At 35.1% G+C, this 72,089-nt stretch overlaps 3 protein-coding genes and 1 long non-coding RNA gene across 7 annotated transcripts; 3 read left to right on the top strand and 1 right to left on the bottom strand.

The window, feature by feature from the left end:
* The first annotated feature begins 12,990 nt into the window (after positions 1-12,990).
* On the top strand, positions 12,991-16,848 carry LOC122282067 (transcription factor KUA1-like). Its single transcript, XM_043093994.1, has 3 exons — positions 12,991-13,487; positions 15,255-15,463; positions 16,060-16,848. Exons 1-3 carry the CDS (start codon positions 13,199-13,201, stop codon positions 16,564-16,566), a joined length of 1,005 nt encoding a protein of 334 aa, XP_042949928.1. The 5' UTR covers positions 12,991-13,198; the 3' UTR covers positions 16,567-16,848.
* A 6,817-nt stretch (positions 16,849-23,665) lies between these two features.
* Positions 23,666-26,139, top strand: LOC122281954 (O-fucosyltransferase 30). The gene is made up of 2 exons (XM_043093839.1): positions 23,666-24,156; positions 24,531-26,139. The coding sequence occupies exons 1-2, from the start codon at positions 23,696-23,698 to the stop codon at positions 25,600-25,602; spliced, it is 1,533 nt and encodes a 510-aa protein (XP_042949773.1). The 5' UTR covers positions 23,666-23,695; the 3' UTR covers positions 25,603-26,139.
* Positions 26,140-40,594: 14,455 nt separating this feature from the next.
* Positions 40,595-42,824, top strand: LOC122281818. The gene is made up of 2 exons (XR_006230325.1): positions 40,595-41,257; positions 42,265-42,824. It is a non-coding gene; the product is annotated as an uncharacterized LOC122281818 (long non-coding RNA).
* LOC122281817 (ABC transporter G family member 22-like) lies at positions 41,334-48,987 on the bottom strand. 4 transcript variants are annotated; one of them, XM_043093619.1, is made up of 12 exons: positions 48,835-48,943; positions 48,277-48,353; positions 47,724-48,135; positions 45,957-46,027; positions 45,086-45,321; positions 44,764-44,919; positions 44,436-44,619; positions 43,747-44,055; positions 43,240-43,527; positions 42,282-42,566; positions 42,093-42,200; positions 41,334-41,909 (listed from the first exon to the last, which is right to left on the bottom strand). In XM_043093619.1, the coding sequence occupies exons 3-12, from the start codon at positions 48,100-48,102 to the stop codon at positions 41,688-41,690; spliced, it is 2,238 nt and encodes a 745-aa protein (XP_042949553.1). In that variant the 5' UTR covers positions 48,103-48,135; positions 48,277-48,353; positions 48,835-48,943; the 3' UTR covers positions 41,334-41,687. The 4 variants fall into 4 exon arrangements, with proteins under 4 accessions (XP_042949553.1, XP_042949552.1, XP_042949554.1 ...); XM_043093618.1 differs by lacking the exon at positions 48,277-48,353 and having other exon boundaries at positions 48,835-48,987; XM_043093620.1 differs by lacking the exons at positions 48,277-48,353; positions 48,835-48,943 and adding an exon at positions 45,747-45,812 and having other exon boundaries at positions 47,724-47,773.
* Positions 48,988-72,089: the final 23,102 nt, after the last annotated feature.

The following is a 72,089-nucleotide window of genomic DNA, read 5'->3' as shown; positions in this document are numbered from 1 at the left end:
TTCTTAAGGTATGAAAGGTAGTATGTGGTTTTAATACATATACTCGTGTGTTTCAAGAAGGGACACATGACTCGTGATAGAATACCTCAGAATCCTAAGGGAGATAACAATCAAGAGGATCAGAATTTCCCGATGGATGAAGGATTAGTTGAGGTAAACATAGTTAACGTTGATCTGATTGCAATTGATGGTAGTATTGCATTATTGTTATTTTGGAGTAGGTTAAGTCATTGGGGTTGGTAAATTGTACATTGTTTGATTCAAACGAGTCATTGTTTCTATTAATTGTGGTAGTGCTTGAGAATTCAGTTTGGAAGCTGAATTGTTACCCTAGTGGTAAGAGTAACAATTTTCATTAGAAGTATTATTGTTCATACCAATGTAGATATAGAATACCTTTTAGTAATATGAGAAAGGATATGTAGGATTGATGAATGGTATTCCACATATTTGGAGAATTGTTTTGATTCTAAGAATGCGATAGAAATTGTGTTTGTAAGAGTAATTTGATTAGAAGAAGCTTTAGCCTTAGTAGGATTCATTTATGATAATAGTATTACCACGCCGCCAGTAAATGATTTCTGGCAAAGCACTATCTTTATGGATACATAGATCGATCTTCTTTTGAAGACTATTATATGGGGAGTAAAATCTTGGTCTTGAGGATTTATGTGAACATTAGGAACAAATCATTTAGAGTTAGAATAATTGATAACTCATGATGGATAGAAGAGTTATGACAATCATAAGAGAGAAAGTCTCAAGTTTAAGTTATTAACTGGTCAGTTATCAAAGTACCACCTAGGAAGATGACTGATTGTTGCGATTATAAAGAAGTAAGTTAGTCCTAGACCAGTAGAACTCCTTGAGGTTTTTATTAACTTGAAGATTACTGAGAGTTTGGATATGCATGATTAAATGCATATTTATATGAGTCATTGGATCATGTCATATATATGAAAATCCCTGAAAGAAATAAAATGGAGCACATAAAACATCTATCAGAAGATAGAAACACAAATATGAATATTTGTGAAGTATTATTTTATTATCATAAAGCAAAATTACAGAAATTTGAGGCTCTTTGCCTCAATCTTTAAACGCTCTTGCTCTTCAAAAATTTGCATGCCTTTCCTATCTAAAGGAGTAGCCACTCGAAAAGAAGAGTTAACCAAAGATTTTAAATCTCTGTTCTCTCGCTTTACTGCTTCTATCTTCATGTTGGATTCCATAAGAAGCCTCTGAAGGATAGAAATTTTCTCGTGGAGTTTGTCAACCCCACCAGTACTGGATTGCAGTCGCTGAGAATATGCGGCAATGGCTGATGAGTATCAAGTACCGAGACTCACAAGCTCATAGATAAGTTCATTATCTGACTTATTAGTCAGATCATTATTGGATTGCATTATAGCACTTACGAAAGAAGCATAAACAACTGGTGAACGAGGTGCAAAATACCTCATGTTTTGGTAATGAGAAGATTGTTGAGCCATTGCAAAGTGAGTAAGCAGAAAGAGATTGCAGAGTAAGAATGCAGACTAATTTCAGAAAAGTAAAGAAGATGAGATGAGAAAGAAGATGAATTGAATAATTCTTTTATAGAGAAAATTATGACGAATCATCTCTCGTGAATCATTTCTCTACAAGAGACAAGAACAATGTAGTATCATAGCTGCGGTGCCCGACAATTACAGAAGAACAAAGTAGTGTCATAGCTATGCGGCGCCTGACAACTACAGAAGACCTATAAAAATCATGCACATCAGAGTTGTCTGGTCTAAAACAGAGGGCCACCGATTTAAAAAAAAACAGAGAGAGAGAGAGGATAACGACTTAATTTTGATGAATTCTCTACTAACTTTGGTATTTACAAGAACACTTAAAGTATATCGCCTATGTTTTTCTAAAGAAGAGTTTCGGAAGATTATTTACTTGAAGTTTTAGGTTTGGAGAGTGTGTCGATACAACTTGGCCAACCTTGTGGAAAGAAGTATAATATAATTGTTGATTAAAATAAGAGAGTTAAGGAATGACATAATCTCAAAGGCAAATATATATGGGATAGACACCAGGTTGGTAAGCAACAGATATTCCTTAACTTGTTATTTCTTACTTACTTCGATTTCGAAGACGAAATCTTTTTTTTAGGAGGGGAGATTGTAACAGTCTGATAGAAATTCAATTATGAAATTTCTATTAGCTTTAGGAACCTCGTGAAGATCCCATAAGTTTTCACGAATCCATTAATCGTATAGGTTTTAGTCTAACTATATAGTTAGTATTATTATTTACTATGGTATCCGAAAAGTGTTTTTGATTATTTGGAGATAGTTAGAAATGTCAAAATGTATTATGGTTTGTGCCATTAGACTCGAAGGGTTATTTAAGGTCTTATGGCGCAATAACACTTTTTTATATTTTCGGACGAAACGTCTATTCAAAACTGTAGATATTATTGGATAAAAATATCTTGAGCTAAATTTTGTGGATATTTTGTATAAAAATATCTTAAGCTAATTTTGTGGATATTATTGGATAAAAATATCTTGAGTTGATTTTTGTAGATATTATTAGGTAAGAGAGTCCTACACTCCACTCTCACTCCGGGTAAGAGAGTCCTACACTTAACTCTCACTTCGGGTAAGAGAGTCCTACACTTAATTCTCACTCCAGCCTCATCTCTTCCATATCTCATCCATAAGTATCTCCAGCCACCCCTCCCCACGAAATTATCTTCATTTACACTTTCCATTGAAAGAATATCAAACACTCTCTCTCGGACAGCTTTTAGGAGGTCTTTTGCACACCCATTTCGAAGCTTTTGTAAGTATTTTATCATAAAATTTCCTTCATATAAGTTGTTCTTTTTTTAGTCTAGTTTATGTGGATATCTTATTTGTCCCATTTTAAGATCATTTAGTCAGTCAAATATTATATAAACTATAGAAAGGTCATTCTGGGAGATAAACTGGAAAATATGTTATAGTTTGGAGTTTTTGACCAAGCTAATGGATAGATATTGGTCCGAAATTTTTATGGAGTATTGTTAACATGTGTATATGATTATTGGTTGAGGATTTTTGCATGATTAAAGGTTTTGATGAAATATTTTCTTAGATTTAGAAACTTAGAAACTGGAAGAGGAAAAACAGTTTCTGTTTTGAGAAAGTTTAACTCTTTGGTGGTCTAACCTATTTCAATGACTTTGATAATTTTATTGGAGGATCCTAAGCATCTTATATACATTTTATATTATTATTTTGAAGATATTTGATGTTAGTTTCAAAGATATGAAATTTTATGCAAAGAGATATTCAGATAAGCCAAAGTGTGGATATTCTTGGCTAAATTTAGGTTTTGGTTAATTTCTAACCATGTGATCTTGAAATAGAAGCTTATATATGTTTTAGGACATCTTTTTAAACCATGTAATGGTTTGGTTTGAAGATCATATATTTATAAGTCACAGATCAAAAGATTTATCAAAACTAGTTGAGGAAAAAGTTTCTGTTTTTGGATTAAGTGTAAAATCAAAAACTCCAAATGTTATTTTGTGATTTTGGTGACTTTAGTTTGATGATTTAAAGCATGGTTGATGTTAGGATGATATTATGAATATGTTAGAAGTAAGATTTGATTTTTGAAATTCTTGGAGATGTTTTGATTTAAGGTCAAAACTTGTGATTCAAGTGCTTGGATCTTTTTACAAAAAAGTTTGGTGTTGATTATTAGCTTTTTCTAAATGGATGTTTTAAGTATGGTTTTGAACTTAGGATTGGAAGATGTTTGTTGTAAAATTTTGGTTTAAGCATGAGTTTTGAAGTTGGAAGGAATTGCAACAAAAATCAAGGAAAATGGCCTATGGATGTTTCAACCATAGTGTATTTTTCATAGTTGTGTTTTGTTTTAAATTTTTCTGAGTTGATATTTAAGTTTACAAATTTACATGAGAAATGTAAATTTTGGAAACTTTTGGAGTTAGTATGGAAAATCCTTAAGTTATGGGTAAAACGGTCATTTTCCCACATGTAGAGAGTAAAATGAAAATTTTACTCTTTAAGTTAGTATTTTCCATATTTCAAATTATTAGTGATTGAGTTCTAACTTTTAGAATCACTAATTACAGTTCCTCATGGTCGCACTTGAAGTTTTATAAGAAACGCGGAGATCGAGGTAAGTTAGTTTTTAACTTACTAGCAGTCTACTGTGTATGTATGCTAAGTAAAGGAACTACAGTGTATGTATGTGTGTTATCATATATGTCATGCCATGCCAAGTTATCACGTAATTGTCTATTATACAGAATTTATTCTATCGTCAATTTTTATCTGTTACATAATATATTCTGTCATGTATAACTGTACCTTACAAGTACGTCATGCTAAGAATGCCATCTATTACATGTATGTCAAGTCATGTAATATTCACTGTTGCAAGTATGTCATGTTAAATATGTTGTCTATTATATGTTATGCAATGTTACGAAATATTTCTATCTCAAGTTGGTCATGTATTTCAAGTTATATTCAAGTCACGTTATGTTATATCACGGCTTCAGTCATTTCGTATTCCAGTCACGTTTCATCTTGATTACTTATGTATGGGGTCACAGCAATTGTGACGCATACACTACGTGAGATACAGCAATTGTGACACGTAGAATACATAGAGCCACAACAACTGTGGAGTATGTATTTAAGCAGTTAAAGAATAAGTTTCCGTAGAATACATGGTGCCACAACAACTGTGGAGTATGTATTTACACGTAGAATACATGGGGCCACAACAACTGTGAAATATGTATTTTTCATGTTAAGTCAAGTTTGTGTAGAATACATGGGGCCACAACAACTGTGGAGTATGTATTTTTCATGTTAAGTCAAGTTTCAGATCAAGTTCATGTCAAGTCAAGTTCAGTTCATGTTTCAATTTAAGTTATGTCAATTATGCTATGTTATACGCCAATTTATGCTTTAATTACTTATGAATTTGATTATGCATTTATGCTTTTACTGTCATCCATGCATCATTAGCTTGTGTGGAAGTTTTTTGTTAACTTACTGAGATTTGTAATCAAATCTCACTTTGGTAGTCCCAACTACCATTCCCCTCGAATGGTAGATCTTGTTACAGGACCTGAAGGAGAATCAGGAGCTGATCAACTAGACACAGTTGACTAAGGGACAGTGCGACGTCAATGTTAATATAGTAGTTAACGTAAATTACTACTTGTACAATGGAGTTGCATCTCTAGTACTTTTTGGATCATAACCATTTTGGACTAGTGTTGTGATCTATTCAATGAGTCTTTATGTATGAAGTATGTTTTAAGCATTTGGGATATTTTCAATTTGGTGTATAGTATTGCTAAAGAAAAAAATTATCCGCTGCGAATATTGCATAATGTTAGATGCATGTTAGGAACATTGCATCTTATATGTCATGAACGGGGGCAGGTAACCTTGTGTTGCATGTCTCGACGCTTCAAATGTTCGTCCGATCCCAAACAGAATTTGGGGGCGTCACAACCTACCTCCTCAAAGATGCGGAAGGAAGGGAGTTACCCCACCCCTGTTGTAATGGGAACATTTAAGGAAGTACTTTATATAACCCTCGTTGTAATGAGTTTAATGCAATAAAAGAACTGATTATAATCACATTCTTTCTTTTTTTGCTCTAACATCGCACTCACCTATGTGGCAATAGAGGAAAAAATGGCTTAACTCAGCATTTCACTCCTTGCCCTAGTTACATGGTCGAGGCATCCTCCTGCTATACTAAAGCCCAATGTCTCCACTTGCCTAAATTTATGTGGTCGAGGCATCCTCTCACTAGACTTAAAGCCGAGTGACTCCACTCGCTCACATGGAGACAAAGGAAGAAACGTCTCACTCCTTGCCCTAGTTATGTGGTTGAGGCATCCTCCTACTACACCTAAAGTCGAGTGTCTCCACTAGCTCAAATTTATGCGGTTGAGGCATCCTCCCACTATATTTAAGCCAAGTGTCTCTACTCGCCCAAATTTATGTGGTTGATGCATTCTTCTGCTACACTTAAAGTTAGGTGACTCCACTTGCTCTCGCGGCAATAAAGGAAGAAACGACTCAACGTAGCGTTTCACTTATCACCCTAGTCACATGGTCGAGGCATCCTCACGCTACATCTAAAGCCGAGTGTCTCCACTAGTCCAAATTTACGTGGTCGATACATCCTCCCGCTATACTAAAGTCGAGTGTCTTCATTCACCCAACTTTACTCGGTCGAGGCATCCTCCAGCTATACTTAAGCCAAGTGTCTCCACTTGCCTAAATTTAAGTTGTCGAGGCATCCTCTAGCTACAACTAAAGCCGAGCATCTCCACTCACCCAAATTTACATGGTCAAGGCATCCTCCTGCTATATTAAAGCCAAGTGTTTCCCCTCACCCAAATTTATGTGGTCCCACTATACTTAAGCTGAGTGTCTCCACTCGCCCAAAATTTACGTGGTCAAGGCATCCTTCATCTAGACTTAAAGCCGAGTGACTCCACTCGCTCTCATGGCAACAAAGAAAGAAACGGCTCAACAAAAAATTTCACTCATCACCCCAGTTATGTGGTTGAGGCATCCTACCACTATACTTAAGCCAAGTCTCTCCACTCGCCTTAGTCATGCGGTTGAGGTATTCTCACGCTGCACATAAGTTGAGTGTCTCCACATGGCCAAAATGACGTGGCTAAGGAAATAACTCAATGCAAATTTTCTCTCCTTGCCCTCATTTACATGGGTACAACATTCTTCCAATCCACACAGAAAGCAACAAAATGACACCCAAAGCAATCAAGTAAAACGAGTAAACGAAAGCAACATAAAAACGCACCACATAACCTAAATAACGGTCTGAGTGTTTTTGATTATAGAAACATAGAAAACTTGGAATCATAAAAGAAAACAAGTTGAGACACTAAGGGCGGCGAACAAGAGGAGGAAAGGCATCTGGCATTGTGTCTTGCCCTGAGGACTAAAAAATATGATTGGTAGCCCAACTGACTCTAATGGACTTCCAATTCAGCTCATGAAGGTTAGTTTCAGGATGGGCAAGTAAGTACTCCCTCGTCTACTTAGTCCTGAGCTTATACCCAAGACCCCAGGCTTGATTTCGGACGATACAAGTTGCCGTCACCTAAGGAGAAAGGTGAGCCACTTCATCTCGAGATAGCGCTAACTTATCGGCCAATTAGGTCACCTCTAACTTGGATTCCAATAGCCATTTCTTGTAGGTCTTAGAGACCTCGCTTAGCTGTAGGAAGCATTGATCATGGCCCCTAGGTCCTGTTTCACCTCTTCCAATTGAGTTTCGGCGTTGGTTTTCTAGCCTTGAGCAAGACTCAGCTGAATAATCAACTATTTCCTGTCCTCCTCAGATTTGGCCAGGCAAGCGATTCTTGAGTTCCTCGATCTTTTTCTTGGCATGGTCGAGTCGAGCAAGCAAATCCTCTTTCTCCTCATCTTGGGCTTTGGCCTTATGACGGCAATGCCTTAGCTCCTCTTCTAACCTTTCCAAATTCGACCGAAGCCTAACCACCTGCTCACGAAGAGAGATAACCTGATTCTCTAGAGAGTGGGAATATGACTTGACCTAGGACAAGCTCTCAACTATCTCCTCACTCTCAACATGCGCAGCCAAAATGGCATTGTGCGCACCCCCAATGAAAGCACGCATCGACTGATTCTCCTTCTCTAAGTTGATTCAATCATGAACCAGGATGATAGCCAAGTGATCCATGCCCTGAAAATGCAATCAGGTAAAAGAAAGTGCAAATTACAAATAAAAAGGGTGAAAACAGACTTACGAGGGAAAAAATATCTTGAAGTTTGGGTACAGTGGCCTGAATAACCTCTTCTCAACAGCCACTCATCAGCTGAGGAGGAACTTCAGACCAAGAACTCAAAGAACTAGGCAGGCCAAACATATCAATAGATCTATTGGTGAAGGGCATAAAGCCACCCATCTCGCCCCTGCCACCCAACGGTGAGAGACTTCGGTGAGGCAACAAAGGAGGAAAAGGGGTGTCAGGAACTTCAAGCGAGGACAGAGGAACATTAGGGATAGTATTTTCCACTCGGTTAGGCGAGTCTGAGAAGCCTCAACAAAAAGTAGATCAGTGGGAAAAATGGGTGAAGGCACATTCTCTCATGTTGGGGAAATACTGAAGGGTGATGAGGGAATAGAATGTTGTCTCCACTAGCATCAATCCTTAAAGGCCTTGCAAAAGGAAACTCGAGAAAGACAAAAGGGATTTTGGGAGTCACCCTTCCCAAAATTGTGGAAGTGGTGAAAAGAACTCGATGTAGCAAGCACAGTTCCTTTCATAGGGACATCGCCACCCGCGGCCGAGGCCACTTCACCAAGCCCATCAAAAGGAACTAAGGAACCACTTGGGATGATAGGAGGAGCCGCCAGGAAAGTAGGGTTGAGGGCCACCACTACATCACCCTCATCCGAGCTAGAGACCTTTGGTCAGTTCTCCAAAGAAGGAGGAGAAATTGGGGGAGCGACCTCACAACCAGGCGACATAGCAGACTCAGTTGCTAAGAGTTGGTACCAAATCCAAGTTAGCCTCAACTTGTGTCATAATATCCTCAAGAGAGTCAACCAAGGACGCTTGACGATGAGCCAAATCCCCTTCGCACTACGTCGAGGAAGAATGAGAGAGGCCCCCTTTCGTGGAGCTCGACTCATTAGAGGGATGGACTTCAACACGAATGGCGGATGCTTCAGCGCAATCTTGCTTCCCAGTCTTACTCTCCACCGCTGAAAAAAATGCTCTTTTTCGACCACAAGGCAAGGATGAAGCGCCTAAGAATTGACAGTCGAATACACACGCCTTACTATGTGAAGCCACAAACCTGTTAATATTAGCGTGGGTCAAGAGAACGTCTGTGAATGTAGAATTATTGTTCTCCTCCACCCAAGCATGCACCAGCTGAAGGCAAGCCTTCTCAAGGTGATCTTGAAACCTCGATCATTAGAAACAAGGCCTAGGTCGTTTGAATTGGAAACTCGCGATGATTGACTTCACTTGGTGGAAATTCCCAACCCTCACTAGAGACAAAGAAAAATTTTCGCAGCCAATCCTTGGCATGGGAAAAGCAATGTTCCAATTGGGTGACTTGACTACCTAAGTGAGTCTGAAAATTACATAGATTCCCTTCCAAAAACCGAACACTATGGATGAAGAGAAATTCACAAGCAATTAGGTTTGAGTATTCCTCACCAGTAGGTGCCAAGACCCGCCTCCAGGTAATGTAGCAGGCCATCAATATCCTTCATGCATTAGGCATGAGTTGAGGAGGGGCAAGCCCTAAGAAATCCAACACATCACGCACTAGACGGCAAAAGGGCAAAGGAAGCCCTATTAGAAACATCATGGAATAAAACTATAACATCCGGGTCCAATGCTAAGCTGTTTTAAAGAATTTTTGGATTTATATATACGAAAAACCCATTTGGGTTTTCAAATTTTATTTTTAAGTAGACTACAGGCCTAAAATATCTCTTTTGGTGAATTATGTTTTTCTTCAGCTTTGATATTTAGGTTAAAAATCTTTTTATAGGCCGAGATAATTTTTGAACAAGTTAGATTATTTTTTTCTTTTGAGTTTGAGTCTAGGTCCAAACTTCAGGGAAGAGCCCATTTATTTATTTATTTTAGCACTTTATATTCACGCGTTACACAAGTTCACGCACAACCCCCACAAACTTTTCTTCATGCATGTATCTTTTTCCTTTATATTCACTGCAAACAGTTAGTATTTTTGATATACATTTAGTTTTTCTTCCATCATCTCTAGGGTTGCCTTCCCGTACACGTCTCTTTCCCTAGGGTTTTCATCAGTGGCTATTTATACCACTTCTTTGATCAAACAACCATATATATATATATATATTTTCTTCCGATTTTCTCTCCATTTGATTTTTTTAAACTCCCCACGATTCTGCGGTTTACCCTTTTTGTTTCTCACATAAAATTTTCCTCTCAACATATTTAGATACTCAAACTCTCCTTGCTTATCAATTCGTATCCCACTCCCCCCACAACAGTTTTCCCCTTCCCTTTTCTAGGGTTTTCTTATCACTCACATATATATACACATATTTTTTTCATGTAAAGAGAAACTACCCAAGCACTCTTCAGCCTCTCCCTGTTGTTGTCTTCTCTACTTAGCACCCTGCCACATGTCATCACCCCACACGCACGACAACACCACCACAAGTAGTTGTCACTGGAAGCTGCGCTTCCTTTTCACAATCGAAAATAGCCAGTTTGGCCACTGTTTTTCCTCACCAAAAGAAGAGCACATTTGTGTGCTCTCAGCCCACTGCACGACGAAAAACCACCCAGCCAACCACAAACCATTGTCCGAACACTCTTTGTTAGCCCTGATCAACCGCACATTCATCAACATCGCTGTAAGCCCATGCTGAAACTCTCCCATTCCTCTTCACATCTCTTTCCATTGTCTCTCTCTCTCTCTCTCTCTCTCTCTCTCTCTCTCTCTCTCTCTCTCTCACAAACTGATGTTGTTTCATCTGATTCGTTAGATCTACTTTACAATAAAAGTAACTTTACAATCTGACGAATCATATTAAGCTACGTTAGTTTGTAAGATTAAATTTATGTAATCCATTTGTTGTTAGAGTATTTCCCTTTTGGATATAACTAGATTTTGGAGGTTGCCTCCATATATAGTCTCTTGCTTTTTGCCTGAAATTTTCCTTTGTTTAGAGTAATCTGTGACCGCCTGCCTCTCTTTTCCAAATGAAAATGTGTTACTATGAACAGTACAAATACCATATACTGAAAACATACAAATGTGGAAAACGTTTTTAAGAAGAATAGGGATAAAAGAAGGTTCGTGGGGTAGTTGGGAGTAATGTGCGGGCAAAATGCAAGTCAAGGTTGGGAAGGAAGTAGATAAGGGGCTAAGCTATAATCTGCCTCACCAACCCATTTTATCCTCCCATATTTGGACGGATGGAAAGGCTTGAATATATATATATATATATATATATGTAAACTTGACCTGGATATTATTTGTGGTTGGTTTAGATTCATAAATTATATGAGATATTTTTAAATAAAAATTGAATAAAATATTATTATAATATTATTTTAATATTATTTTTTTAATATTTTTATTATTTTAAAATTTAAAAAGGTTGAATTGAGATTTTAAAAAGTTGAATTATTTATTATATTTTATAGAGAAATTTTAAAAAGTTATAAAATAATGAGATAAGACGAGAAAAAAAGAGATGAAATATTTTTTAAACCCAAACGGTCCTAAAAAAATACTTAAGCTTTTATGAAAACAATGCTAAACAATAAACATAAAGAAATCGTTTTATCATATCCTCCAATCTATAGTTCTTACCTATGACTGTGTTCTTTTTTTTTTTTTTTTTAAATAAAAAACAAAGCCTGTGTGAAAATCAAAGTGTAACACAATAAACACCCAAAAAATAAGTATAAAGTTTCCTAAGTTAAATTGAAAAAATTTCTTACAATCTATTAAATTAGGAAAATGATTTGTATAGTCGGGCATGTTTGGATACCAACTGTGTTTAGAAATGTTTAAGAATTTGTTTGAGATTAGGTTTCGGAAAAGAAGAGGGAACAATTGAATAAAAATAATTTTTAAAATAAGGATCGTAGTTGAGTTTGTGAAGTGAATAGATAAAATAAAATTATTGTTTGAATATAATTTTTTAATTTTATTTTTGTTTAGAAGTTTGTAAAAATTATATTGAATTTTGTGTTTTGTCTTCAAGTTTGTAAAATGTGTATTGATTTTTATGTTTGAATAATAATTAGCTAGTGATTAAATGAAAAAATTTAAAATTTAAAAGGTTTTTTTTTTCTTGAATGATGTTTGTAAATGATAAGATTTTATTTATAAAATTTTAATTTTTAAATTTCTCATACAAATCAAATCATACAATATAAATACTTTACTAATTGTATTATCTACACCAACTTAAAAATAGAAACTTTCAATTATTTTTGCAGCAATGTCCAATATGGAAATCCATATTTTAACTCTTGGCTAGTCTAGGCTATTCTAGTACATGTTTGAGATTGTAGTAGAAAATATAGTTTATAATTTTAAAACTGATATAGGTTAATGAATAAAATTTATTATTAAAAAATTATCTATTGTTTGGAAACCATATATTTAAAACACTTTTAAACATGTTATATTTGTTTAGAAACAAATTAAAAAAATTAATTTATGAGGTAAAAATGACGATTATTTAATTTTTTAAAGAATGTGACTTTATCTTTAAAAGTTTAAAAGTTGTAATTATTTAAAAATTGTATAAATATTTTCGTTCAATAACCATCTTTTTAAAATTTGAATTACATTTCACATTATCTAAAAAAGCACGATGATGTTTTATATCAAACATACTTTTTAATTTATTTAATATTAAAAATATTTTAATATGTAATATCCGAACAATCTAATTTTTTGATTAAGAATCGTTTAAAGTTGTTTAAACATTTTTTTAAAACTAATTTTTCAAAAACCGTAAACTGAAAAACAAAATTGCAGATATTGATATTAAATTTTATTATTCTAATTTCTCTTTCGTTTGAAATTAGTGGAGATTTTATGATATCAATAAATAGGATAACATTTTAAAATTAAAAAAAAAAAAAAAAGGATAACATTTTAAAATAATAAATATGATTATTATTTTAATATACTTGAAAATATCTAGAGAGATCGTGAACCAATAAGCTCTAAAATATCTGTCCCAGCTAATCCTTTAAAAGGGAAATTAAATGATCACAAAAGATCATCAGAGACTCAGATATTTGTTTGATCAAATCGACGGCCAGAATATAAAAATGAATTGCATATTAAATTCTGGACGAAGCACGGAATCATCTCCCTTTATCTACGACCAGATATATTACAATTGTTATGGATAGTATTCCTCTCTCTCTCTCTGTCTCTCTCTCTCTCTCTCTCTCTCTCTCTCGTCTGCGAAAGCCGTGGAAGTAACAACAAGGGTCTGAAGCCCAACCGCCAAAGCTGTCCTCTCTCTCGGATCTTGTTTTTTGGAGCCCATTGGATCTGAATCCTGTCTCTTCCTCACGGGTTTTTAAATCTCCTTTCCTATTCCATCCGATCCGATTCGAGAAGCTATGACTCGGAGGTGCTCGCATTGCAGCCACAATGGGCACAACTCCCGGACGTGCCCCAACCGCGGTGTCAAGCTGTTCGGGGTCCGGCTGACCGACGGGTCGATCCGGAAGAGCGCCAGCATGGGAAATCTGAGCCACTACGCTGGGTTGGGTTCGGGGCTCAACCAGACCGGGTACAACACTCCGGGTTCTCCCGGCGAGACTCCGGACCACGGTGCGGCCGCGGACGGGTACGCGTCCGAGGACTTCGTGCCGGGCTCGTCCTCGAGCTGCCGTGAAAGAAAGAAAGGTATCCATTTTTTGCTTCTTTTTGCATTTGATTTCATTGTTATCGTTTGTCAAAATCAAAGAAAGGTCTAACTTAATTGTTGGAATAACGGTAATTTATTTTTTATTCTCTTAAACAAAGAGAAAGTCACGATTTTTACTTTTTTGCATGATTATGGTTGGGCTCGGTGAAGAATTTAGAATATAAATTGAATGTAGAAAGAGAAAAACGGAGTAATAGTCTAGATTCTTCTCTTTTCCTTTTTTATTTTTTATTTTTTGGCGTGGTAGTTTAAGGAATGAGTGCAGTAGGCAATGACTGCGACAAGATCGTGTCTTTGACACTGATTGGGATGGGGTAAGGGAGTTTAAAAAGCAAGCCCCGAAAAGTAAAAAAAAAAACAGTTCGAATGATCTAGTTCCACAATTAGAGTTGAATATAATAGCTATCAATAAGCTAATTAAATAAATAAATAAAAATATTTTTGAAAACTCAGTTCAATAATAATTTTTTTATAGGTGATGGAAGACTTTTTTAATAATAGAAAGGCTTAGCCCAAATATGAATGGTGTATAAGCGGTTTATGGGGACGTTGGACTGAGAAAAGGAAATCGAAGTATGAGAAAGCATATGATGTGAGAGATTTTCTTTATCATATAAATAAATAAGTTACGAAAGTTAAAAAGTTGCCACTGAGGAATAGCATTCACTGTGTGGGGAGCCTATGGAATTGAGGAAAGCATTGTGGTGTGGCATAAGTGGTAGGAAGGCTCGATGGGGCTTTGTTTGGTATTTTGTCCGGGTCTTATCAGGGAGAGTATATGACCTATGAACATAAAATTGTCATTGTAGTTTCTCCTATATTTTCTCTGGTACAAAACATTTCATTTCCTGTTAGAGGTAGGGTAAAAAGATTTGTTTTTAGGAAAGAGTTAAAAAATAATCAGCCTTTAAGGGCACTCCTTAATCAACATACAATGTATTCTTCAAGGATTTTTTAATTGTCCTAATTACAACAGATTTAACAATGCGTCTGCTTAGGTTCAGAATGTTTGACAACTAAATTTGCTTTCTGTGTTTCGATAGTTTTGGAATTTGAAAAAAGTTTTGGTTTCAGAGCTTGATAATTGTCCACAATGTTTCACCGTAAATTAGATGGTATAGATGTGTCAGCATTTAGCTTTACTGCTACAGGAATTATTTGTAGTGAATTGGTTGGTAAATTGTGGTGATTATCTGGGTGCTGGTAGCTTGTCTGTGTCTTAAGAAAAAATTTACAGCTTTTTGGAAAGATGCACTATTTAACAACAAATGGCTAGAGTAACTTTTGAAGTTTCATCGTAGTGCTTTCAGAAGGCTAACTTAAACTTCATGGTACTTTAAATTTCTGGCGCAATTGTTGGTCTCAAGTTTGATTTATTAGTGAGGAGCAGAAAGGAGAAATCAGGAGCTTTAAATGCAAGGAAGGATACAACTTAGCATCAGTATTATTTGTATATGCATGTTGTTTATGGCATTATGCATGATGTCTATAAGACACTAATTTATAAGATACAGTGTAGATGAAGCTGATATGTTACAGAAATCTGTGACTATATCTATTTTACCTATAAAAAAAAGATGTTACAGAAATCTGACGTTATATGATGTTTATAATTTAATTCTGTTAAGTAATAGAAGATTAGTAAAAAACAAAAAGGAATATGATGCTTTTAATTTTATATATATGTGCTTTTGTATTGTGCATGCCCTGTTTTGTCTCTGAAATGGCTAATAGTTGACTTGCAGGCATTCCATGGACTGAAGACGAACATAGGATGTTTTTACTCGGACTACAGAAGCTCGGCAAGGGTGATTGGCGTGGAATATCTCGCAATTATGTTATATCAAGGACACCTACTCAAGTGGCCAGCCATGCTCAAAAGTATTTCATCAGGCAAACAAATGTATCTAGGAGAAAGAGACGCTCCAGCCTTTTTGATATTATAGCAGATGAAGTTAGTGCCCTTCTTACCATTTGATGTTATAAAGTCAATTACGGTACCCATATGCACACACAGACACTCTCAGAAGAAGAAATTTCATGATGCTTTCTATACTCCTGCGGATAATATAGTCTGATATGTAATCATTCATTAATGACACATGATTTGGGTTTTTCGAACCTCCATGCAATGAAACAGGGCACTAAACTGGCAAGATCATGCATCTTACATGGATGGGTCAATTTTGAATGGGTCTCACATCCTATTGTTAGGAGTCTATCCTTGTTAGTTTTTCCCCTGATTAGTTAAATTTATAGTTTAAAGACTGCGCGCAAACAATATTTCTGACCTATTTTGCTACTGGATAATTTAGTTTTAAGACTTGTCATGCTGTTGCTGTTCCCTAGTCTTCCAGTCGTTGTGAGATTGCTGTGCCTTTCCCCTTATGATCAGCCTACTTGACATGTTGATTTCTTTTCCTGCACTTTTGCCCATGGATGCTTTAAAGATTAATAAATGTTTGTAAATTAAAGTTCTTTTTTTCAGAAGATCTAGCTTTCCCCCATTTCTTCTAGTATCTTATATAGTTGCCATTAATATTTCTGCAGTCAGTTGAAACTCAGATGGCACCGCAGGACTTCTTATCTGTCAACCAGTCACAGGCTGAAACACAGAGCAATCCTCCATTGCCTACAACTCCTGCTTTGGACGAAGAATGTGAATCAATGGACTCTAGCAACTCCAATGATGGAGATCCTGTTCCTCCAAACCCAGATAGCTCACAACCTTCCTACCCTGTGGTGTATCCTGCTTATTTCTCGCCGTTCTTCCCACTTTCTTTTCCATTTTGGCCAGGATACACTACAGAGGGAACTAAGAAGGAGACACATGAGGTCCTCAAGCCAACTGCAGTACATTCAAAGAGCCCAATCAATGTAGACGAGCTGGTTGGCATGTCAAAACTGAGCTTAGGAGGATCTATTGGCCATGCTGGTACATCATCTCTTTCATTAAAACTACTAGAAGGGTCCTCTAGGCAGTCAGCATTTCATGCAAATCCAGCATCTGAGAGTTCAAACATTAATTCAAGCAGTAGCCCAATTCATGCAGTTTGATGGGGCAGCTTTTTCCGAGCTCGCTCGAGATTGTAAGTTATAGGGTCAATGCTGGGTGTGAGCTTGAGATTGTACGTCAGCTCAAAATGCTGGGGAGGCGGGGGTTTACAAGTTACTGTTAATACAGGACTAAATAATGTGCAGTTTGGTTTGGTTTAGTTTATATCGTTTTAATTAACTGAAGTCAGTTCTTAGATTGTAGGCCGTAGCATCTATCATCGTAAAGAAGTTACTCGAATAATTAACATTGTTTGTGTTTTACATGTTTTGATTTTTGCCTCAGTTCTCCGATGTTGATTGAAATTTACGAAACCATGGTACTGCCAATAAACATTTAAACACCGACATGTTGTGGCTACTACTTATATGCATGATTCATTCTCAATCTTTTTATTATAGTTTGTAGAAGTTAGAATTGTTGTTCACTTTTATTAAGATATGACCGTGGGATATTGGGAGACAGGGTTATGAGGTTGTTTGCATCAAGTGTGCTATTTATTTCTTTTAAGTTGAGAAGATTTGCATTTATTTTATTTTTTATTTAATATTTTTTTTTTGATAAGTAAACGGTAGTATTAATAATAATAGGCATAGCCCCAGTACACAAGATGATATACAAGAGATAAGAACCTATTTAGGTCCCTATAGAAGACGCAAGGAAATCATGTACATTCAAACCATAAAAATCTATAGCTAAGGTCCACAAAAATAAAGTACTGAAAAATAAGGAACGAAGCTCCTCTGTTGTCCGCTCCTTATCTTCAAAAGCTCGTGCATTGCGCTCTTGCCAAATACACTACATAATGCAGGTAGAGACCATTTTCCACACAAATTTGATTTGTGAATCGCCGCTCGGCATCGCCCAACTGGCCAATACTTCAACCACTGAATTCGGCATCACCCAGTTTAACCCTATATGACTAAATACCCCGTACCACAAGGCTCGGGCTGTCTCACAGTGTAGCAAGAGATGATTCACTGACTCATCAGCTTTCTTACACATACAACACCAATCAGTAATAATTACCCGACGTTTTCGTAAATTATCCGTAGTCAAGATCTTACCCAGAGCTGCTGTCCAAATGAAAAAAAGCGTTTTGAGAGGTGCCTTATTCCTCCACAAGTTTCTCCATAGGAAATGAGAGTTTGTATTAATTGTAAGGGGCTTATAGTAAGAGCGAACCGAGAAAGTACCCTTACCTGCATGTTTCCACCACAGCTTATCTTCATTCAAACCATTCAGCTTCGTAGAGTACACTAGGCTGAAAAAAGCTGCAAAGCTATCTTCTTCCCAGTCATGTGCAGCTCTACTAAAAGTGACATTCCAAAGTATTTGGTCCCCTGACCGAATCAAGAGATCCGCCACCGAAGCTTCCTGATCACAAGCCACACGGACAATAGATGGAAAAGAATCATTCAGTGCCTCCTCTCTACATCAGATGTCCCTCCAAAATTTTATTCGTGTGGCCTCACCTACCAAAAGTTTAGTATGGTTGGCAAACACGCCCCACCCTCTTCGTATATGCTTCCAAATCCCCACACCACAAGACCCATTCCCCTCTCTAATGCACCAGCCCCCCATAAGCTGCCATATTTGCTGTCGACTACTACTTTCCATAAAACTTCCGGTTCTATATTGTATCTCCATAGCCACTTACCAAGAAGTGCCCGATTAAAAGTTCTCAAGTTCTTTATCCCCAACCCCCCTGAAGAAATTGATCTGCATACCTTATCCCGGTTGATTAGGTGATACTTGAATTCATCCCCCATCCCCCTCCACAGGAAATCACGATACAATTTTTCGATCCGGGCCGCCACAGAAGCTGGAATAGGGAATAAGGACAGAAAATAAGTAGGTAAGTTAGAAAGAGTACTCTTAATCCGAGTCACACGACCTCCTTTCGACAAGTACAATCTCTTCCATCTAGCCAATCCTCACTTTATTTTCTCGATGACTGTGTCCCAGATAGATACGGCTCGTGAAGCAGCTCCCAACGGTAATCCCATATAAGTCATAGGTAAAGCAGCGACCTTACATCCCAGTGTGCTCGCCAATTGTCCAGTATTACTAACATTCCCAACTGGAACTAATTCTGATTTATCAAAGTTCACTCTCAACCCTGATACTGCTTCAAAACATCATAAAAAAAAAAAAAAAAAAAAAAAAAAGAAAAAAAAAAAGAGCCTTTAGTGTCCTCAGTTGTTCTTGTTCAGCCTCACAGAAAATTAGCGTGTCATCGGCAAAAAGTAAGTGAGATATCAAACTAAGGCCCCCATTCAAATCACCCATTGAAAAACCAGCCAACAGCCTGTTGTTCACTAGTGCCATCAACATCCTACTCAGAGCCTCCATGATGATCACAAAGAGAAGTGGTGACAAGGGATCCCCTTGTCTTAATCCTCGAGAGCTGTTGAAAAAACCTTCTGGGTTGCCATTAATCAGAACTGAAAAACTTGCCGTTGAAATGCACCATCTAATCCACTTACACCATTTTTCCCCAAAGCCACATCTCCTCAGTAAATAAATAAGGAATTCCCAATTTACGTGATCATATGCCTTTTCCATGTCTAGCTTACAGATAATCCCTTCAATCCCAGACTTTAATCTAGTATCCAAACATTCATTAGCTATTAAAACCGAATCCAGAATTTGACGACCCCTAACAAAGTCATTTTGTGGCTTCGATATTATCTTTCCCATGACCTCCCCCAACCTATTTGCAAGCACCTTTGAGATAATTTTATATATCCCATGAATAAGGCTAATCGGCCTAAAATCCTTCACTTTCAAAATCTCGGTCTTCTTCGGGATTAATGCAATAAAAGTCGTATTCAGGCTTTTCTTAAATTTCCCATGCAAGAACAGTTCCTGAAAGACATTCAATAAGTCCACTTTTACTACCTCCCAACAAGTTTGAAAAAACCCCATCGAAAAACCATCTGGTCCTGGTGCTTTATCTTTCCCTATTCTTTTGACCACTTCATATACCTCATCTTCCTCGAAAGCTCTTTCCAAACGTACCGCAGTTTGTGTATCAATCGAATCAAAAACAAGTCCATCCAAGTTGGGTCTCCATCCCTCTCTTTCCGTGAAAGGCTGTTCAAAAAAATTTCCGCACATGATCCCAGATCATAGGAGCCTCCCTACACTCACTACCATTGATTTTCAGCAACTCAATAGTATTACTTCTCCTATGCGAATTTGCCACTCTATGGAAGAATTTTGTGCTTCGGTCCCCTTCTTTCAGCCACAAAGCTCTTGACTTCTGCCGCCAAGAGATCTCTTCAAGTGATACTACCTTTTCCAGCTCTAAAGTCATTTCTGCCTTTCTTACTATTTCCTCTGCGGTAAGAGGTCTATTTTCATTGATCCTTTCTAGCACCTGTAACTCTTCCATCATGTTTTTCTTTTGCTCCCCTACATCTCCAAAAGTTTGAACATTCCAAATCTTTAAGTCCTCCTTTAGTGCCTTTAGTTTACCTGCAAATATATAAGAAGGGGTACCAATAAACTGGTAAGAAGACCACCACTACCTTACTCTATCCACAAAACCCTCGCTTTTCAGCCACATATTTTCAAATTTGAAATAACGGCGCCCACTTCGAATGCCTCTACCATCCAGTAAAATTGGAAAATGATCTGAACAAAGACGTGGCAATCTCCTCTGACATACTTTTGGATAATGACATTCCCATTCCGGCGATATCAAGAATTTGTCCAGCCGTGACCACGTCTGGCTATTTGACCAAGTAAACGGACCACCAATGAGTGGGAGATCCACCAAGTTCAAATCGAAAATACAGTCGGAGAAATCTGTCATGGCTTGGCATATACGACTGTCACCAGATCTTTCACTATGGAACCTTGTGATGTTAAAGTCCCCTCCTATGCACCAAGGGAGGTCCCACCAGCTGTGTACACCAGCAAGTTCTTCCCATAGAAACTGTCTAGCGTTGTCGTTATTTGGTCCATAAATGCCTGCAAAAGCCCACAAAAAATTATCCTCCACCATCCTAAAAGAGACGGCAACCGTGTAATCCCTTATGAACTCCTCCATCTTCTCTACCACCCTTTTGTCCTACATCACAAGAATACCTCCCGACGCCCCATTCGAAGCCAGATATACCCAATCTACATACAAGCAATGCCACACACTTCTCACTATTTTTCTAGTCACCAATCTCAATTTAGTTTCTTGAAGACACACAATATCAGCCCTCCAATCTCTAAGTAAATTTTTTATGCGAGATCGCTTATTAAAAACATTCAACCCCCTAACATTCCAAGACACAATTTTTGGCTTCATAAAGAGACAAACGTACCCTTCCCTTTAGCTCTCTCCCGGCTTGAACTACCCTCATTCAATGACCAGTCCAGCCTCTTCAGCTCTCTTCGTTTCTTTGATCCCTTATTCTTAGAATCCGAATGACCCACCTCAATGGCCGTGAGAAGAGCTAGAAACTGTTCTTCATAGCCCACACACTTCAAACCCACTATATGTTGGATATCCTTTACCTTATTGAATACCCAATCTGATATCTCACATTCCTTTGGTAACAAACAATGTAAAGGGAACGGGTTCCCATCACCATGCCCCTCAAACTGGTTAATACCTTCCCATTCCACCACCGTATCCACAATCTCCACCCCCTCTGAAAGTTGAAGAGCTTCTTGAGATTCAGGAACCACAATAAAAGTACCTTTACCATTTGATTCAGGACCCAAATGGGTAGTCGGCAGGTTCTGTGAACAACCCCAAAGTGTTCCTGGTCCCTGGAGCCTATTTTCTTCTATCTCGACCACAGCCTCCTGGTCCCTTACAGCCCCTCCTTCCAAAAACAAGTCTAAATGCTCATACTCAGTGCCATGAGCCTCCATTTGTGAAGAAATCATCTCCATGTTTAATCTTCTCCTCCCTCCACCTCCATATTCCACCACCGCCAAGTATCAGCCTCTCATATTTGCACACCGTTGAGCAATAAAACTACTATTGCCTTCCCTTATTGTGGTGTAAAAATCATTCTTTTCTTCCTTTGAGCATGTCTCCATTGCCTTAACCAGCCACTGCACTGTTGAAGGTCCCAGGACAACCTTTGCCACCATTCTCCAAGTTTTTTCTGTAATCACCACCCTGTCTCCCTCCTTGGCAAGAGTGAAACATTTTGACCCTATAACTAACTCCTTACATAGATACATCACGTACCAGGAAAAACGCCACCGTGAGAGACGTCGTCAACCACCCTAACTATAAAGGATAACTGACTGTATTCTAAGCATTGAAAAAGAAAATGTACGAAGAGAAAACACACTGAAGTTACAATAATGAATTTTATTTAATATTCATTCAGTATAATATTAGAATCCATCGGACGTTTGACTAGTAGGCCTTGTTTGGATTTATAATTCATCTTAACTCATTTTATCTAATCATTTTAATCTTTTAAATTTCTAAATAAAATATAATAAAAAATTCAATATTTTTAAAATTTAAAACAAAAATAATATTAAAAAATAATAATATTTTATTTAATTTTGATTTCATCTCGACTCCCTGTACAATTGTGTCAACCCCTACCCGAAACAAATAGTTAAAGTGGGCAAGCTTAGTTTTGGATCATTTTGGTTTGTATCAGTTCAGCTTCCTTTTGTGTCAGCATTCATTTTATCATTCTCAATAACATTAGACACATATTTTTTTTTTAACGAATTTAATTTAAACATTGTCTTTTACTTTTACATAAAATACCCCTCGTTTGCTTTGTACATGTCTACTTATCTACGCATATTCATATACGGGCAACATCTATAAATTTAGGAATATATATTATAAGGGAAATAATATTTATAGTTATGTAATGCATAAGCGTTGTATATTTATTTTAAAAAAAGTTAATAAATATGATACTCACATAAAAAAATTAATTTTTTAATAATAAACTAACTCTTTTGCAAAATAAGAGTGTGACACTTGTAATCAATAATTATATTTAATGTTACTCATATTATAAATATGAATGCTCCAAATTTTCAAGAATTCAAGTATATCTTACAAATATGAAAAAAATCGATTTTTGTTTAAAATAAAGTTTAAAAAAGAAAAAGAAAAGAAATCAATAGATTCTAAAATAGGGTATCAATAAGATGATTGGTTGGATTAATTTAAAATTAACACAATTTTAAGTAATGTTAAATATAACTGTCAAATATGCAAATATATAGTCTCTTTAAAAAAAATTAGCTCCATTATAAAAATATCATTTTTTTAATAAAATTAATTTTTTTACAAATAAACTGCACGAGACTTAGACGCTCTGACACACAAGTTATTCAAATTTCTGAATTAGGCACCCTAAAAATGTTGTTTTTTCATCCTAGGGTTTTTAAAATAATTTTATGATAAACTAATCTAGAAGCCACTTTATTGAACGCAGCTAGTATAAATAGTTGACACATCATTTTGCAGAATAACTATTTGTACTTCAACTTGGATTATGAAAATGAGAAATATTTAATTATAAAAATAATTTATAAAAATAAATTCACGAATTAATAAGTTCATTTTCCTCTAAAATAGATTTGTCGTATCCCTTCTCAATCGTATGTTAGACACTAGGCTTATAAATAACATAACTATTAATTTTACAATATATTAATATCCTTTCATAAAAAAAATGTTAAAATCTTTTAATTTAAAGTTTAAAGTTTTATTTTACCCTATGTGTATTTTTTTCTTTTTATAAGTAATCACCTATTTGTAAAAAACACCTGTAAAATATGGCTGTGTGTGTATTTTTACTTTTTATAATTTTTTGAATCCATATAAATATCATATATTTATTATTTTTGTAGTGAAATATTTTGGAAAATATTAAATTGTTAATAGAAGGTTCAAACTTCTTATCTTAATTTAAATATATATATATTTTTTACATAAATTTAATTTAAAACCTTAGAGTTTAATTAATTTAACAGTTTCGTGCATTAAACTCTTTCTCACAAAAGGTAAAACATTATTATTTATTATTATTTTTCTTTCCAAAGAAATGGAGATGTTCACTCTATAATATATGATCTCCGTCCCCCCCCCCCCCCCCCCCCCCCCGCTTTCAAGGCAGCACCAGTCCAGCCATGAACCACTTCCTCCACACCAGCAGGCCCAACCCCAAACCATGGCCCACCAAAAAACCCTCCCACAGATCCCCTCTCCTCTCCCTCTCCCTCCTCGCTTTGTTCGCCTCCCTTCTCTTCTTCCTCTCCTACTACTCCCTCACTCCCAGCTCCCCCTCTCCCATCTCACCTTTTAACAGAACCCTGAGTTCCCGATTCCCCCAATGCACTTCCTCCCAAGCCCCATTCCTGGGGGAGAAATTCCTCTGGTACGCGCCCCACAGCGGCTTCAGCAATCAGGTCTCCGAGTTCAAGAATGCCATCTTGATGGCCGGGATTCTCAACCGGACCCTGATTGTTCCTCCCGTTCTTGATCACCACGCTGTTGCTCTTGGCAGTTGCCCAAAATTTAGGGTTTCGAGTCCGGGTGAGATCCGGGTTGCGGTTTGGAACCATGTGGTTGAGCTTCTCAGGACAGGAAGGCGAGTCCATTTGAAGGAGATTATTATTATTTTTTTTTTAATTTTTATAATTTGGTAGTTTAGAATGTGGGTTCTATTGGGTTTGTTTTTATTCTCATCCGAACGGCGTCATTTTTTTGTTTCTGGTTAATTATTCTTTTGTCTGGTGGAAAGGGTGAGAATTGCAGTCTTTGGTGTTGATGAACAAATCGTTAACTGTCTCCAGTGCTTTCATTTCTTCCACTACATTTCTCCGTCTTGATGTCTTTGAAACAAGAGTGGGGAGCCTATTTGGCACTTGTTTTCTATTCATATGGTACATTTGCTATTTGTTTGATAGATTCTGATGTTATGGTGTTTTAAAAATTGTACCTTTATATATCCCGTTGTTGCAGGTATGTCTCCATGGCTGACATTATTGATATTTCATCGCTAGTGTCTTCACCTATTGTTCGAGCCATAGATTTCAGGGTTTTCGCATCCCTATGGTGTGGAGTGAAAGATTTTGACTGTTTCCTCGCATCAAATGAGCAGTCCTCTTTGTTTGATAGTCTGAAGCAATGTGGATCTCTACTATCCGTGCTTAACGGTAAAGTGGATATATGTACATATGCGGTTGGTGAAGATTGCCGGACTACAGTCTGGACGTACCAAAACGGTGATAAAGATGGTGTTTTAGATTCATTTCAACCAGATGAACAGCTTAGGAAGAAGAAGAAAATATCACATATTAGGAGACGGAGAGATGTATACAAGACTCTTGGACCCGGTTCTGAAGCTGAATCTGCCCCACTGCTGGCATTTGGAAGCCTTTTCACATCTCCCTACAGAGGTTCAGAGTCGTACATCGATATTCATGAAGCTCCAAGAGATCAAAGGATACAGTCTCTGATTGACAAGATTGCATTTCTTCCATTTGTCCCTGAAATTGTGAGTATGGGAAAGGAGTTTGCCGAAAAGAACATAGGGGCTCCTTTTCTTTGCGCACAGCTCAGATTGTTGGATGGGCAGTTCAAGAATCATTGGAAAGTCACATTTCTGGGTTTAAAACAGAAACTAGAATCTTTACGACGGAGTCCACACCCTATTCATATTTTTGTGATGACTGATCTTCCTGAAGGTAATTGGACCGTAAATTACTTGGGGGAGTTGGCTAGAGACTCGCATAATTTTAAGCTGCATTTACTCAGAGAAGAGGATGAGTTGGTAATTGAAACAGCCAAAAAAGTTATGGCGGCTGGTCATGGCCTAAGGTTTGGGTTTGTTCCAGAGGATTTTGGAATAGGCGGATTAAAGAAACACTGCCCTTCTGAGATACTTCCTGACGTACTTTTATACATTGAGGAATCTGTTTGCAGCTGTGCTTCACTTGGTTTTGTTGGGACTGCTGGTTCAACTATTGCAGAAAGTGTAGAGCTGATGAGAAAATCCGGCACATGTTCAAAACAAAGTCTAACCAAGTCGTGACAGGTGGCTTAGAATCTGATATGAAGTAAAAACTAACTCATTGAAAGTGTATCAGTTTACCAGATCAAATGTTTCTCGTTAGGAGTTGTGGAATTGTGCTTAGCAGCCTGAAATGGATTCTATTTTTATGCACGCCCTGCACTTTTATCATCCTTTGCAGTAAACTATCACGGGGCTATCTTCTGTTTGTGTTAAGGCAGAGAAAGGACATTTAACGGCAGGACTCGGGACTAAGCTCTGCTGAGGTTGCAATTTATTGAAGCTTCTGTTAATGATACCACGTTTTCAAGGGCAAGATAGAGGGTGCTCTTCGGATATAGATTTGGAAGTTATAGCTTGATATATCCGACAATCGTATTGATTAGTTCATTTGGGGCTGAGTCTTTGTCGTTGAAGATTGAAGCCTCTTGGCACACAGTTGTCTTTTTTTTGTTTGTTATAGAAATGGGGCATTTCCGAGCGTTATTAATTCATTGTGATTGTGTAGATAAGTGATCTATCGTTTCCATTCATAGTGTTCTAAAGTTTTCTCTCGTATGTTTTGATTTTCAGATTGGGAGAATTTTCTTTTTGAATTACTTTAGGTGCAAGTGGTGGACTTGTAAAAACTTCTTATCGATAGCCTTACCCCAGAATTGGTCAGGATTTTGTTGTCAAACATCCGGTGTCAATAAAAAAATAAAATAAAATGGAAAAACCCAAAGTCAAGGGAATGTAGGAGTCTGTCTTCTTTGAAGATCACTAAGTTAATGTCAAAAAACACCCAAGATGTATGTAATTGCAAAAAATTGTTCTACTTTTAATATTCAAACTAAAAGGTAGGTCCTAATCCGGAATAAAACCCCATGCATAAATACGCAATTCAAACTCAAAGAAATACAAAAATAAAAAACAAGAGGCCATTGGGCCATTGGCCCATGGTAGTAACAAAAACCACTTTGCAAAGACAATTTTTATATGGACGGCAGTGATGTTTTATATTTTTTTAAAAAGGGAAATGCTTAGGCCAGCTGGTGGGCCACTGCTGGCTGGCTTTTTTTTTTTTTTTTTTTTTCTTCTTCTAATAATTAAGAAAAAATTATTTAATATTATTATAAATTTTTTTAATATTTAAAAGTATTAAAAAATGATTTAAAAAAAACAAAATAAAAAAAATTTTCTCAAGCCTAGCGGTGGTCCCCAGCGGTGGCTCTAGTATGAGTCTTTTAAAAATAATCCTATTTTTTTTTTCACCAAATATATTTATTCATATGGTATGTTTTAAATAATTATATAGATTTAATACATAATGATTATATATTTAAATTGTACTACTTTAAACGTATGGAAAAAAATCTATTCATTATTATAATTTTCATCATCCCATGATAAGGCACTAGATAATAGGTTCACAAGTAAAATATAATAAACAGTCTCAAATTATCTAATACCACATCATGAGATAATAAGAGGATGTTGAGAATTGGAATAATGAGTAGCATTCCTCGATAAGGCACCGAATTTTTTTCTTCCTTTTTATTTTCCCTCACCGCAGAGCTATTTATCCCTTTTCTCCTGTTACCTTTTTTAGTTAAACTTTAAATTATGATTGAAAAAAATAAAAATAGAGTTAACAGTGACACTAAATATTAACATAATAAATAAACAATGATGATATGGAACACAACAAATTGAAACCGTTATTATTAATATTATTATTATTCTAAAAAATAGTTACAGTATTTATTTAAAAGAATATTTATATTATATATATATATATATATATCCAGATATTATAAGTTCTAGATTATGAAGTTAATGAAACGAAATCTATTTTAATAAGCTATTATTATTAGTCTACTTATAAATCCGGGTGAGTATCCTGTATCTGGTCTTATCCCATTATAAGAAGTTTGAGTACCCGGTCACCCGTGTTGTAGCTAGGTCTCCAGAGTTGCAAAAAATACTTTTTAAAAAAAAATTATTTTAAAGCCTTTTTATCTAAAATCTTTTCAAAATAGAAAAATGTTTTTTTTTTTTTCCAAAACATTTGGGAACGGAGATTTTGAACTCCATACTTCCCATTTTAAAGACTTAGGATTATTATGCCAATCATGTCACGAGACTTTAATAAAAATAGAAAAATAATGTTGAAAAGTAAAAACAGCAACATAATGTTAAATTTTTCCAGCAACATATATGAATCCTAATTTATGGAAGGGCTGGGTCTATGCATCCCCTCTTTATATACACAAGCGTCAAATCAAAATGAAAATCATTTCCAACAGTAGTACTCAAATTAGGGAGGAAAACAAGAAACTAACGTGACCTAATAAACATATGGGGAAACAATTTGGAAAGGATTGAATTTTTGGCTTTGATGATCGGTGCATATATCCCATGACAAGGGATGTAAACCATAGCCATGAAAAAATACCTGTAAAATTAACACATTGAGAGAGAGAGAGAGAGAGAGAGAGAGAGAGAGAGAGAGAGAGAGAGAGAGAGAGAGAGAGAGAGAGAGATTGATCTTACATTATCGAGCAACATATCACAAGGCTCAAGCATGCGAAAAACATCTCCCATTTTAGGCCTATGATTTATATTACGATCCACACATCGAAGAGCAATCAAAATCAGCAGTATACCATTTGTAGAGATGAAGCATGCAATTACTGATGCAGAAGGCTACTTTACAAGTTTAGCACTAAAAACAACCTAATTTCAGAAGAATCCATGAGCCAAGATAGAGGAAATGAAGAAGAGGTGGTTTCAAAACTTGATCTTTCATTTCCTAACCTAGGCGGGGTAGCAAGGCCCCACACCACGCTGTCCCTCCCCAATCTGCCAAATACATGTGGCAGCGCCACCTGCCTAGCATCTGGCACCCCAGCAGGGGCAGACTAGTCTTATATTTATACAAATTGTATATATTACAATTTGTTAGACTTGTATTTACAAGATTGTATTGTCTAAGTAAGACTCTTGTATTATCTTAGCCTTCTATATAATCTTGTGAATACAAGTCTAACAAATTTAAAAATTATGTTATTAGTTTTTAAATTATGGTTCTATTTACTAATTTTAATTTATAATTTAAATTATATAATATTTTTAGACCTAAAAATAATTTTTAGGCCTAATGGGTCATCGGTAACATTGAAGCAGGCAGACAGGCAAGGGGCGGGGCAGATGAGATGTTCACCCCCACCCTTGGCATTGGGGTGGGGTTTGGGGGTGGAAATACTACCCCTGCATATGCAAAGGCAGGGAGTGGGAAAAGGGTTGACCCCAACCCCTGCATATGTGGATATCACCCCTAGTCTAACCTACTTGAAAATACTTTCAAAACACAAATAAATAATTTCAAAATAAACTTGTGAATATCAGGTTGCAGCTTTGCCTCATCTTCCTCTAACATGAACCATTCAAACAAAAGTAGCACAAATATTTACCAATGTAGAGAACCATCCAATAATGAAATAAGAAATTTCTGCAGCTGAAAATTCTGTAGCAACTGAAATCACCAAACCAACCAACTAATTAAGCAAGGAGCATACCACTCTCTACAAAGCATATATAACTCATGAAGACAAAAATTAAATCAAAATAACACATATAAGGAAGAACTATATACATTTGAGAACAACTTGTACGTATGGAATGAACCACCACTAGTAACACAATGAGTTGCCAAAGTTGAAGTAGGAGTGTTACCTTAAAATGAAAAAAAGAGGTGAAGAAATTAAGTTGAATGAATCAATAAGTAATAAAAAAGCAGAGTTAACGTCTAAACATATTTTCCTTTGATGCCAAAGCCTTCTACGTACTCCTTTAACTCCCAAATACTAATTGGATTGTATCCTAACCAATTTTACAGGCAATTTAATTGAGAATCTTCATGTCAACCATAATAGAGATAGTTTATGAAAGCTATAGAAAAATAAATTTTAAGAGATTTGTCCCTAGATTTTTGTTGTAGGGTGATGCAATGAAGATCTCCAAGGATGGACCACAACGAGACATGTAGATTTTGGTAAGGAACTTTAGGATGTTTGTTTGTAAGGGCCCCTGCTGTAACAACCCGCTAGAAATTTAAGGAACGAATTTTTTTAGGTTTCAGGAACTTTGTGAAAACTTTAAAATTTTTACAAATTGACTAATCACGTAAGTTTTAGTTTGTCGGCATAGTCACTATTACCACTCCTTATGGGATCAAAAATGCGATTTTATTTATCTAAAATATCTAGAACTATAAGAATGGGATATGGTCTACGCCATTAGTTTCATTTGAATATTTAAGATTTTATGGTGCAATAAAACTATTTTTAGTTTTTAGACAAAATGTCAATTCGAAAATGCATTTTGATTATTTCGAGACATTTCGGAGTTGAATTTTGATAAACGAATTGTACTATTATGTTAGTATATTTATTTAACATCTTTCAGTGCAAAATTTATTTTCACTTTTTTCAGAGTGAATAGTTCCTCGATAGTAGCACAAAATATGGAGTTTTCAAAATCATAGTGTGGAATGTTCAATTAGGTTAGAAAAGTTTTATTTAAATACTTGGTAAGATTTTTAGCCACACTTGGTGAATAGTTTTAGATACTTGGCACCAAGATAAACCATGAGATGGAAATGTGAAGGAAATAAAGATGTTAGATCATGCCATCTAAGCAAAATACTATTCCATCCAATCGTCCATTTTGTACCAAACCAAATAGGGTTTCAACCTAATGTGTTCTCAATTGTGCTTCCAAATGTAAAAGTGTCAAGTCGTATTAAGGATAAGTCCATGATCGTATTCTATAGGGACAAATGATTTTCAAAGTATTTGTGAAGGCTTATTGTAAAAAATATGATGATGTAAAATGCTAAATAAAATTCTTTTTGGATTTTTATGTTTAAGAAAACAATTTGGAAAGATAGAAAGTAGGTTGTACACTGTAAAGGATTTGTTGCCAAAGGAATGTATGGTAGAGCTTGGAGAATCTTGGATCTAAGACTTTGTTCTAAAATATGAATTAAATCATGCAAAATTTAATTTCTAAAGTGGAATGATTCAAAAGATGTTAAAATGTAATTTTAGTTTTTATCAAGAAACAGCAGACTTACTAATTAGTAGCTAAAGGTGACAAGTTCACAGAATCAATTTGACAAACACTTGAGTTATGGTTTAAGACATCATTTTTTCCACCATTTACAAGGTTTTTGGGCAATACTCTTCTCTTATTAACCTAATTAAGGTATTAATAAAATAGAATGTAAGAAAATATAAGCTCAAAGTAAATATGCCAGCGCCTAAAACAAGATATCCTCACAAAGCATCCACCAAAATTACTATAACACGCAACTGATGGAATCCTTGATTAATTCAAGGTTTTGATGTGCCTTGTGTCAACAACAGAGCAAAAACAAGAGCAAAAGATTTCATCAAACTTCCCTCTTCAAAATTCAATCTTAGACAAAGTGAGGTATGCAATTGAACCACAGAAAATCTATCAAACAATAGAAAGTTTAACCCCAACCCAAGCCTTAAGAAATTAGCCAATCATCTTCCTCTAAACTAGCTAAAAACTGGAAATGGAAAAACCCTAAGAAAATTCCCCAAATTGTCGTCTGAACCAAAAACACCAAAGAAAAATGCAAGAAAATAGAAAATGAAAACTAACTCCCTTCACCCAAAATTCATTCTTTCTTTTATACTTGGAATCTTCCCTTTTCCTCCCTCTCCTTGCCACGAATTGCCTCTCTTCCATCGTGCCTAACTGCCGTATCTTCTCCTCTGTTCGTGGTCTCCAAATTCTCAAAATAATTGCACCTGTGTTAGTCTATTGGGTTTGATAGAAATTTGGTTTCTTCTCAAGTTGCCTTCTCCTCATGGGCTTCACTTATGCACGTGGGCTCTATTTTATTGAGTATGGACATGCTATCCATTGCCTTTACTCATGGACGTGATCTCTATTTTATTTCTTCATAGGTTTAGCAACTAAGTAGGCTTTGATTACTAGTTCCAATGGGCTTCACTCCTACAATGGCCAAGATTCAAACATAAGTTTACTTAAATGTTAGTCAGCCCCACAACATAATGCATTTATATTTAATTAAAGGAAAAATATTATTTCACATGCCAAACAAAGTTAATTCACAGTATGTAATTAATACTCATTTTAACACATAAACCTTTTTTAACCCAAGATATTTAAGAGTATTAATACCGCATAATTGACCATTCATCACAACCCTAGTGAAACTGTTAATACTTGGAATCCAATTGAAACTCCATAAGCTTGGAGGAAATCGAAACCTTAAACGATTACCCCAAACCCCAAACTTGATTTTGAACCCTAAATAGATCCGATTTTTAGCATTGTATTTAATCACTTCTACATGCTATTAATACCTCAAATTCATTCTATAACATCATTATTCAACCCTTTAAACCTTGAAAAGTTTTTGGTTCAAGAAAAATTGAATTTGGGCTTGATAATATCTTAAACCCAAATTGAATTCCACTTGTTTAAGGCCCACGAATTTGGACTACCTTGGCAAAGCATGTTGGGGAAGTTTCCTCCCACACTTAGATTACCACCCACTGCCCAAGGCAGCCCTAAAGTTGTGAATGATGTGAGGCCAAAAGCCACCTCACCACCACCCTTCACGTAGAGTCTTCCTTGGTTGAAAACCACTCATTGTTGCCCATTATTTTTGCCCATTGTTTTGGCCAAAACCACCATTACTCAAGTGTCACTCAAGCCCTCCTTTCACTATTCAGAATGTGTAAGAGGCGTGCAGGCCATTTTCACACTCATTTCATCTCTTTCACTCACGTTCCCGGAGAAACACTAGTTTTCTCTTGGACAATTTTCTGAGACTTTTTGCTTGCAATGTTTTAAACCTTTGTAATTATTTTCGCGTGATGATTGGTCAAAAGTTGCTTTAATTATGGAAAGGTTGTCTGGATGATAAACTGAATAATATGTTGTATTTTGAAATTTTTGACCAAGTTAATGGATAGATCTTGGTCTGAACTTTTTATGGATTGTAGTTTAAAATGTTTGTATAAATGTCTGTTAAGGACTCATTGCATTTTATAAGTTTTTGATGAAATATTTTCTTGGATCTAGATAGTTAGAAATTGGAAGGAGTAAAACATTTTCTATTTTATGAAAGTTTGGATATTTTATGGTCTAATTTTACTCCAATGTCTTTGATATTTTTATTTGATGACCCTAAACCTTTGTTCTATATGTTGGATGTTGGTTTGATGATTTTGGGTATTGATTTGTAAAAATATGATTTTTATGCATTAGGATACTCGGTTAAGTAAAAAATGTGAGGTTTTTGAATAGATTTATGTTTTGGTTTAATTTTGGCTATATGATCTTAAGTTTAATGCTTTTATCTACTTTAGGACATATTTTGAAACCATATGATGTTATTAGTTTGTAGTTTTTATCATGGTATGTCTCAGATCAAGAAGATTAATCAAAACTAAGTTGAGAATTTTGTTTTGATGAAGTGTTGGAGCTAAGTGCTTCAAGTTTTATTTTGTGACTTTTGGTGATTTGTATTTGATGATTCAAAGCATATTAATTCTTAAGAGTGTGTTATGTACATATTTGAATAATGTTTTGAATTTTTGGGAGTTCTTGGAGATGTTTTAAAAAGAGTCAAAACCTTTAGATTCAAAGGTTTGCGTTTTAGTTAAAAAGTTTAGATGTTTTTACAAAAATGTTTTGTGTTTATGTGAAGTGAATTTTTGTTAGTTGTGTTAAGTATATTTCTATGTATAAGATCTGATGATCTATATTACAATATTTTGATTTAAGCATAAGTTTTGAAGTTAGATACAATTGCAACAAAACTCAAAGAGAAATGGCCTAAGGGAGTTTCGGTCATAGTATGTTTCTCATGGTTATAATTTGTTTTAAATTTTTATAATTAGATATTCGAGTTTAGGAAAATTTACATTCCTAAAATTTACATGATGAATTCATGGTGATTTTTGGAGTTAGGATGTGAAATCATTTAAGTTAGGGGTGAAATGGTAATTGTTTTTCAAATGTAAAGGATAAAATAGTAATTTTACTCTAAGATTGTATTTTCATATTTCTGAGTTATTAGTGATAAAATTCTAACGTTTGAAAATCTCTACTTACAGTTTCTCATGTTTTGTACTTTTTCCCACAATGCGACAATTACTGTAAGTTAATTTTTAACTTATTGTCATATTACTGTGTATGTATGTTTAAAAGGGAACTAATGTTTATGTACTTATGTTATCCTATATGCCATGCTACATCGCGTATGTCTATTATGCATGTTATATTCTGTCATGACATATGTATCTGTCACATAATATATTCTGTCATGTAATATTTATCAGTTATACAATATGCTCTATCACATAATTTTATTTGTTACATATTATGCCATGTCATGAAATTTTTGACTATTACATGTTATGCCATGTCATGAAATTTTTGACTATTACATGTTATGCCATGTCATGAAATTTTTATCTATTACATGTTATGCTATGTCACGAAACATTTATTTGTTACATGTTATGCATGTTATAAAATATTTATCTTTTTTATGTTATGTCATGTCATTCATCTCACGTATATGTCACGTTACCTTACGTCAGGTTATTTGTCCTTTCACTTCATGTTATGTCATGTCATGTCATGTTTCGAGTACAAAGTGTGTATCGAAAATAATATTTTCATCTTAGTCAAGTCAATTTCAAGTTTCAATTTCATATTTAGTTTCATGTCATGTTATTTCAAGTTCAGTTTAAGCTGCTGTTATCAATTAATATTATACTACGTTAAGGAGTATAGGATTTGTCTGGTACTGCGGCCAAGGCATATGCGCTGCCTGCCTGGTACTACAGTGAATGAGTATAATTTGTCATAATACAAAAAGGATACTCATGATGAATATGTAGGAGCTACCTGAATACTCTCATTTCCCTAATCAAAATGCATAATTTCAGTTACATGAGCTAGCATTTTCAGTTCATGTTACAAATTAGGGTTGCAACTCTAGAGTCCTTTTTCTCTTTAAAAACTCTTAAATCCACCATTTCACGTCTTGTTGAGTCAATTTCCTCTTCATGCACGTCTGTTTTTCACAGTATACTTGATGCACGTCGTTGCCCTTTTCATGCACGTTTGTCACGCTAGGGCTATCTACAACACTTTTTATTCAAATGTTTTTCACTACATAGATCGTGCCTAGCCTTGCATGATTCTTGTCCCTCCTTCCTTCTTTCTCAAGGGTTTTATCAATTTTCCATATTTATATTCGTTATCGAGTCTCTTGTTTTTTTTTTTTTTTTCCAAAATCCTCAACCTAAAAACCTAGGGCTGCCGCTCCAAGTTTTTCTCTTTCTCTTGGTTTCCCACTGTTGCTGCACCATCTTAAGGTATCCACTACCAAGCTCCTCCACGTGAAATTAACCCCAGCCACTGGGCATCGCTGTTGAACCTAGCCTAACATGCATTTTGTGGCCGTGTCCATGGCATTGCTTCTTTTGAAACCAACTTCTGTGCGACCTTTCCATCAGGGAAGCGCAACCTGGGTTCGTCCACTGCACTTAAAACCTTCCTTAACCTTACCGCCAAAGCCTAGCCATGGACCTCATGTAGCCATTGTTGAATATCACTGAAAAAGTGACCTCTGTGTTTGCTCCCCAAAAATAGAGTTTTTGCCAAGATAAAACAAGCTATATTCCCTTCTTTGGTTCGGTGGCCACCGTTTCTTGCCAATAACCGCCTAGGCAACCACGAAAGCCACCCCAAATTGCTGCCACCCTATGCTATGAACGCCATGTTCATAGAGGCCTCTATTTAGGCTCCCAAGAACAGAGCACATTTGTGCTCTCAACCCGTGCATAGTAGAAGTTGTGTGACGTCGCCGCGCACCGCAAGCCACCGTTGATCGTCAGTCCTACTTGGTTGCCGTCACCCTTATGACATTTTGGTATGTACTCGTAGAGCTCCCACCATTTCATCATGCCGTGTTCTCTCTCTCTCTCTCTCTCTCTCTCTCTCTCTCTCTCTCTCTCTCTCCACCTTGAGTGATAGTTCACTTTCCCTCTTTCTCTCTTCGGGCTATGCCACCACCCCCCAGCCGTGCCTCTGTTGAAAGTCACCTAGGCCATCACGGCATGTAGCTCTCTCGATAAAGAACTCTCCTCTCTATTGCACGTGTGCTTTGTTTTAAATATAAGATTTTATAAAGAAAACAAATCAGTTTGTAAATTGTATTGTTGGTATTTTTATTATTATTATTTTTATATAAATTGAATTTCTAAAGCATTTAGTAAGCATATAATTTTATTTTGAACACTTTAAAATTGATTAAGTCTATTTTCATTAAATGACGTTTTTACTCCTACTTATATTAGTGAATATTGATTAATTTGAAAAATGATTATTTTCATTTTTAAGGTTATTTTTCAATCACTTACTAGGTTGGTTTTTACGTCAAGCTTATGTCCTTTGTAGTAAAATATTGAATTTATTTTAGTAGATTTGTTTATGCTTGGTTTATATATATATATATATATATATATATATATATATATATATTTAGTGTGTTATGTTAAGTTATTTTGAAGTAAAATGTTTTCGGCTTGAGTTCAGGTTCTAAATTATTTTGGGTCGGGTAATATCTTTATTTTAGTGACTTTTCATTTTTTTAAATGGGTTGGGTTTTGTTTTCTTTTAAGTAAACTTGTGAGTAAGTGAGAATTAGGTTAAGTAAATATTAAGTAGACATCGATGAATTTTGGGAAGTGACGATATATTAGGGTTAAGAAAATTTTTAGATTTTTGAGGAATTAAAATAGTTATTTCAGGTGTAAATACGATGTAATTATTCATTTGGAGATTTATTAAAGTTATATGAATTTTTCTATAGGTGAAGATTGATTTTCATTTGGTACTGTTCTGGAGAATTTTTGAAAAGCTAAGAAGTTTAGATAAGCGGGGTTCCTATGCTAGACTTTGCATAAAAGGAAAATGAAAAGAGATTGACTTTTAAAATATGCATCTTTTGGTTTTTGAAAAGAAATATGAAAAACAACTACAATTGTTTGTTTTAGCATTACTCATGAACTCTGTATGAAAGCGAAAGTATTTTTGTTATGACTGGTATAGACATGAATTTATTTTCTAACATTTTATTTTTAAAATGTGCAAAAGAGAGTGAATATGAAATTTTGTGCATAAATTATATTTTTGTGATATGATTCTGTTCTGTTATGAAAATGTTCTACTCTGATATGATATGATGTGATTTCTGAAAACTTTTGACGTGACATTCTGAATTGAGATATGGTTTGTGGATGGTGATCTATTTGGCCTACCACAGGTGCTAATAGTGGCTTTTGTTTGGGTTGGGACCAACATTTCTGATTCTGGTGCACCTACTTTGGAAACAAAGTGGTTTTCTGATGGTCTTTCTTCTGTGCACACTCGGGGTCTAAGAATAATAAGAGAAAGATTCACATTCTGTTTCTGCTCGGTTAGCTACCGGATTTTGCACAACCCTACCAAGGGAGTTAAACATGGCTTTTGATGTGATTTGATATTTTGATATGATGGTGGTTATTTATGCTATGCCAAGGGAATTTTGAATAAGAATATTTTTGAACTTTCGCTCTGACAGTTTTTGATAACATGTTTTCGCTTCTGCATTCTGAATATGAAAAATAAAAATATTTTGTCCTGCATTCTAAATTCTGTAAATATTCATGTTTACACACTAATATATGTTTTTTGCTTACTGAGTTGTTGATAACTTGCTTTTTATCTCCATAACATTTGTCAGATATTTTTTATGGTTCAGCTAGAGAACACAAGTAAAGTATTGGAAAAATTTGATGATCATATATGAATAAGTGCTAAGGGTACATGTATTTTTTGGAGGATCATACTTTGTAGGTTTACCTTTGGCGGTTATTTTGGTACGTCGAGTTATATGCAATTCGAGTTTTGTGGAGTTGTTATTCTATTTTATTGAGGGTTTCGGTTACTATTTCTGTGGAAAGGCATGAATATTTGTATTGAACAAATAAGTTAACATTCTATTAAATTTGTCAGATTTTATGGTTGGCATATTAGAGTTGACATTAAGTAATCTCTTTGGACCTCTGGGATTGGGTCGTTAGAGCACTCACAATGGGTTTTGTAAAACTTATTGTTATGTAAAATTTAAAAAAAAAATGGTCTAAAACATGCATCCAACGGATGCTTTATTTTTTTTCTATTTTACATTTGTGTACAGTGTTGCCTCTAGATGTAGAAGCAACTGTACACAAATGTAAACATATTTTAATTGTTTTCTATCTTTTCTTGTACTTTTTCTTTAAAATTAATTTCTTTTATTGTACTTTTTCTCTTATAAAATATTAAAAGGTATAATATTAAAATGATATGAAGAAAAAATAAATAAGCTGATGTATGATGTATTGTAAAAATCAGTATGTAAAATAGAAAATGTTGCCCAGATGACTAACACAAGAGGGGGCTGAATTGAGTTGTATTAAAAAAATAACAATTATAAATCAAATATATAATATAAAATATAAACAAAATATGAAATAACAATAAATATAAAGAGTAAGGGTAAGAAAGAAGCAAACTCAGTATGTTAACGAGGTTCGGCCCCACTGCCTACGTCCTCGCCTCAAGCTACCCCTTGAGGATTCCCAAATTCACTATTCAACCTCCTTCAGGTGGAGATAGAAACCTATTACACCTTTGAACAACATCGCTACAAAGGATCCGTGTAGAACATCCTCTACACTTGCAATCACCTTACACGTGGTGATTCAACTATTCCCCGTGTAGAATACTTTCTACACGCACAAGAGTTATACATACCCTTTTTCTGATACAAGAGCTGATAGTGGGTAAATTATCAGAAAACACTCCTCAATGAGTGAAATAAGAACAATACAGCGCAAACTATATCTCTCAAAATGAACAAGGATTAAGGCTCAATGCTTAGAGAAGAGAGAATGAAAACTTTGAATGAATGTTGTATGCTCTTGGTGTTGTGAATGTGAAGCTCTCAAATGATCTATTTATAGGCATATGAGACTTCATATTCAAATTAAAAAAGATTCACATGTCAAAAACAACATCATTCACTTTTTCAAAAAATTCAAATAAAAGGTTCTTCTTTTTCAATTGTCAAAAACAACATTATTCACTTTTTCAAAAAAAAAATCAAACCTAATATTTTACTTTTGGCATATGCCAAAAGGAGCACACTTTCCTTTTCAAAAAATTCAAACCTAATCTTTTACTTTTTGCATATGACAAAAGGAGCACACTTTCCTTTTTAAAAAATTCAAACCTAATCTTTTACTTTTTGTATATGACAAAAGGAGCACACTTTACTTTTCAAAATTTTCAAACAAAATCATTTACCTTTTGTATAAGTCTAAAAAAGTATCAATCACTTTTGAAAATATTCAAATAAAACATACACATGTGAAAGATGACAATCAATCATCTTTAATATTTTCAAAGTTCAACCCTTTAATCAAGGCATGCACATGTAAAAGATGACAATCAATCATCTTTCAAAATTTTCAAATTTAATTTTAAAAAATATTCATGCACATGTGGAAAATATATTTTAATGCTTTATGATAAAATATTAATTTTGAGCATTAATCCTAATTTCGAATTTTAAGAGATTTACAACATTACTCTATGATTTTAATGTGAACTTGTTTTCTTCTTACTCATGCTTGGTTCTTTGATGTGCTTGACTCCATTGTGTGGACAACTTGAGTTTGAAACTCCTTTATTCTTTGAATTCATTTGTTATCATCAAAATCCATGTGTAGATTTATAATCACATGAAACTTGAAATCTTGGGTTCAACAGAAAAAGTGAAATTTGGTGATGTATTTTAAAGGATAGGATGAAAAATCCATTGGGAGTGCTCTTACAATTAGCTTTAGAAAGGTTTGGCCCAAGTGTGAGCAAGGCATAAGGCCTTTAGGACTAACTTGATGAAAGGTTTGACCCTTGGCCCATTTATGATAAGGCAAGTCTTTCAAGCCCCATTTTTGTATATTTTGAGGCCTCTCATATGATCTTTTAGAATCTGGAACTAAGTTTTCCCATTAACTCGTACCCAAAGCCCATGAACCATGCAACTCCCACTCATGGCGTTTTAAGCCCAACAAGGCCCAAAGCCTTGTCTTATATCTTTTATACTTCTATTTGAAGCTTACATACACCATACCATTGGTTTCCCTCAAGTTCAAATGGTAACCCATGCCTCTTTGGACTCCCAGTTGTCCATAATTAAGCTTATAACTTGAGTTAAGGATATTAATCAACTTACCAATGATTAGTGATTTTTAAATCATGTTTTGAACTTAATTTTTCTTCTTAATCTTTTTAGCCATTTTAATTTGAAATTTTCTTGTTTTATTATTTAGTTGCATCATTCTTAGATTATATTAAAACCCTAGATAAATATCCACATATGTCATTAAAGGTAATGGCATGTGAAAACCCTAAACCCACACCAATCAGCACACATATGTACCCTTGTGTGCATTGGACTGATTTGCCTCTAGTCCAAACTTTTTGTGCCTTTTTCTCAAAGACATTATTGTCTTTTAGTACCGTAAAATACCCTTCTCAATGCAGACTTACTGGTGGATGAAATTGGTTCCAAGAACCAAACCAAAAACCAAATGCACCTAAACACTAGTTGGTTAGGAACCGAATGCCTTGCATTTTGAGAAAATCTAGTTGAACATTGAAAGCCTTCTTCCTTCAGAAAATCTAGAGTGAATCCGAGATGTGTGCTCTTGAGTGTTCTTGGGAGTTTTTGAGAGTTCTTGTGTTGAAAGCTTTAATGGGCCATAAAAATTGTAAGTTTTCTTACCCTAGATCTTAGTTTGCATGTCAAGTCTTGATTTAAAATGTTGAAGCGAATTTTGGTTGAGTTTAGAAAGAATTGCCATGCTTAAATCAAAATTGAGTCCATTAAGGTTAGATTAAGTATTTAAATTGTTTTAAGTGGAAATTCTAGATATATATGGCATGTCTTAGCATATTTTGATATGATTTATTAATGTCTTAGAATGATTTTTTAAGGCTTAAATTTGACGTTGAAAGCATATCATGATAGGTTTTAATGGTATTTTGTGTTGGTCATCCAAGCATGTATGGTTTTGATCAAATCATGTTGAACTTGTGAGGTTTTGATTTATTCCACCTAGGCTTAATAAATGAGTATTTAGAAAACTTTGTGATTGGGATAAGAAGGAAAATGTATGATTAAATCCAGTTTTTGAAACTTTTCTTGAGAAAAAGGACCAAGAGACATCATTCATGTTTAAGGACTAGTTTAATAGAGATATAGGTTTTTAGCCATGATTGTATAGGGGTAAAAAACGGCGTTGAGTATAGAGAGAGAGAGAGAGAGAAAGAGAGAGAGAGAGAGAGAGAGAACTGGGTAGAGAGAATTCTCATGATGCAATCGTTATTGAGTCTGGGATTGGAGGGTTAGTTGCTGCTACGCAGTTGGCAGTGAAGGGTGCTAGGGTTCTGGTTTTGGAGAAGAATGCCATTCCCGGTGGGCCGGTGGTGGGAGCTCTGGATATTACATGAGGGATGGGTATACACCTGACGTTGGGTCCTTGGTTTCGCTCTGCATATCAAGTTTTTCCTTGCTGCATTTTGCCCCAGTCTTATCCACTGGATTTTAAAATTCATTGCTAAATCCACTTGATAAATAGTAGTTATGGTTATACAAATCTACTGTTTGCATATAAGTTGTAGTCAATTAGAATTAACATAAAACTATTGCTTCAAAATCAAGACCGCATGTTAACATGAGCTTGAGATTTTCTGAGGAAATCTTTGCGGACACTGCATAGAAATGAAATTGACTTGCACGCCTATGGGAACGTGTAGCATCTCTTTAATGTCATCTATAGGAGATGAATCTTCTCATCGATCAATCTTGCTAGCATTTCAACTCACATTGACCCTCCAGTCTTTGCAAGAAGCTGTCCAGATCGATGATCCTTTGCAGATCCAATTTTTTAAGCTCCAGATTGGAGTTTCATCCTCCGCAAAGAAAGGTATGCCAGAAGACGGTAACCAAAAACCATGGCTACCAGGGCACTGACCTCTATAATACCATTGTCTATTCTCATCCCATTTATGGTGGGCGTGATGTGTTCATACTGCACCTTGAGAAGCAGCTTGAACGTGTGGTAGTTGAAAGACAGATAGCGGATCCAAGAAATGAATATTGGAACTTTCTGCAACATTGTAGACAATGTATTGTTATTTCTGCTTTCAGATTTATCTAGCAGCTTTCCAAAATAAATTTTTGCAGACAATCCTCAACTATAGTATTGATGGTGAGATATATGCAGATATTGACTTCCAAGTTTGCGTACTTTCGTTAATACCAATAGAAAAGAAAGAATTTGCATGCTTACCTGCACAAAGAACCCACCAGCTAGCATAAAGGTCATCACAGTTACTGAAGCCAGGGTGGTTGCCCTCTTTAAGTCCATCAATGTAGCCCCTATAGCTAGTCCTAATCCCTGTTTTGCAGTTGAGTCATTTAATTATATATGGTATATTTGTTTACGATGTCATCTTACTCAGTTCTACAGGAGGCATACCTGAGCTGCCACAATGCAGAGGAAGACTGTAAGCAGGCTTAGGAAAAAGGGACCAGCGCTGAGTCTCAAGCCTGCCATGAAATAGACAACAAGAAGGAATAATACTGGTAGTACCAGGTCAAGTGGAAGGTCGCTTGTAGTTCTAGCCACAAAATATGCACTTAGTCTATACATGTCAGCCGCTCTTTCTTTACTCAACATGGCTCTTTCTTGAGGGAATGTGAATATCGCTGTGAAGACAGGAAAGAATCCCCAGAAGACACCGATGAAGAAAAGCAGTCCTACCTGCAATGGAAGTTGGCTAAGTTCTATGCTGGGCTGTATATTTCCAAGATATGCAGAAGGGCAAAATGTGAAGTTAATGCTTTCGTGAGTATGGTTATATTGAAGAGAGATTTAACATTTTAAGAAGCTTCTTTTGACCGGGCCTATTAGGATAATGCCATTGAATTTTCCTATGAAATGGAAAGTTATGACCAGATCTGTAGTCCAGTTTGCATATATAACTTCTCTAGGAAAAAAAAAAAACAGAAAAAAAAAAGAGAGAGAATTAAAAAGCATAGCCATTTGACATTCCTTTCCTTTTTGCTTGGTGGGTTCCTTTCTCTGTTTCTATTACTGTCTGATATGTTTGATCATCATCTCTTTCAGTTTCTCTTCATAGGACAGTACATAATTAGACAATACAGAGATGAAGAAATGTTAATAATAGAACCAATGGTTATATTGATGGCATTGGAGAGAAAAACTTCGGGGGAAAATGGCAGATGATTGAGTTGGTAAAAACATGCATGGACTAGTGTGAGAAGATGCTAACTGAAAAATATTTTATGATCAGTTGTCCATATTATTGCTCTTTCTATACACATAAAACGTTTTGATCAGTAAGCGTAGTGAGTCAGTGAGTCCGACTGATCTTTCTAGTGGAAAACAGAAATTTAATAAGGAATTGGTTTACCTGTTCTTGCACGCCTTTGGGGCTGTTGCTATCAGACTGCCACCACAGTAATCCCAAGATAAATGCAGTAGAGAGAACTTGAAAGATTCTCAACCAGCTAAAATACTCATGCCGCCGTTCTTTGATTCCTCTCCAGAACAATATGGAATATTGTTCCCACCAGCTTGCCCCCCATTGTCGCTTTGGATAAGAAACCTTCAATTTGACTTCTTTGTCAAGCGGTATAGGAATCAGAAGTTTCTTCTTTTCATTTTCTGCTACTCGTGTCTCGTAGGCCTCCACCAGATACTGCTTTTAAAAAATCAAAGAGTCAGTAGGAAGAAACATAGCTTTTGATGTTTCCATGGAATAACAGGTCAGGTGGCACCTGCTCTTAGGACAACAATCACGATTATCATACAAGGTAAAACATGCCTATCATGTAAACGCCCCTTTTTCTGAATGTACAAAGAATAGAATTCTCTGTTTTTGTGTTGCTAGGTGTTGTAACTGAAGTACTTATTTTACCTCGTGCACAACAGCAGGAGATGGTTTCCCGTTCTGTATTTCAGCGTCTGAATTCCCCATCTGCACTTTGTCCTCTAATTCTGATGGTACGGATACATCTTGAAGGTTTCCATTTGCAAGGTCTAGCAAGAACTCTGCTGGATTCATGGCGATCATGGGAGAACATCCTATGGATGAGAAATACACCATTGCTTCCGATGCTTTTCCGAAGTAGAGCAAGCTACCTTTCCCAAGAAGGATTAACTTGTCAAATTTGTGGAAGAGTCTGCTTGACGGTTGATGAATCGTCGTTAACACTGTTTTACCGGCCTGCCACAAATTTGCAACAAGTTTATGATATGATGACTTGAAAAAAAAAATCAATAGTTTGGACAAAACTATGGCCGTGCAGGAGAGTTTCTGCTTTTGCAAGAGGTTGCATCTTTGATCCCTAGAGGAGAGCTGTTTAATTCCACAGAAATGCAATATTTCTTATACTTTCTGCCAAAGTACACCATTCAATCTCAGGAAGCAGGGTCTGTGCATCAGCTGTTACACTGTACTGACTCCAATACTACTCAAATCATATATATTCATATTGGACAAAGAGAGTAAAAGTGGATCTCATTCCATAAACGAAAATTTAAGAAAAAGAGGAAAATGGAGGCAAATGAATGGCTCCGGTTTGAAGTTTCCTTGTGTGTAAGTACCTCTGCAATGTCGTGTAACATCTGGACAGTCCTTAAAGCAGTGGTAGAATCCAGACCAGAGGTTGGTTCATCGAGAAACAGAAGGGACGGATTGATAATAATCTCGTTCCCAATACTAACTCTTTTCCTTTCTCCACCTGACACTCCACGAACAAAGGAGCCACCAATCATAGTGTCTTGGCACCTGTTTGCACATAATATTTATTTTACTACATCAGCTTTCAAGAACAGGATCGATTAAGGATAGTTTCTGCACCACTGATCTGATTTGAAGACTCTTGAGAACATCCCCCAATTTCAACGATAAAAGGGAAAAGTTGAGCCTTACCTCTCCAAGCCTAGTTCATAGATAACATCTATTGCTCGTTTTTCCTTTTGCTCTCTTGTCAATGTCTTTGGGAGTCGTAGGAGGGCTGCATATGTCAGTGTTTCCTTCACTGTCAGGTGAGGAAACAGAACGTCGTCTTGTGTTACAAACCCTATCCTGTCACAATATTTCTTGTTATTATGATTATGCATTTGATTCTTTCAAAAACTTACATCTCTTGCGAATCCTTTGTTGTTGCTCCTTCATTTAATCTGATTAATTTAAAGCTTAACAACGCTTGTTTCAATACTAACTATTCTAAAATTTGGATACATATGCTGACCTGCTTTTCAGGAACTTGGAATAAGGATGGTCATTGTAAGTGACTAAACCACCAACGGTGGGCTGAATCAATCTGCCGCCGAGAAGATTTAGCAGTGTCGTCTTTCCACTTCCTGAAGGTCCCATTAATGCCAAAACCTCCCCAGGATTCACTGAACCGGAAATCCCATTTAGGATATCCTTCTCCACTGTTGTTCTCATTCCTTTGAGAGTTACCTTGTAAGTCACATCTGTGAACTGCCATTTTTCCAAAACAAGAATTCAACTTAAGTAGTGCACTGAATTTGGTTACAAATCTTCCGTGACACTTGAAACAAAAGGAAAAAGAGAAAAACATGGTTTTATAAAAAGAGAAAAACATGGTCTTATTCTTCGGACACCAATGTTCACAAAAACTAATAAGCTTGTCCATACCCTTCTTTCCTCGTCAAAGCTAGCTGTGCTTTAAATGTTTGTCTTATTTAAAGTTAAGGCCTGACTCAAGACCGAGCTAGATTCACACTTTCTAGCCTCAATGCTGGATCTCGAACCAGATAGGAATATGAACTAGTTCCCCCGGTTCTAAAATCCAAAAGCATGCAGTACTTTATGGTTGGAAAGAAGGGAGAGTCTTGTACATAAATATCATATAGGATGAAACTCTGTACAAGACTGAACCTGACCATGCTATATTGCTTAGCCATGTTCTATGGATCGCGTCGATGCTAAACTCAAATCTCCATCCTGGCCTGTTCAAATAGATAGTATAACATCAATCCATGCAACCTTAAAAACACAGAGGTTTTCAGCACCGGTACTTACGTGCACTAGCACCCAGAGTAAAACAACGGTAAAGCAGAATTAACCTCCATGGCTAGTAGAACTGTAATTACCTTGAGATAGATTGGCAATGTTGGTTCTGTTTGAAGCTTCGGCCTGCGTGTGCCAGCCTCAAGATCCTCAGCTGCAACGACGTGTAAGATTAATAATTTAGATAAGTGCTGCAGCCACTAAAGCATTTCTCTTAATTAAAAGGAAGTAACACTACATGGAAGGGATAACAAATGTTTTGCATATTTTATATTTTCCCACCCTAATCAGAAAATTATTTGCAATGTCCCCTCAGTTAAAAAAACATTCCTGTGTCATATTTTTTAGTTAATAAATAAATAAAGAAAAAATATCTCCATGATTATAGCTAGGAATCCATGTCAAAATAATTATTGCTACGGTACACCTAAGCGTTGGAATCCTATAGAAGGTCGCATCTAGGTATGCTATTTCCCGACTAAAACTGCAGACCAATTTAAAGGCACATAACGACCTACAACTTTTAATTCATCTGATCATATACTTGAATTACATCTATCGCTTATCACTGATTTCAGCATATTAGTGGCCGCAGGCATTCAAGTGGTCACAGGCGTTCGGTGCCATCCATATTTGACTTACAGGTGGACCATCACGCTCGGTGGTGGGCGCATCCTTTACACTATTAGTCTTCCAATTATAAGACCTGGCCGCTGGATTGGTTTATCTTTATCAACTCGTATTAAGAACAAATTAAATCCATATCTTTCACCTATATGTGGACCCACTTATGACTTGATTTCGTCCTGCTACATTTGTTGTCAAACTGTGATACTCAAATTCATCTTGAAGACCACAAAAAACCAAAATATCATGAGCAAAACAGGACCAGTTCATGAGAAGGGAAAAAAAAAAATTGAAACTATCCCAAAAAAAGTAAAGAAGATGTGAATGTTTTAGGGAAAAGATTAAGGTGATCATCAACATTTGGTCGACAAACTCTGATTATTTCTCATCTCAACTACTGATACAGATCTAAAAGCTTCAAAAGAGTCACGAATATTGTTTTTCTATTGAATCCAGAACTTCCCAAGTAACAAGTGAAAGGCAGCCGAAAGTGGTCCATTTCGGATAAGTGGCCCCATCACATTTTCCAAAGTGGTTGTAAAAGGATTGCACACTTTTTTTCTAAAGACATAAACTGGCGGTTTGTGTTCATTGAGTGGAGTCAAATGAACGTTGGAGAAGGAAGGGTCCCCGTTACGATCACTTTTTGCCAATCTCACGTCAATCCTTTGCTCCACCCGCCTCACCCTCAATCACCCAATTCGCCTCCCTTTCCCTTTCCCACAAATTGTCTTCCTAAAGCCAACAAGCTCGTCTAGTGGACTTCACTTCTGAAAGTTTTTACGTTCTGGTTCATCTTTTCTATTATGTCCAGGATTCTTCGATCCATTTTCTTACTCCTTTTTGCTACTTCTTACTGCCTTTGCAAGACTACTGCCGATGAAAATTCGTTTGATCAACTAATTAAGATTGTTGATGTAACATATGCAAGATTAAAAACAAGAATCCAGACACGGATCATGCGCAAGCACGCAGAAAGTGGAATATCCCAACACTATGGCCCATTAATTAATGATTTTGTGCAATCCAAGTGGCGTTGCAAGCACCAAAGATTGGTGCTTTAACGGTTAGCTGCCAGGCCAGGTTCCGTGACATCAAGGTCACCATATTCAGAGTAGCGAAGAAATTAATGCATCAATGCTCACAGAGAGAGAGAGAGAGAGAGAGAGAGAGAGAGAGAGAGAGAGAGAAACACAGTAGAAATGCAATATCAAGAGACTCACGAATATCATCGTCGCTAAACGGCTTGGAGTCAGCTATTTCATCAGGAGGCACGGTGAATCCGGTGAAGGAGAATGAGAAACCCAAGCTGGCACTGGAGGCTCGGCTGAGAGCTGCACCGCTGCTCACTTCATCCAAGTCTAGCTTCATTTGGGCACTCCTAGACTTCCTAATGTGTGTGTTTCTGCTGCTGCTACCACTGCGCCCCGGTGATACCGCCATCATCCGCCTACTAGACTTCCTCGACAGGGCCCCGCCACTCTCCGCCGGCGCTCCCACCGCTTCACTTGATGTTGGTGACTTAAATGCCGCTGCCACTGTCTCCACCACCGATTGATCCGATTTTGCCCTTGCCAACCCGGATGAATTCATTTTCTCCATCTTCTATCGGCTATCTTCTATCGGCTCTTGATACTATATAAATATGAAATATATGGGAAATGAACACGAACATAAACAAACTGTTCTTGTTAACATTTATTAAAAAGTGCTTGAGCTTCTCATGATCTTTAATGTAACATTTAACCAATGATTCTAAGAATTTAAAAGACTCACATTAATGCTGTCAAATGATCAATTAGTGAAACAAAGTAATGTAACACATTTGTGGTACTTCGAAAGCTGTCTTCCTACTGCACCGATCATATAAAAACGGCTATGATCATTTACCAGATAAACTAAGCACTTTCATACATAACTCAACAATTCGTTATACTTAATTAATCAGCAGACCGGATTAACTTTTATAACCAAGATAAACGAACAAGCTAAAATGGTATGAACCGGAAGTGCATGTCAAGAAACCAGATCGGGCAGCTTAATGCATAAATAACGTCACATTAGAGGCTTGAAGAAAAGAAATAGATTGAACAAAGCCAGAGAGACATGGGCCAGTTTGGACAGCATCATCCTAAACTCTTTCAGAATCTCTCAATATAATTAGGGAGTCATGTATTTACGAGAAGATCATAGTTGCCCATGTGATTATATATGGGAGTACTACACAACATCGAAGAGGATCGATGACATGAAAATACCGTTATTATATAAGTTGGCATGATCAGTACAAGAAGATAAGACAATCGAGATCATCAGATGACTGTCTGCACATACCTTCTGTGACTTAAATGGAAGGGCCAGAGAACGTAAGAGAACCTCAAAAAGAAACTTAGAAAAGAGCTGTTTTTGAAGAGAAACTTAGAAAAGAGCTGTTTTTGAAGGTATAATAGGCTCCAACTGCAACAGTACTACCGTCGTGTGCCTTCAGTATTACTTCTTATATAGCAATTATGAGGGAGATGCTAAGTTACCAAAACGTCCTACTACTTCTCAAATAATAACAAATCTGCATGCAACCCTATAATTAGAATTGGTCTAAGTACACCACAAAAGGGCAGATTATACGTACGAGATAATGATGAATCTTAGCATTTCACCTTCAGTAATTAATTGAGTACTCCAACCACACTCACCGTACACGTGTTTGGATCTTTTCGCTCCTCTTCTGCATGGAATTTTCCTGCAGGTTTTTGGTTCTTGACTAATCAGTGGGAGCAGAAAATTATAAAGAGTCGTAATCTCAGTGAGCTTTTGAAATTAATGATCTTTAACAGTATTCAATCAGTTCTTAATTGCGTACGTGGTTGATGTTCGATCGGCCACCTAATCTACTAGTCCAATGCTATGCAAGCCCTGGAATTTGTTTGCTTTCGGAGGGCCTGCATCATGCATGTCTGTACGTAACATAAGGCTCTGGTTTGATCTTAGATTACCCTTCCATCAGGGAACCAAAAATTTTTGGAGTATCCTGCGAACTCATGTGCATGTATTTCCTTTTTGACTCGGAACTTAATTTTGATCCGTTATTCATGAGTAGATTTATTCATTTTGAGCCATAATTATTTCCTCTCCATCGTCATGCAAGATCGTTGTTATCGTCATCCTTATATCATTATAAGAAAATTAAACAATTATTGCTATTTATTTCATGTAAAAATAACGATATCTTGTTAAAATAAACTAATCTTAACAAAAATAGTTATTTACGTAAAAAATAAATGGCAATAACTACCAAATTTTCTTATAGTCTATTTTCCTTTATTCATTCTTCATTCCATACTATACGTACTCATCATGCATGTATATGTAAGCTAGCATCCTTGGGCGAATTTAGTAATTAATGTTTTAATAGAAATGTTAGTAGCTTGATTAGGGTTCGAACTATTTCCTAATGAGTTCCCAGCCTTACACCAAATTGGTTTCTAGTGATAAGGAGGCCTACTTTGAAAAACACATTCGGGGAGTTGTTCAAATGGATAAAGTTGGTTTACACGTCTTTCGTTAAAAATAAAAAGTTTGGTTACAGTTTGTTCTCCTTTTTTGCCTTTTATTCCATTTTGGTTTATCTTTAATTATTTGTCCCAACATTTATTTTCAAGAATGGTAGTCAAATAGATTTTGTTCTTTCTTGTTTTTACTTTTTAATTTTTTTATTTAATGTACGGTATATAGCTTTTAAATATTTCTAGTTAGCTCGGATACTTGGATTTGGCTGTTTTTCTTTTGAATGTGTAACCATCAGGTGTCAAGATATAACCACAGTATTCATTAGCCATAGATGAGGACTATTAATAAATTAGAGATACTATCCTGTACTCCAAAATATATATATATATATATATATAGCAGCTTTACACCCCACATGACCTAATGAGGAGAAAATAAATAAAAAGATAAAAAATAAAAGCAAGTGTATGGTGTAGCCTGATGGTTGAGTAGAGTTTTTCTTCTATAAATCTTCAACATCACTTAGCGCAAATGTTGAGATTTGCAAAGTTGTATTATTTCTTGTACTTTGTTATGATGTTTGAAAAAATTATATTGGTTTTTATGTTTAGATAATGATTAAATAAAAAAGTTAAAAATTTAAAATTGAAAAGTTTTATATATTTAAGTGATGTTTGAAAAGAAACCTGTGAAAAGCTTTGACAATATTTGAAGACATTTAAGAAAATTTCCTCATTTAAACAAGTCTAAATGATGAATTTGCATTATATTTGAATGCAAGACTTTGATTTAGAAAATAATAATGTGTTATATATTAGATTATAAATTTATGGAATTTCTACTTTGTTATCTATACAATACCCTAAAAAGAAAGTTCAGGATCAAAATTTAGCATTGAATTTGCTTTATTGAATTAGTTTAAGAAGAAAAAAAATCTCCTCCAATATCTCTTGATCGAAGACGACGACAAATTGGCACTACAAGAAATTTAATTTTTAGGGATGAAATTTCTTAGGGACAAAATTAATTTCGTCCCTAAAAGTACTTTTCTGAGACTCGTCTCAAAACATGGAAAACCTTATAAATCCGTTCGAACTAAAACAAATTAGTTCGAACTTGAGATTCTAAGACGAATTAGGTCGTCTCCAAAAATCTATACCGTTCGAACTAATTAAATTTAATTCGAACAGAAAATTAATTAATTCGAATGCAATATTATTTGTTCGAATTAGTATTAACGTGTTCGAACGGTATTATTTAATTGAAAAGATATATTGTTAAAATTGTAAGAATACATATTTTTTCTATTAATTTTTTATCATTTCCAAAGTAAATAAAAAGTTCTATATATTATATATTATGATTTACAATGAATTAAAATATTTAAAAATTCATAAATAATTAATTTTATGTAATTAATTTAAAAATATTTTAGTTAACTAAATATTAATTTAAAGATAGTGTCATTTTTTCAATTATCGTGAACACTAAGTATAATGAGAAGAAAATATAATTAACAATAAAGAGGCTAGCAAACACTAAAAATAAAAACTATACTGCATTAATTACATTCCAAAATAAGTTAGACGTTCTATACAACATAAAAAAGTAAAAAAATTACTAATAATATTTACTTATTATATAAATCAAAATCCTCCTGTAAAGTTTGCAAGCGTCCTTCTAGGTTCTTAAACTTCTCCATCATGGCCTGAATGAAGTCCCTCAATAAAATGTCGCGGTGGTCCGCCAATATAGCTTGTACCTCATCTGGAGTAGCCCCAGCAGGGTGTCTCTCAATAGGGGCAGCAGCAGTAGAAGCTGGATCAGTAGGCGGAGGCTGATCCTGTAGGACTGCATGAGTCTTCGACAAGTGACCCTTGCTCTTACTGAATGTGATCTTGTTAACGGGCCCCATCTGTGGCGACCTTCGCTCAGTCAAAGTCACTGTAACCCCTGAATGGAGTAAGAGGTTAGATATCAAAAGCGCAAATGGTAGACTACCTCCACCCGAATAGCGTGACTCTGTGCGAATGCGGAGGAAGAAATATAATGCCAGATCAATCGGCTCCCCCCGTGCTAACCGTAACAAAAATCTGGCCCGCTCGATCTCGAAATCAGTCTTGTGTTTTTTCGGATCAATGTTATACCCAACAATCAAATTAAGCATTCTGAAAAATGCTATACAGTCGGCCTGTCGGATCACTTTACTGCCATCATATGGAGGAGCCTTAGGGTCTCGCACTAGGTCACGAACCTGATCGTCTGTGAGACCATCATCAGGTACCTCATCATCGCTCTCGCTATCATCCGAGCTAGCATCCAGCTCTGCGGTCTGTACATCCGACACTGGCGATGAGGATGCGACTGTTGTGTCCTCTCCAGATGGTGTAGTCGCTGATCTCGCTGCTGCTCTCGCTGCTGCTGCTACAGGATAGGCACCGGGCTCTCGCCGCAAATCTAGAAACTCAGCAATAACGCGGGGAGAGAATATAATACTCACTCCCCGGACTACTAAGTTATAGCATAGAGCATCACCAGACTGCTCACCCATGGCACGGTAAAACTCACCGACCATCTCAGGATATGCTGTGCCCCTCTGTCGACAGATTGGGGTCCATCCACGATCGGTGATGATGTCATGTATGCTCCGCCCCTCCCAAGTGAGGTCACGGAAGTCACCTAGAATGATCTCCCGCTCAACTAGTATAGGCCTGACGGCCGGCTGAGAAGGAGATGCGGAGGTACTTTCGACTGTTTGGGGTCTGGAACATTTTCTTCCGCTGCTGCTTGCCATTAGTATACTGTTGATGTATAAAAGATATATGTGATCTAATTAAAGTGAATTAGAGGAATGATGATGTTGTGCTGTCATGGTTGACAACTGCTTATTCTAATGGCCTTTAATTCCATCCGAATTAAATTATATTCATTCGAATGAAATTTAAATTCATTCGAACGAACATAAAATTAATTCAAATGACCTCAGATAACTCCATTCGAATTAGCCTAAAATCCATTCGAATAAAATTATATTCCATTCGAATGAACCTAAATTTAATTCGAATGGACTTGACTTCAATTCGAATGGAATTTATATTCATTCGAACGGACCTGAGCCAAACAGACATGGCTGAGTCGACTCAGAACCGAACCGACACATTCATTTTTATGAAGGAATCCAATATTTTAATCGGTAGAAATGATTTAGGAGTAAATCCCTATCATTTCTACCGATTATAGTTGTGTCATTTGCCCCCAAAACAACAAAATGGGGCCGGATTGATTCAAAATCCGACCCCCCCCAAAACTAACTAAAAAGCTAATAAAAATAAAGCACATTTAACACATACCTCTTGTTCTAGGAGATTTGAGGAGTTGGTCGGAGTTGGTGGCGGCGTTGTGGCTGCTAACGGCGGAGGAATCGAATAGTTCGAATGAGATGAGGCACGAAATGAATGGAGAAGAAACTGGTTCGCGGCTTAAATAACGTGATTTTGTTCGAACGGAAGTATAATCAGTTCGAATTAAAAGGGTATAAGTTCGAATTAAAAGGGTATAAGTTCGAATGAATTATATAATACTTCATAAAAATATATATATATATATAAGTACAAGAGGTAAAACAATTGAGAAGTATTAGTAATACTAGTTTATAATACAGAGTATGCTAGTACTAATAAAAAATTTCTCACTAGTATATATAATAATATATATTAGATAACTATATATCGATAGTATAGAGTTTTATACTAGTTACTTATATATATTGTAAGTATCTAGTATATATATTATGCATTAGATGAGTATAAAATAGTATTGTCTAAAGCATTGCATTATAAAGTAAATATAGTAAGTATATAGTAAAACATTGCATTAATTATATGTATAAAAAACATATTTCTAATATATTTAGTTTGTATATTAATAATAAACCAAGTACTTAGACTATATTATAAAGTATTACAGTATTATTAGTTTTCATATTTTGATGGTATCTATACTTTAATATCACTTAGTATTATACTATTAGTGATACTTAGTATTATACTTATAGTGATACTAACTTATAAGTATAACACTATTAGTGATTGTAAATAAAATATTATACTATTTTAAATACTTAATATTATAGATTGATAAGAAACTTAGTATTATGATATTAGTGACACTTAGTATTATATAGTCTATATAATTTTTACATATACACATAATAATATTGGGTGTATTATGTGTATAGTTATATATTTATCTAATTATCTGTTCGAACTAATATAATGTTAGTTCGAATAGAGATAATTCATGTTCGAACAAATTTTTTTTGTTTGGAGAGAAAATTCGCGCCAAGTTATCAGTATATGCTGGAGAATATTCCTTTTTTCTGTTCGAACTGGAAAAATATTAATTCGAACGGGAAAAAATTGTGGGAAAAATTAGCGGTATTTGGATTTTTGCGTTCGAACTGCTTAAAATTTAGTTCGAACTGAAATGCATATATTATTAATCCGATCCTTCACTTCATTTTCACTCGGATTGAAGATTGAGAAAAGGAGAGAGAGCGTGGCAGAGGCTGTGAGAGAGTGTTGTGGAGAGAGAGAGCTTGAAAGCATTGAGAGAGAAGAGATTCTTGAGAGAGAAAGGAGAAGGACAAGAGGTAAGTTGTGTTTTTTTGTATGTTTCATTCCGATTTTCGTTTACAAATATCTATAGAGTTTTTGCATTTATTTGTTGGGATAGAACAACAGTTTAATGTGTTTTATGTATATATAGGTATTGTGGATTGACTAAAATTTGAATTGCTAGTACAAGAGGTAAGTTTTATTAGTTTTTTAAGTTGTTTAATAATCATATTTAGAAATATTCATATAGTTTTCAATGTGTTCTATTGAAATATGGCATCATGAATGTGAAAATTGTGTTTTGTTTATCAGTTTTGTGCTCTGTTTCGTGACTGGTTTTTGGGTTGGTTTAATTCGAACGCTCTGAATACCGTTCGAATTTATTTTTATTTGTTCGAACAAAATATAACTCGACCAGCGTTCCATTCGAACTTATAGAGTGTTTGTTCAAACAGTATCAATTAAATACTTATTATTTGCAATGATAATTAAATAGCAGTTAATACTCCAAATATAATAATAAGATAGTTAATTAAAAAATTATAATTAAATATTTGAACATAAGTAAGTCCTCAAGTATTAATTATGATGATTAATACATAATGTATAATTAATTATATCTATGATATAGTTTAATTAAATAGCTTAATACTCCAAATATAATAATAAGATATTTAATTAAAAAATTATAATTAAATATGTGAAGATATTTAAGTACTCAAGTAATAAGATGATTAATACATAATGTATAATTAATTATATCTAAGTACACTAATTAAATAGCTTAATACTCCAAATATAATAATAAGATATTTAATTAAAAAATTATAATTAAATATGTGAAGATATTTAAGTACTCAAGTAATAAGATGATTAATACATAATGTATAATTAATTATATCTAAGCACACTAATTAAATAGCTTAATACTCCAAAGGAATAATAAGATATTTAATTAAAAAATTATAATTAAATACTTGAATATAAGTAAGTACTCAAGTATTAAATATTTCAAAATCTTTAATGGCCCATCATGTATACTTGTAATGTAATCTTCCCATGTATTTGTGATGTATGCTTGTTATGTTTACTACTGAGTGTTTGGATTTTGTAGTTATTTTACATGCAGTTAAACCTTAGACCCATTCGAGAGTTGTGGCCAAATATTCTCTTAAAGAATATTTGGGTATAACTCTTGAATTATCCAAAGTGGACAGTTTGGGATTCTATCATCTATATGGCATATATACTAAGTTATAACTCCTGTGTTAGTCAATTTAAATTTTGGTTTAGCATTTTCCTACATTCTTCGAGTATGTAGTTCATAAGTTTCTCGGCTCATGAATAGGGTCGACGGCTTATCGTGACTAGCATACTTGGAGAATTGTAGGGAAATGCTAAAAAATTTTTACTAACATACGAGTTTTAGACTGAGTATATATGCGATATAGATGATAGTCTCTCGAATGGGATAGGATCAACTACCTTAAAAGTACAGGGTAATTAAACACATGTATTGTAATAGTTGAATGATAGTGTTTATCCCATGATTGTGGTTTTCTTTTATAGATGGATAAAAGTTGGATGTTGTTGGGAGATAGACTTAGTCGAGACTATAAGCAATATGCACAAGGGGTGAAGTCTTTCTTAGAATTTGCTTGTGGGAGTGTTGATAGTCGAGGATTTATAAGATGCCCATGTAAGAAGTGCAAAAACCTTAGTTCTTATAATATGACGGCTGTGGAGGATCATTTATTCGTAAATGGAATTGATGGTAAATATTCACATTGGGTTTTACATGGAGAACCATTTCCCCAAGGAGTTAGATTTGGCAGTCATCTCAACCAGATGGATGAATGTAACGAGATCGACACGGAGGACATAAATGTTGATATTTCTTATGATGGTTATGATAATGGAGAAGATATGACTGAAATGTTAGGAGATCTTGACGCAGGCATATTTGGTGTCAGGGTTGGAGAAGGAACATCTACCCAGTCATTTGAGGGAAATGAAGACTTTGGATCATTGTGGGAGGATGCACAACGAGAATTGTACGAAGGGTGCACCCGTCATAGCAAGTTGTCATTCACTGTCAGGTTGCTCCATATAAAGTCTATTTGTCGTATTTCTGCAAAGGCTATCGATATGCTGCTTGAATTATTTAAAGAGGCTCTGCCAGAGGATAACGTAGTACCTCGAAATTTTTATGAAGCGAAGAAATTGAAGCGAGGGTTAGGATTTGATTATAATATCATCCATGCATGTAAAAATTATTGTGTTCTCTTCTGGAAGCAATATGCAGAATGTGAATAATGTCCGGTGTGTCTTGAGTCAAGATGGACATCAGATAAGCGTAATGTACCCCAGAAAGTGCTAAGACATTTTCCGCTTATTCCTCGACTTCAAAGATTATTTACTTCCCGGATGACTGCGAAAGATATGACTTGGCATCACACAGAAAGAGTTCAAAATGATCAATTTCTCACTCATCCTGTAGATTCCTTACAATGGAAGAAATTTGATGACGAGTATCCATGGTTTGCTGAAGAACCTCGCAATGTACGTCTTGGTTTAGCAACTGATGGGTTTAATCCATTTGGCAACATGAGCACTTCTCATAGCAATTGGCCTGTCATAGTAATGCCTTATAATTTGCCACCATGGAACTGTATGAAGGATCCTTATTTTATGATGACTCTATTGATTTCAGGGCCAAGGTCACCAGGAAATGAAATAGATGTATATTTGCAGCCAATGATGGAAGAGTTGAAAGAGTTGCGGGAACAGGGTGTCAATACATATGATGTGGCCGCTTCGCGTGAATTCAAAATGCATGCTGCAGTACTTTGGACAATAAATGATTTTCCGGCATACGGGAACTTGTCTGGGTGGAGCACAAAGGGAAAAATAGCCTGTCCTGTTTGTAACAAAGATACACAGTCTCAGTGGTTAGCGAATGGCCGGAAATTATGTTTCATGGGACACCGTCGATATCTACCTCATGATCATAGATGGCGAAACAATAGGGTAATGTTTGATGGAACGGTTGATCGTAGGTCATCATCGCCAGAGTATTCTGGCAATGATATTCTCACTCAATTGGCAGATGTCCCAGACAACAGATTTGGAAAGAATGCAAGATGCCGAAAGAGGAAAAGACAAGCAGTGGAATTGAATTGGACCAAAAAAAGTATTTTTTTTGAGTTGCCATACTGGTCTACCTTAACACTGCGTCACAATCTAGACGTAATGCACATTGAAAAAAATATATGTGAGAATATTTTGGGTACCCTGATGTCAATACAAGGAAAAACAAAAGATACAGTCAACTCTCGTAAAGATTTGAAAGAGTTGGGAATCAGATCAAAGTTGTATTTGCAAGATACTGGGTCATCAGCTTATATGCCCATTGGATGGTATACACTTTCAAGTGATGAGAGAAAGAAATTCTGTGATTGGTTTATGACAATCAAATTACCCGATGGTTATGCTTCGAACATGTCAAGATGTGTCCGACCTCATGATTGGAAGATAACTGGTCTAAAAAGTCATGACTGCCATATATTTTTACAGCGATTGTTGCCAGTTGGTGTGCGCGGAAAGCTTACTCCAGATGTTCATACAGCTATCATAGAATTAAGGCGATTTTTCAGAAATATTTACAGTAGAACGTTGAAAGTTGATGCCTTATTAAAAATGGAAGCTGACATTGCATTGATATTGTGTAAATTGGAGAGTTTGTACCCGCCTTCATTCTTTGATGTAATGGTTCATTTGGCTGTGCATCTCCCTCGTGAGGCTTTAGTTGCTGGCCCCGTTCAGTATAGATGGATGTATTCTATTGAACGGTTTTTGGGAAAACTTAAGCGATCTGTGGGGAATAAGGCTCGTCCGGAAGGATCGATCGCAGAGTCATATATTCATAATGAGTGGCATACATTTTGTTCAATGTATTTTCGTGGGCTTGATACTAGATTTACGAGACCGGATTGAAATTATGAAGGTGGACAAATGGGAGTTTCGTCAGCATTTACTGTGTTTTCCCAGAAAGTACGTCCTATAGGTGCACAAGGGGGCTATGACCTATGTGGGCGAGAGTTTGAAAGAGCTCGATGGTATGTCTTAAATAATTGTGAAGAGATTGAACAGTATTTGAGGTTCGTGATGATCATCTAATTTGGTAGTAGTATTAAGTGCATTTCTAATAATATAGTATATACTGATACAAATTAATAACTCACATTAACATATGCAGCGAACATATACAACTACTTTGCACGAATGGTGTGACTGACGTAGAAAAGACGCATGAAGAAGAATTTGCCTCATGGTTTGAACATACGGTATTATTCGGGAAAAAATTATGCTTGAAAGTATTTTAAACTTTATTTAATTTGTAGGTGTCATCATATTTATATATGATATTGATATAAGTAGAATAAAATTTATTTATGTAGGTTGCATCGAAATATAATGAACATTCAGGTGAAATCTCACCAGAAGTATATGCTTTAGCATGTGGTCCATCTAAGCGGGCTATCCAATATTCAGGATGTTTGGTGCGTGGATATAGATTTCACACAGCAGACAGAGAACGATATAGGAAAACTCAAAATTGTGGGGTTGTTGTCGAAGGAAGCCATGGGGATGAAAATATTGATTTTTACGGAATTGTGGAGGATATCATAGCATTAAAGTATGTGGGGGGATATATGGTCTGGTTATTTAAATGTAATTGGTGGGATGTCTCGAATCCTAGGTTGGGAGTAAGTAAGGATGAATATTTTGTAAGTGTTAATACATCTCGCAAATGGTATGAGGACGACCCATTTGTTCTCGCATGCCAAGCAAATCAAGTTTTTTATTTAGATGATCCGGAGTTCGGAAATCCATGAAGAATAGTCGAGAAATTTGCGCCAAGAAATGTGTATGATTATATTCCAGAGGCAGACAAACCACATGAAGAAGTTGATAGTCCAGACCATGAAGAAGCATATCAAGAAAATGAATCAGGCATCAATCTGTTTGTTGATCTAAGCCATTATGACATGGTCCCATTGCGCAGAGAAGATGTTCAACCCGAAGTAATTGAAGGTGACATGTCAGAAGAACATGAATCAACTGAAGTGTCTACTGAGGATGAGAGCGATTGGTCCAGCAATACTGATACCGAATGATTTTCAAACAGATATTTGTGTAGGTAAAATTCTTATAAAAATATTTCATGTATTTTGTTCGAATAATAATTTATTATAATTTCAAACAGATATGCCTCCTAAACGCAAAAGAACATGTGAGCCATCCCCACCACTTAGCGAATCCCCCTGTGCTTCACCTGCCAACAATGGTGGGCCACCGTCACCAGAACCAGAACAAGGTATTTTTTCAATGTATATATTTCAAATAAGATTAATTTAATTAAAATATATTTTAAGCCATTTGTATATATAGCTATTGTAAACCAGCGCCGAGTTAGAGGCATTACGAGGGGTGTCTGCATAGAAAAAGTAAGGAAAGTGGGTAAAATTAAAGTTGATATATCTGATAATCACACCGGTGGCTCTGGGGATTCGGCAGCTTGGCTTGCTTCTTATGTTGGTACACTTACTCGCACGTATGCACCGATGGCTACATCATCCTGGGCTAAAGTTCCCCAAGATGTGAAAGACCACATAAAAAATCATTGTCTGGTAATAAGTTACTTTGTATAACATTTTTATTTAAATGCGAATGTTTGAAATTATACTAATTGTTTATAATTCTTTGAAGGACGAGTTTGAACTAAATTTTGGTCGGCGGGAGGATCGACTAACGATTGAAGAACTCATGTCAAATGCATTCCGGAGGTACAAAGGTCGATGTCATGCACACTACCAGAAGTTCAGTACTACGATAGAGGCGCGTCAAAATTCATTCCAAGCAATGCCACCAAACGAATGGGAGAAAGTTTGTGATCTGTTTGAAGATCCTGCTTATCAGGTAATTTCGCTACTATCTTTTTTTTAATAATATATAATAGATGTATTAAATAAAAATTATAATACTTTTTTTTAGAAACGGAGTGCAGTGAACAAAACAAATAGATCAAATTTAACGATATACCATCACGCGGGTTCTCGATCTTTTCATCGCTTGTAAAAAAAAATGGTTAGTTCTTATTCTCTCCATTAAATCTTAATATATACACTTTTTTCGTATAAATTATGATATTAATTTTCATTTTGCAGCAAGAAGAAAATCCTACTGATTATGATCTGACCCAATTGTATGCTAAAGCACATAAAAATCGTGATGGTGTTTGGAGCAATCCTGAGGCAGAGGCAAATTATGTAAGTTTAAGTTTATTTAATTTCATTGTCTAAATATTTTTTTGTTACATATACTAATTTTAATGTTTTTCTTTTTCCAGGACAAGATGATATCTCTTAAAGACATTGTTGCGGATCTATCTGATGAATCATCTGTCAACGATGCTCAAATCTTTTCTCAAGTTCTTGGATCACGTTCTGGATATTTGAGGGGCTTAGGACGTTGCGTGAAGCCATCCTCAGCATCTTCATCATCTTCTAAAGCCAGATCGAATGACGACAAGACTAAAAAATTAGAGGAAGCTGCACTTGAGATAGAACGATTGAGATCGAAGGAAAAAGAGTTGTTGACCCGATTAGATCAAGCAGCAGATTTAGAAGCAAGATTAGAAGAGAGGCTACAATTAAATAACCAAAAAATGTTTGAACAATTTCAATTAATGATGTCCCAAAATCCTATTCCACCACCACCACCAGAATCATAATTCATTTGTTTTTTTTTAATTGCCTTTAATATTTACGATGTTTGTAAACATTTGAACAATTGATGTATATAGATTACAATTTGTATTAGTATCAATTTCATTTTGTTTGATCAATGCCGTTTGAATGGTAAATTACCATTTATGCATACATTCGAACAAAAACATATCCATTCGAACCAATAAATTCTCATTCGAACCAATAAATTCCCATTCGAGCAAAAATATACCCATTCGAACTTACCGGGAAATACAATCCATGCGTTCATTCAAACAACTAAATACTCATTCGAATAAATTCATTTCTAAAAGTCCGTTCGAACAAAAGATTTCTGTAAATAGATTATTTGTTCGAACAGTTAATATTTTTCTTCGAACTAAAGTCGCTTACGAATTTTTTTGTTCGAACGGACTTGGTCAGATATGGTTATTGGTTCGAATTAACATTTCATGTTGTTCGAACAAAAATATTTCCGTTCGAACTTGATTCTGAGACGACATTTTTTTGTCTCAGAAAAAATTTTCCGTTCAAACTGTTTCGACCGGTTCCGCCCAATTTCGTCCCTAAAAATACTTTTCGGAGACGAAAATGTCTCCGAAAACTTTCTGAGATAGCCTTTTTGAGACAAAATAGAGACGAAAATTTTTCATCTCCCAAAACTTTTAGGGACGAAATTTTCATTTTTTGAAACAAAATTTTTTGTCTCAAAAAATCATATCTCTTGTAGTGTGGAATAATTTTACCCAATTGGATAAGATACATCTTCTAGTCCTGTTGGCCGCTCTAATTTTTGGAACTGGAGAATGAATTATGATAATGAGCATGGCTCAAATTGGAGGATAAAGGCCCATGAAAACTTGATATTCCGTTAGCTAATAGAGTGGATAAGCACTAATATGGTGAACAGATTACTCCTACTACCTAGAGATAGGATAAACAGATAAGCATTACCTGAAAGTAATCTAGCGGTGGTATTGATCCAATATTTTTCCAAGCCTATATATATCATGTATCCCTGAAACGTCTCTAGTGATATACTTGAATTATTATATAATATTCTTTACTGACTTAGGCATCAAAGTAATTGCAGGCGTCTAGTGCCGTCAACTTTTGAAATTTGCAGGTGAACGATTACAGTTTTGGTAGTGAGACGCATAATTAATAGGGATCTTAAAATATGGCACTCTAGAAACTATACATTTCAGAAGTATTAAATTTCTAAAATAAATTAATTTATTAATGAACATTATTTAAAATGATATATCATATTATAAAATTATTTTTAAATGATGAGAAATGGTATTTGTAGTTATAAAGTACACAACCACCGTGCACCCTTTTTTTTAAAAAAAATAAGTAAATATAAGATTCATGTTTGAAAAAAAAAATTAATTTTGTAATTTGGATCCACACATCTTCAAAAATAAATATGCGATACGTGTACCGTGCATAATTATATTTAGAATACCCACACACTCTATGACATCAATTACAATTGATAATTTATTAACTTTCATTTTACTTCTTAATGATAATATATATATATATATATATATATATATATATATATATATAAAGTAATTTGTTTGAAGCAAAGGGTAAAACTATAATTTAGTATGAATAATAATAGGCTTACAATCTTTTATCACCCGTTTATTATTTTATAGTATATTTAAAACTTTTATTTTTTATTATTTTATTTTAAATATTTTTTTAACATTTTTAATCATTAAGAAAAAATTAAAATATATATAATTTCATTAATAATTTTTTTCTTAAATATTAAATTAAAAATAAAAATAAGATTATAAGTATATCATTATATTGACGGGAGACGGACAAACTAGAAATCAAAAGGACATTTTTGGTGGTACACGATGATAAGACCTATCTCTGGGACTGCACCCGTGTGCGTAGTCATCTGCGGTCGACAAAGATTTATCCATAATGGCAAAAATACGCCTACCAACTTTCTCCTGTATTTTAATTTTTTAATATGAAAAAATATAATGGTAACAATAATTATGTATTAATTTGTGCATTAATATAATGTGATTAATTAAAAAATAAATTTTATTAAAAATAATATTAATTTAAATTTTAAGTATGAATAAATTAATATTAATACACAAATTAATACGTAACCGTGTTTGTATATAGTAAAACTTAATAATAATGAGAATGACATTTGGTAACTCACTGCCAAATATATAATATAATTGAATATGGCCATATAGTTGTTCAGATAGTTTTTTTTATAATTTTTTTTAAATGGAGAGTAATTATATAAACTTAAATTTAAAAATAATAAAAAATATTATTTTTATAACTTTAAAATAGAAATGACAGAATTTCTCGAAAGAAATATTAATATTTTAAATAGATATTAAAAAGGAATTCTTCTAAAAACTACACAGAAAAAAAATTTTAAAAAATAAAAAAAATAAAAATAAAGACATAATATAGAATTGCTTAATAGAATTTTCGTTATAAAGCTTAATAATATTTTCAAAGAAATAACTACACACAACATCTCCGTCACTAAAGAGAAGGAAGGGGGCGGTGCCGCCCCTAAGAGGGAAAGCCACGTGACAAGGACGTGCGGGCGAGAGACAGTCAGACAGAGTGGCAGGCAGGCAGTCATTCAAGCTTAGGTCCAGTCCCATTGGATGAAACTATTAATCAAAGCGACTGGCTTAATCGTCGTTTCGTGGCCACGTATACGATCCATGCACAACTGTAGACAACTCACAAATAGCTGGTGACGGCATTAATTCACCACCGCATACTACATGACACGTGGGGCAATTAGTCATGCATTGCCCTGTCCTTTTTTCCGCGTGGATATTTTTGTTCACAAGTCTATAAGAGATGGACGGACTGTAGCCAAATCTTTTTTAAGCAGCCTTTTTCATGACTTTCGGCCTATTTAAGTGGACCCGAACCGAAGAGAATTATCACATTTTAAATTTACATATATAGATATATATATATAAAGACTAAGATTTAATTAAACATCTAAATTGTGGTGGCTTCTTGAATCTTACATGGGTCTGTCCTTGTACTGAAAGTAGCCCTAGAACACGTACGGCGGCTCATACACCATCCTGTCTATTATCAGTTTGCAAATACAGTGTGGAAAGTGAAAACACAATATGTTATGTACAATGGAATGGAGAGGTGAGATTTGACAGGGGAAGCTGCCTATGGTGTAAGGACTGACACCCTTTTTTATTTTTTTCTCAGCTCTTACCATGCGTCTATTTAAAAAAAAAAAAAAAAAAAAAATTGAAAATGAGGGACGAATGCAAAAGTAGAATAAGTTTAGAAAGTGGCACGAGAATTTTTTATTTTAGATAAAAATTTAAAATATTATTTTTTAATAATATTATTATTATTTTAAATTTTAAAAAAATTAAATTATTAATTATATTTTATATAAAAATTTAAAAAATTATAATAATAAAATATCTCATCCCATATTCCATTCCTATCCTCAATGTGAAGTAGGAGTTTTCGAAAAGTTTAAAAAGAAGGAAATAGATGTAACGAAAAAGACGGGGGTGTGGTAGGTTGGGTGTCATGTGCTGTGTCCGCTGGATGAGTAAAGGTATCCTTTCAGCATCCTTTTATATATATATATATATATATATATATATATGTGTGTGTATTATGAGAATGTCCATGTTTTTCAAGGGAACATCACAACCATCGTGATTTAAGGATACAAATTAACAGAACAACTCGTGAATAATTTGAACTTGATTGGTATATATTTGGCTTGAATTCAGTTCGTCTACTAAATAACATTAATATTAACTCAAAATTTGAATATTAAATGAATAAAATTCGTATAAATTCGACTTGACTCGATTTAAATTCGTAAATAAAGTTCGTATAAACTCAATTTGACTCGTTTGAGCTCTCATTTTGAAGCTCATAATATCTGTTGTATATATATTTATTGTATTTACTTCATATTAGTTGTATTTTATATACTTAATTATATATTATTAATATATATATATATAGTTTACCTTATTTAATACATTTATTATGTTCGCTATGTAATATAACATTAATGTTATATATCAATTTTCTAATTGTTACATAGATTATAGCATATTGATATAGTAATAAATGAATGAGTGAATATGTGACCCCCCAGATTTTTGTTTGGGATCGAATAGACATCCGAAATATCGACACATGCAACACAAGGTCCCCGGTAATGACATATAAGATGCAATGTTCCTAACATGCATATAACATTATGCAATATTCGTAGCAGATATATATATATATTTTTAACAATACTATGTACCAAACTTATAATATCTCAAATAGTTAAATCATAATCCAAGTATACTTAATAAAATAAACATTCACGATTTTAGTACGAGTCTCAAAAGACTATAATCTCAAAAATCTGGGAGACCAGACTCCATAGTTACATTACCAAAATACACTATTGAGGAAGTTCGTCGAGTAACTCATGTAACTTGACTAACGAGGCCAAAATACTGTCCAAAAACTAACTATGGAAGTTGTAAGTTCAACGCCGTGTCTGCGACGTCTAGTCAACCTCATCCAGTCTACCAGTATCTGCTCTCTACTCTGATCCTGACACATCGCCTACTATTCGGAGGGAATGGTGGTTAGGACTACCACGGTGAGATTTGATTACAAATCTCAGTAAGTTAACAGGAAACTCCCACACAGATTAATGATGCATGCATGATAGTAAAAGCATGAATGTATAATTAAAGTCGTAAGTAAGTATAACATAACTTAATATATAGCATGACATAACTGACATAACCTAAACTGAAACATAAACCGAACGACTTGACATGACATGAACTTGAACTTAAAACATAACATGGACTAAAAACATAACAAGAACGTGAACTTGAAACATAATATGGACTTGAAATATAGCATGAATGTGAACATACATAACATAAACATGAACTTGAATTTAACATAACCTGAGCATAACATAACATAAACGTGAACTTGAGACATAATGTGGACATGAACATAACATAACATGAACGTGAACTTGAACATAACATGTACGTGAACATAATATGACATGAACGTGAATTTGAAACATAATGTGAATATGAACATAATATAACATGAACATGAGTTTGAAGATAACATAAATGTGAACATAACATGATATGAACATGAACATAATATAACATGAACGTGAGCTTGAACATAACATAAACATGAACATAACATGATATGAACATGAACTTGGAACTTAACGTAAATATAAACATAACATGTACGTGAACATAACATAACATAACGGCAGATTATACTCCTTCATCGTAGTACTTGGTAGCACATAGCCTTGACCGCAATACCAGGTAGTGCGTAACATCCTTCTGTAGTACGGCAGATTATACTCCTTCACCATAGTACTTGGCAGCGCATAGCCTTGATCACAATACCAGGCAGTGCGTATTATCCTTGACTATAACATAACTTAACAAAACAGTTGATTATACTCCGTAATACTCGGCAGCGCATAGCCTTGACCGTAGTATTAGGCAGCGCATATTATCCTTGACCGTAACATAACTTAACTGATTTAACCATATGTAGTACGGTAGATTATACTCATTCACCTTAGTACTCGGCACCTTGATCACAATACTAGGCAGCGCGTATCATCCTTGACTGTAGTACAAATTAACTGATAATTGAAACTTAACTGTTCTCAAAATACACAACTGTATTCGAGATGAAATGTGACTGGAATACTAAAGAACAGAAGTCCTGAAGTCAAATAATATTACTTGAACGTAACTTGAGAGACATTACTTACCTGAGATAGAAATATTTTGTAGTATGACATAACATGTAACAAACAACATTTCATAATATGGCATAACATATAACAGTAAATATTACATGATATGGCATACACGTAATAGATGGCATAACATAATATGACATACTTGTAACATATAGCAATACGTAACATAATAGATTGTGTAATATATAAGCATTCGTGACAGAATAAATCATGCGTAACAAATGAACATGTAATGACGTTACATGGCATAGCATATATGGTAATATACATACATAAATTGTAGTTCCCTTACCCATCATGCGTACACAGTAAACTAATAGTAAGTTAGAAGCTAACTTACCTCGTTTGTCGCGTTCTATGAAAATAAAGCGCGAAATATGAGGAACTGTAAGAAAATATTCTAAAAGTTAGAAATTTAATTACTAATAATTAGAAATATGTCAAAGAGACAACTCAGAGTAAAATTATCATTTTACCCTCTACATGTGAAGAAATTATCATTTTACCCATAAATTAAGAATTTCATATCCTAACTCCAAAAATTTTTAAAATTTACATTCCTCAGAAAACACACCATATCAACTCAGAAAAATTTAAAACAAATCACAACTATGGAAAACACACCATGGCCGAAACATCCATAGGCCATTTCTCCTGTTTTTGTTGCAATTCTTTCCAACTTCAAAACTTCTGCTTAAACTAAAATTTTGCAACAAAAATATTCCTATCCTAAGTTTAAAACCATACTTAAAACATCCATTTAGAAAAATCTAATAATCAACACCAAAATTTTTTGTAAAAAGATCCAAACACTTAAATCGCAATCTTTGACCCTAAATCAAAACATCTCCAAGAATTCTAAAAATTCAAATCTTACTTCTAACATATTCATAAAATTATCCTAAGATAAAATATGCTTTAAATCATCAAACTAAAGTCACAAAAATCACAAAATAACACTTAGAGTTTTTGGTTTTACACTTAGTCCAAAAACATAAACTTTTTCCACAACTAGTTTTGATAAATCTCTTGATCAATGGCTTAAGAAGGTGAGATCTTTGAAATAAAGCATCACATGGTTTAAAAATGTGTCCTAAAGAATATCCAACTATCAAACTTAAAATCACATGGCTAAAAATCAATTAAACATAGATCTAATCCAAAAACATCAAATCTTAGGCCTCAAAATCCTCTTGCATAGAAAAATCATATCTTTGAAATTAATACTAAATATCTTCAAAATAACATCCTAATATGAAAATAAGAGACTTAGGATCGTCATATAAAAATATCAAAATTTTTAGAGTAAGATTAAATCTCGAAATATTCAAACTTTCTCCAAATAAAAATTGTTTTTCCACTTCCAGTTTTCAAGTTTCTAGATCTAAGAAAATCTATCATCAAAAGCTTTAGTCATGCAACAAAACCTCAATGAACACTCATAAAAACATGCTAACAACACTCCATAAACGTTTCAGACCAAGATATGTCCATTAGCTTGGTCAAAAATTTCAAAACAGAACATACTCTCCAGTTTCATGCCCAAAATGACCTTTTCATGGTTAAAAATACTTTTGACTGATCAAATGACCATGTAATGATACAAATAATATGTATACGGAAAATATACTCAAAGAAAAGCAACTTTTATGAAGGATTTATCATTTGAAAATGCTTACAAAGGGTCTAAAATCTCCACGTAAAAAGACCCAGAAATTTGCCTAAGAGAGCTCTTTTGGGTTTCTCTCTAAGAATGGGGTAAAGAAGTGATTAAAAAGAAAGAAGTGTATCTTTCATGACTCTATACTTTTGGAGGGGGAAGATATGTGCTTGAATAACCCTTGATTGAAGGTGGCTATGTGACATAAAGGGGAGAATAGTGAGGGGAAACGACTGCCTACAGAAGCTGTGAGATATGGAGGTTGATGAGGTGGGTTTCTCCATCACATCAAGGCACTATTGGGTACAGCCAAGGATCGTGGATGGTCTTCCATGTGGGAGAGGAAACTTCTTCAAGAAGTTTTTCCAAGGTGGCCAAATTCGCGGGCCTTAGTGAGTCTCAACCAAGTGGGCTTCAATTTAGGGTTTAAAGGGGGTTTAGTTAGAGTTTGAGATGCTATCAAGTCCAAATCTATTTTTTCTTTGGCTAATCAAATTTTCAAGGTTTAAAATATTAGATAATGATGTCATAACAAGGATTTGATGAATTAATAGCATGTGAAAGTGATTTAATCAAATAATTAAACACAATGATAGAAATCGAATAAAAAGGGGTTTGGAGGCCAACTTTAAGGTTTAGGGAAACCGCTGAGGGTTTTGGTTTTCAACCAAGTTTTTGGAGTTTCAATTGGATTCTAACTATTTAGGGTCTCGCTAGGGTTGAAACCCTCTTTGGTCTAGCACAATTTGGTTGATCAGATAAAAAACGTTTTGCTTAGGTGGCATGATCTCACACCTTGATTTCTTTAACAAATCCATCTAATGGTTTCTCTTTGTGCCAAGTATCTAATACTATTCACTATATGTGGCTAAAATCTTGCCAAGTGTCAAAATAAAACTTCTAACCTAATTTGGACATTCCACACTGTGATTTTGAAAACACTGCACTTAATACGCTTATCAAGGTTACTATTCACTCCAAAAAAATGTGTAATAAACTTAGTACTAAAAAATCCTAAATATTCATATTAACCTACAGTGAAAATTGTTTACCAAAACTCAACCCCGAAGTGCCCCGAAAAATAAATTCACAATTTCGAATAAGCGTTTCGTCCGAAATTATGAAAATGAGTTATTGCACCATAAAATCCTAAATATTCAACTGAGTCTAGTGGCTCAGACCATAACATATTCTAACACTTCTAACTATTTCAAATAATTAAAATCACATTTTTGACACCATAGTGAGTGATAACATTGACTATGTTGACAAACTAAAACCTTTGCGATTAGTCGATTCATGAAAACTTACGGAGTTTTTACAGGATTCATAAAGTCTATAATTTTTAGATGTAATGTACATCACAACATAAAATTATCTACTTGAATAGTTAAATGGTTAGAATTTTTTTGTAAAATTTTAAGTTTTTTCTATACATCAAAAGATAAGAATTAGAATTGAAGGGGAAAAAAAAAAAAAAAAATTGAACTCAAGCTCAAACTTGTAATATCCGCTCCTTCTTTCTTCTTCTTCTTTATGAGCCTCGATCTACGTGTCAAACTTCGGTACATGTGCTGAGCCTCATTCTACGTGTCGAGAGCCAGTCTATCTAACGAGCCTCAATCTACGTGTTGAAACTTATTCTACATGCTGTATCTCGGTGGAGTGTTCTGAAAGTTATTCGGCAGATTTCAAAATAAGATAGATATTTTAATGCTTACAGATGTTTTAAATATTTTTAAAATATCTTCTATAGATATTTTTAGTATTATTAGATAAGCTTGTTTTTCATGTAGCACAATTATAATATTTTAATGAGATCTGAAAAAATTATAATTGTGGATAATTACTTATATTAAATATTTTAGCTGTTTTAAATTATTAAGAGGTTTAACTTTACGTTAAAAACTCTTATTCAATTTAAATGATTTTATCCCCTTTGAGTAATTAACGATACTTTATCATTTTAAATAATGATGAAGAAATATTATTTTATAAATTTTAGTTTACAAAATAATATTCTATCTTAATTCTTCCTAGTGTTTTATCTTTAAATAAAACACTTACGCATTTCAAATCAGTGTTTAAACTCATCGTTAGATCCTTTTGAGGATCCCGAAGTGTAGGAATGAGATTAAATACCTAGGCCCCTACCCTTTTCCCTTCACTTTTTCCTTTCTTCCTTTTCTCCCTTCTCTCTCCTCTCTTCCCTCCCATGCCCGACGTACGTGTGATGGTTGCCTCCACCGTTCGGTTGATCACTTCCAGCCGGCGCCACCTCCAGCTGCCATGACCCACCTCCACCTCCAGCATGACTCTTCCACACCGGCGAGCTCTACTGCACCGGTGGTGTGCACACCAGCCATCCAATCTCTCTCTTTCCTCCTCCAAACAAATGAGTCTTCAAGCCTTTTTCTCCTCTTTGAGCCACCATACACTGCCAAAATAGCCACCAAGCACCACCAATGGATTCACCACATCAAGGGCTTCCTCCCCATGTCTTTCTTTTCTTCTAACTCTTTCTTTTTCTCGATGGGTCTCCATGGCTAGAGTTTCGGTTGCACCACCGTACGTCGCCGTACACGGCTACCCACGGTGTTCCACCACCATCATCTTGTTCTACTCATCACCATGACCTTCCCCAATAAATTCCATGGCCAACGGAGTTGTGTATAGCTCTCACTCTCCCTCTCTCTCCAAGGCTGAAACTAGCTTCAAGTGGCCGATCCTCCACCGTGAGCCACCATATGGCCACCACCTCGCCACCACAGCTCCACCACATCTTCATCTACCTTTCCCTAGCTTCCCATGAAGTTCTATGGTCTTCCACCACCTCAAGCAAACTCCTAGCATTCGGATTTACTGTTCACGGCATGATGCTGTCGTGCTCCGCCACCTTTGACCACCACAAGGCCATCATGAGCCTTTCCAAGGCCACGTCTAGCTATCCTCAAGCTTGAACCGCCACCTTACGTGGTGGATAGCCACTATACGTGGTGTTATCGCCACGTACGCCCCTCCGACGCTTAATCGTGACGAGCAGCAAGCGACGCATGGGTTAGCCCATCGATGGTATAACCCTCTATCTCTATCTATTTACGTTTAAAGTAGTTGATTGGTTGGACTATAGATTGTATAGTTAGTATTTGTGGGGTTCGCTACGTAGTTGTGAAGTG

The sequence above is a fragment of the Carya illinoinensis genome, chromosome 11 (assembly GCF_018687715.1).
Source record: "Carya illinoinensis cultivar Pawnee chromosome 11, C.illinoinensisPawnee_v1, whole genome shotgun sequence".
Lineage (NCBI taxonomy): Eukaryota > Viridiplantae > Streptophyta > Magnoliopsida > Fagales > Juglandaceae > Carya > Carya illinoinensis.
Note: the sequence above shows the minus strand (reverse complement) of the source record. Positions and strands in the feature narration are given on the sequence as shown.

What these genes read in the sequence shown, in the direction of transcription:
- LOC122282067 (XM_043093994.1), top strand. Translation starts at nt 13,199, where the DNA reads ATGACTCGGAGGTGCTCGCATTGCAGCCACAATGGGCACAACTCCCGG. An exon ending in CTGCCGTGAAAGAAAGAAAG is followed by an intron (nt 13,488 to 15,254) that starts GTATCCATTTTT and finishes GTTGACTTGCAG; the next exon opens with GCATTCCATGGACTGAAGAC. An exon ending in TTGATATTATAGCAGATGAA is followed by an intron (nt 15,464 to 16,059) that starts GTTAGTGCCCTT and finishes ATATTTCTGCAG; the next exon opens with TCAGTTGAAACTCAGATGGC.
- LOC122281954 (XM_043093839.1), top strand. Translation starts at nt 23,696, where the DNA reads ATGAACCACTTCCTCCACACCAGCAGGCCCAACCCCAAACCATGGCCC. An exon ending in GAGCTTCTCAGGACAGGAAG is followed by an intron (nt 24,157 to 24,530) that starts GCGAGTCCATTT and finishes CCGTTGTTGCAG; the next exon opens with GTATGTCTCCATGGCTGACA.
- LOC122281817 (XM_043093618.1), bottom strand. Translation starts at nt 48,102, where the DNA reads ATGGAGAAAATGAATTCATCCGGGTTGGCAAGGGCAAAATCGGATCAA. An exon ending in CATTGCCAATCTATCTCAAG is followed by an intron (nt 45,322 to 45,956) that starts GTAATTACAGTT and finishes GAAAAATGGCAG; the next exon opens with TTCACAGATGTGACTTACAA. An exon ending in CTCCTGCTGTTGTGCACGAG is followed by an intron (nt 43,528 to 43,746) that starts GTAAAATAAGTA and finishes TTTTAAAAGCAG; the next exon opens with TATCTGGTGGAGGCCTACGA.